The sequence below is a fragment of the Symsagittifera roscoffensis genome, chromosome 2, assembly GCF_963678635.1.
Source record: "Symsagittifera roscoffensis chromosome 2, txSymRosc1.1, whole genome shotgun sequence".
Lineage (NCBI taxonomy): Eukaryota > Metazoa > Xenacoelomorpha > Acoela > Convolutidae > Symsagittifera > Symsagittifera roscoffensis.
Window position 1 is genome coordinate 84,262,777 of NC_087063.1, and position 72,089 is coordinate 84,334,865.

Consider the following 72,089-nt stretch of genomic DNA (forward strand, 5'->3'; position numbering starts at 1 on the left):
CACTGAAGAAAGCCGGAAAAAACTATGAGTTATTTATGTTTTTTTTTCCACTCGATTTTGAGTAATTTAATGAAACTCGTGCGTATTCAAGTGTGGCAGCATATTAATTTAGATTTCAATAAAACAATTCAGCAAAATTGACTCTATTTTAAGAAAAAATGATCTGAATCACAAAAAAACTTACTAAGTTGTTGCAGTTTTTGATTCTTTTCAGTCACTCCTCAATGAAATTTTTTTTCCGATTTTTTTTACTGAGAAAAACCAGATTTTTGAAATTGTTTACTTGAATCGTTATGGCCAGAAAATGTTTTGCTACTTGCAATGACAGCTACCTGATATCCTTATTTCTTATTATTCTGATTTAAAAATGTCTGGAAAAAAAAGAATAAATTGAGGTTTCTAGAAAAATAAATATGAAACTTCAGCTTAAAATCATTTGATTGTGGAATTGACAAGTGATGGAAATTACAATGAATTCTTATCAAGATTGAATCTGGTTCTGAACTATGGAATAAAATACTATTGCATCCAGATAGCACTGAAAAAGAGCCAACAAAAAGCACGGATCTTGTAAGCTATTTAGCCTCTAATTATCAAGGTGTGGTGGTTGGGGGGGGGGGTAGGATTCGCGACAAGGTTAAAAATACGTACAGGTTACTTTACTTTTAATTAGTGCAAAACAGCGGTTCAAAACTGGGTTGAAATTTCGCTTTTAGGATATAATTCGGGGGGGGGGGTAAAAAATTAGATACTAGATACCATTGGCGGACAATTGTTGACAAGATCCGGACTTGTTGACAGTTTTAGCTTGGTTGAAATTAATTTATGTACAAACTATATTAACTGAAGCGGCGCATGACTCATCTATTCGCGCCAGTCCAGCCAAAAGAACTGCGAAAGGCCCTGGAACAAAATTAACATCTACTTTTGGCGGATAATTGAATACTTCAGAAGGAAAAAGTGTCATATTTTTCTCATTAGGAAGCATCGTGAGTTTTCAGAGGTTTTTTGAAATCTCAATCAGCTCAGGTAATGCAACTCAACGGGATGCTTGTTCCAAAGCATTTAGACTAAATTAAATGGTTTATAACAAACCAGTAAATAAACCATTTAATTGATCATCTGACTCATTGAGGAGAGACTGGACTGTTTTGGCACTTTTCTTCTGGCCATGAGTGACTAGCGGCCACGAGTTACATAATGGACCCAACTTAGTTGATTCAAGCTGAAATGTTAAAGCTCTCATTCGGTTAAAAATCTTTTTGCTCCGTCTGCAAGTGTAAACTTCTCCCGTTAATGTGCTATTCTCATTAATGCACCCCTCAAGCCAGAAAACTACTGGTACCCTTAGTTTATTCATGAGCATATCTGGACCCGTCCCGTATTCTTGTACATTACTGGGACGATACAATCTTGTAGTCTTGAATCTAAGTGGGACCTATCGTTCATACTTAAAAATTGGTGGGGACCTAACCACCAATATCATAACTGCACAATACATTGACCATATACAACAAACTACTTTTTTCATATTCTTTGTCTCTGTTGTTTGTTTCTACAAGGCAGTAATGTATTCGGGCAGGTAGTTGTACGCAGGGTTAACATGTTGTTCATTGTGCTCCTTAAGAGCCTTCTGTCTCTTCGCTCTCTGCTGCAGAATCTCTTTGTTCTCCATACACTTGTCTTCATTCAGGGGATACATGAAGATGCAGAAGGCGTAGAGCAGCACTAGCACTGATGGTCCAGGGGCGCACAGTACCCGCAGGGTGAAGTCCACGTCCTCCCCCTGCTCAGCCCCACAACTGTTGTCAAATCCAGCAATGTCCAGAAACAACGTCGACACTCCTATACACAGCCAGCAAACATCAAGTTTTTTTAACAGCCACGCCAAACTAATACTCCACATTTTAATGCAAACCATTTTTCCAACTAAATTTCATATCAAAGTTTAAGTCAAAATATTCTTCAAAATAGAAAAATAGTTTTCCTAACAGCCAATATTTACGTTCGGTTCACAGATGTCCAGGCACACTAAAAGCTTGTTCAAAATCGTTTTGTAAAACTTTACTTGCATTTTATCAGTCATAACAGTAAATTACGACTATTGAGGCTGTTGCACGAAATAGTTTTGAAAACAAATGAGTCACTAAATTATAATAGTGGAAACTCAAGTTTTCAAGTTTACATTATTTACTGCTTCAGACGCTTTATAACTTCATAGTATAAGTTCGTTACACAGAGGCGAAGCTGCGCTTTGCAAGCACAAGCAAAGAAAAGGCAAAAAAGGGCTCCAAAAAGGCAAAGCAAAATGAAATAGGGCGAAAGATTAAAAATGCACATTGAAAAAAAAATTGTTGAGATTAGGACTATGCAGCAAAAACTCGACAAAGAAATAATACTATTTAAATGTTCCGGAATTAAATATCCGACCCTTTGATTCGGAGTCTCATTTCCTCCAATCTTCTCATTTTCTCTACTAAAGCATGGGAATAACCTCTGCTTTCCACACCCAGATTTTCAGGTCGAAGTTTTCCGCACTCTGGTTTTTCAGATCGACTCCTTAATATCAGATTTAGCTAATAGGTTTCGAGAAGAGTGAGGCAATTTCTTATAAAACAGTAGAAATAGGACATTTTTTTAGGCCATAAGTTTTTTTCAAAAAGCAGAGCATAACTGCTGGTGCAGAAACGATTCGCACATTTAAATTTTTTTCGCTTAAACCCGTAATCTCCGATTTGGCAGGGTAGTTTTCAGAAAAATCAGAAGGTTTTAAAAATTAACCAAAATGTCAAAAAATATCTTGTTTGAGGCCATAACTTTTTTTCTACCGAATTTAGGAAATAGCCGCTTGGCAGGGTGGAATTCCCATAATTTGTTCTTTACATCGACACCTTCATTTCAAATTTGTGCATTCAATATTTGAGAAAATGAAAAAAATTTAAAACAAGTAGACCAAAAATCCCCCTAATGATACTTTCGAAGGACGAATATGAGGTAAAAAGAAAAGAGACTAGCAAAATATGTAAGCACACAGAAGAGCAGCCGGTTGTTATGGTGAAACCATTTTTTCCAGTCAGTACAGTAGTTTTTGAGAAAAATTGAAAATTTTGCGAAAAGTGCAAAAATTTCCCAAAGCGTCGCAAAAAAAAAACGAAAAACGACATATTTCATATGTTTTCATAATACATTTTTTTCAACAGGTCCCAATACTAGCCAAAAAACAAGCAGCAACATATGCATTAAGCTGTTTTAGCTTAAATAAGCTTATATATGATTAAATTGAAATATTCCAAAAGTGCCACTAAATGAGAACTTTTATTTGCGACACAGGTTAGAAACAAAAACTCTTCGTAATAATACACTACGTTTCGCTTGTGTAAATAGGGGAAACTCAAGTCTTCAAGATTACGTTTTTAACTGCTTCAGACGCTTCATACTTTCATGCTTTAAAAATCGTTATTATTGTATGTTTGATATTTTGAAAAAAATCAAATATGTTTTGAGGAGAGTATTAAGTAGTACCTAGTCCAATTGATGAAACTAGCAGCTACGTTAGGAGTGTTTTTTAAATTTTTACTGACAGTGTGACTGTAAATAAAACACTCAAGTCAAAATTGCAAAAAAAATTATATGGAGATTAGTGACTTTTTTAAAACATTTTTTGACATGTTAAAACTGCATCCGATACGGATTGGTTGGAGTGGCAAACATAGTTATAATAAATATTTGTTTTTATAGACTCACTGCATTGAGTAATTTTTGTTAGTATGTTGACCTTGTACCGAATAGTCAAGAGACTGAGTTGAAAGCTCAAAAGTGGAATAAACGATTTACGAAACAGTTGTTTTAGTTGCGATTGAGGTTTCTTGTTTTCCAATCTGTTCGGATTAAGTGTTTAGTATTTGACATAACGTTTTTGACGGGAAACAAAATGGGCCTAATAGATTATTTGTCGTGGAATCCGATTGGGTTGGCAATAACTCCAAGTCCGTACGATGAAAAGTTTGTGGTGGCCTCAACTAACTCCTTCATGAACATTCTTGAAATGGTTGACATCATCATTCTAAGTAATTTAGCCAACCAACATTGATAGGGGCAGAGGGGACAACAAAGTGGCAAGGCGAATTGGACCGTGAGGGAAGCCTAACAGACTCGCCTTTGCATCGTAGGAAGACTACAACAACACTTTACGAGAAATGGATAGCAAGCAATGAGACATGCACGGACAATACTCGAACAACAAATACCTCCCAGAGACGGAGGACAAGGACGCAATAGAATTATTAACCGGCTCATCGAAAAGAAGTCTTTTTCCCAAATATTAGCTTCAGCGACGACACTAGTGTAACAAAAAGCAGACTTTAAAGCAACAGGAGGGGGAAAAACATAAAAAAATAATTGCGCCTTTCAAACGGAAAAACCGACAATCACGATATTAACGCAAACATAACCTTCCCGTGTGATACAAACTGAATTGTCAACAGACGCGCACAAAATCTACGGCCACTGCTTAAGCCGCGTGAACCCAACTTGACGCAGACAGGAGGAGCCACCACCAAACAAAGAACCACCAACAATGGCAACGAATATAACTCGCAACAGACAAAAGCAAGCACAAGTGGAAACAAGCCATGAGATGATAACGGAGGGGATAGTCGCGGCTTTTGATCAGGGAAACAACACTGGAATGGAAAAGGACACACCGTTGTATTGAATAAAGCTGCGGAAAGTGGTACGATTACAAGTCATCGCCGCTGCCACGATGAAGGACAGGAACAAGCGCCGAATGCTCAACTTTGTCGAAAAACGAGATCAGAATGCCATAAATTGCTCATATGCCCAATACTGGTACAACGTTGGAAACAGATGACACGTACGAGAGAATTGCCTCCTGATCGTTGAACGAATAGTGATCCCAACACAACTCAAGCAAACAGTACTCGAGAGTATACACCTGACACATCCCGGGTCGGCGGCAAGGTTTGATTTATGCCAACACCTTAGATTTCCGCAAATTACCGTTCAATACTGCATATGGCACAGAACTGCCGTCAATGTACCGAACGAGGTAAAAATCTGAAACCAGTAATAGGAAAACAACATTTATTCCAAATGCAACCAGTAGTCGAACCTAATGAGGAAGTTCAATTAGATTTTGCAGGACCCCTCTCAGCTGAATAAATAAGGACGCGTATTAATTATTTGCAACAGAAAAGTGATCCAATTTCCCGACGGCTAAAGCAGTTTAATACACAACGGCAGACATTGCCATGAGCTTAACGCAAAGCTATTTTTCAAACAACAGAGTGCAAGAAAAACAAAAAGCGATCAAGCACAAAAATTTCGAGCTAAAAAATTTCAACTGTTATGTAACTCAAACAACAAAAAACTGTTTTTCGCACCCGTCGAGGACTATAGATTAATTGAGGTAGTAAAAAAGATGATATTAAAATAAAAACGCAAATAAGTGGTATTGAGAATAGACAAAATTAACACTCCGTACGAATTAGCATCAGATGTAGCCGAAAATATAAAAACACTGTGGATCACTCTGCACGGAGTGAACAAATTTACCACAAAAATGCCGTAAAATGACGCCCGCAAAAGACACCGGAACCAAAATACCTGGACCCCACAACTTCTAAAAACCATCAATTACAGAAACCAGCCGGGAAAACCAGACAAGCAATAGCCATAGATAAAGAAAATTTAAACATGAGATTTAAGAGAGCTCAAGAAAAAGTAGATCAAAATTTCAAAAAAAGAATAGAACAAGTGGCAAAGACAACTCTAAGAGTAGCAACAAAAGTGAAAGACCCACAAACATTGGAACAGAAATATTAAACGGGAAAACCCTTAAATATACACCACATACAGCTTGGGTACACACATTAGGCAAACTACCGAGATTGTTAAGAAACAGCGGATTCGCTTTTGTGCCTAATCCTATGATACGTGGGCCATGCAAGACATCAAGGCTAACTGACTATGTCGTACAAATCCGGTGATCTGTACAAATCCGCGTTTTTCAGACATTGAACAGCCGAATGCTCCACGCCACTCAATGTTCAAAGGAGACACAACAACGGGGCTAGCAAGGAAGCTCACCAGGAAAGAAAAGCAGGAAAAAACATAACAGCAGGAGCAACAGGAGAGCCCAAACAAAAGAAGAGCTATGCCGATTGGAAAGAGAACCGGAGGAAGACTTCAGCAAAGAACACCCGCACGGGGCATGAGTTTCCCAACCGAAGCAAAAACAAACAGAGATGAACAATCCAACAAACATCCAGCAACTACAAAGCAGACAATATAATCAAATGAAGAAGGATCTTCAACATCTGAAAACACCGCAAAATCACCGAAAAGATTAAACCAGAAGAAAAGACCTTCAATTGAGTAAATACTTGAACCAACTCGGAAATCGGCGAGAAACCGACAACCGACTTTAGCTGGGATACCAAGGATACCGACTTAAAATTATTTTAGCATTAACTATTTTTCAGTTCTAGACCAACTATCACTCCAATAAACCTAGACCCAGAACTACAACTGTTAGCGTGCAATTTGGCTAGAACTGGAGATCTTAAAATTGAAGATCCTGAAGAAAAAAAATAGTTTTTGGGAAAAAATTTAGTACCCGATTGCAAAAACCTGGCTCTTCGAAGCTAGCCACTAGAAGCCTTTTTTGTGGTTAACCCATTATAGAGGCTGTTTCTACCGGGATCAAACTACTTTCAGATCAGGCTTTAATAGAACTTTTGAGAAGCTACAAGAAATTTGTTAATTTAATGAAAAATGTTTCAAAATTGTTTTCAGCAATAGTCACAGAGACTACTTTAAAAATAAACTGGCCAAAACCATAAGAGCTAAAAATCAACTTTTTCTTCGAATTCACACAAACTGTTTTTAAATTATTTGTTCATATCAGGATATGTCTTTCTTTTTAGTATATGATACGCTGAACAGTGACTGAGCCTCAAAAATTCACTTTTGAACGGCTTTTATTGTTCACGAACAGTCACTCGAAACGACAGTTTGAAATGGCTCCAGAAATTCTGAGGGACAATATTTCACGATTAGGCACTGGCGCTTTATTTTATTTTTTACTGAACTATCGGCAAAATATCGAACAACTCGCCGATTTTTTCTAGTTTTTGGAAAGTCTAAATTGGAAGCATTGTTCGCTCTATCAAACGTTGTCAACAGCGCTCCATATTTTTATATCAATTTGAGAAAAATAGAAAAAACAAGATAAGTTGGCTTCAAGAAACTTCATTCAGTTTTCATATCACTTTGTAATTGACAATTCATTATTGTTCCGACTTTCGATACGAAAGTAACGGAATATTTGTGCTCGGGGTGGGTTTTTTTTTTCTTCAGACAAATTTCGACTTTTTAACTAGCCATTTTTGACGGAAATGTTTTATATCATTCGAAAGCTATTGTTGTCCTGAGCTTAAATTTGAAAAGATATTTCACCTGTGATCATTTTTCGTAAAGTTATGAGGGTTTAAAGATTGCCATTTTGACCAATTTGGGACAATTAACGCGTAAGCGGAGAATTCATTCGTCTTAGAAATCGTTCCAAATTGGTTGTAAGAAGCTTATTTACCATAATTGATTTTTAAAAGGAGCGAAATCTATTGTTTTGTACTTTATATGGCGTGTGGGGAGATGATTTTCATAGAAAAATTTTCAAATTTTAGAAAAAAAATTTTTTTTTCATTTTATTTTATTTCATTTATTTTTTTTATGTTGTTTATATTATTACTGCTCCATAAACGTTAAAAGCCAGTCGGAACTTTCAGGGCTTCGCCCTGATACGAGCAGTCTTGTTTTATTTTTGAATTTTATCAATTTGAAACCAAAAACTACTTCAAATACAATTAGAGCAGTCCGGTTAATCGCGGTTCGGTTCCGCTTTGATACGAGCAAACCTGTTTGATTTTCTACTTACAAACATCACTCTTATAACATACCATGAGCCAGACTTTTTGAACCTAAGTTTTTTTTTCAATTATAGCATATTTTAAAAGGAGCAACTGAACTTTAAAGTTTTTAGCCCGCATTTGAGGCGATATTTTAAATCGTCTTTTACACCGCGGTTACAAAGTGCTTATGAACCTTTTTTATGTTCATTAAAGCAAACAGTGAATCTGCAAAAAAGTGAGGCTTCCAAAATCCCAGCAGTTTCTTATTACTCTCATTTTCACGGGAAATTCGTTTCATGATTAATGATGAAAAGCAACCATAGGGCATTTTTTTCTTTTGTTTCGTTCCATAATTGCATTACTTGCTAAATAAGGCGCACCCAGTTTGGCATAAAATGCCAATCATACAAATTCATTTATAAAAAATGTTTATTATATAATTCCATACTACAAAAAAAATGTTTATCATACAGTTCCATACTTTTCCATAAAAAAATGTATGAAAATAGCATGACTAGCTTTTTTCCTTTAATGTAACTGTATGACTAGCTTTTTTTTTCCATAAGTGAAATTGTATGAATAGCATTTATTCCATTAATGTAATTGCATGACAAGCATTTTTTCAAAAATGGAAATGTAGGACACAATTTTACCATAAATTTTTGTGTTTCTTTTAATTTATTTGTGTTCTACCCTGAAACAAAAAACCAAAGGTTTCCTCAGATAAGAAAAGCAAAAAATTAAATGGCAGCATAATAGCATAATAACAGATTTAACAACGCACTGCCAAGTAAGTTGATCTGTTAATTTTCACACATGCTAATACGTAGTATTTGGTAATGACGTTCTTACAACACAAATAGCTCACTTTTCAACTGATAGCAAAGCTAGTTATTGTTCTGACCGCGTCACTGAAGAAAGCCGGAAAAAACTATGAGTTATTTATGTTTTTTTTTCCACTCGATTTTGAGTAATTTAATGAAACTCGTGCGTATTCAAGTGTGGCAGCATATTAATTTAGATTTCAATAAAACAATTCAGCAAAATTGACTCTATTTTAAGAAAAAATGATCTGAATCACAAAAAAACTTACTAAGTTGTTGCAGTTTTTGATTCTTTTCAGTCACTCCTCAATGAAATTTTTTTTCCGATTTTTTTTACTGAGAAAAACCAGATTTTTGAAATTGTTTACTTGAATCGTTATGGCCAGAAAATGTTTTGCTACTTGCAATGACAGCTACCTGATATCCTTATTTCTTATTATTCTGATTTAAAAATGTCTGGAAAAAAAAGAATAAATTGAGGTTTCTAGAAAAATAAATATGAAACTTCAGCTTAAAATCATTTGATTGTGGAATTGACAAGTGATGGAAATTACAATGAATTCTTATCAAGATTGAATCTGGTTCTGAACTATGGAATAAAATACTATTGCATCCAGATAGCACTGAAAAAGAGCCAACAAAAAGCACGGATCTTGTAAGCTATTTAGCCTCTAATTATCAAGGTGTGGTGGTTGGGGGGGGGGGGTAGGATTCGCGACAAGGTTAAAAATACGTACAGGTTACTTTACTTTTAATTAGTGCAAAACAGCGGTTCAAAACTGGGTTGAAATTTCGCTTTTAGGATATAATTCGGGGGGGGGGGGGGTAAAAAATTAGATACTAGATACCATTGGCGGACAATTGTTGACAAGATCCGGACTTGTTGACAGTTTTAGCTTGGTTGAAATTAATTTATGTACAAACTATATTAACTGAAGCGGCGCATGACTCATCTATTCGCGCCAGTCCAGCCAAAAGAACTGCGAAAGGCCCTGGAACAAAATTAACATCTACTTTTGGCGGATAATTGAATACTTCAGAAGGAAAAAGTGTCATATTTTTCTCATTAGGAAGCATCGTGAGTTTTCAGAGGTTTTTTGAAATCTCAATCAGCTCAGGTAATGCAACTCAACGGGATGCTTGTTCCAAAGCATTTAGACTAAATTAAATGGTTTATAACAAAGCAGTAAATAAACCATTTAAGTGATCATCTGACTCATTAAGAGACTGGACTGTTTTGGCACTTTTCTTCTGGCCATGACTGACTAGCGGCCACGAGTTACATAATGGACCCAACTTAGTTGATTCAAGCTGAAATGTTAAAGCTCTCATTCGGTTAAAAATCTCTTTGCTCCGTCTGCAAGTGTAAACTTCTCCCGTTAATGTGCTATTCTCATTAATGCACCCCTCAAGCCAGAAAACTACTGGTACCCTTAGTTTATTCATGAGCATATCTGGACCCGTCCCGTATTCTTGTACATTACTGGGACGATACAATCTTGTAGTCTTGAATCTAAGTGGGACCTATCGTTCAAAATTGGTGGGGACCTAACCATCAAAATCATAACTGCACAATACATTGACCATATACAACAAACTACTTTTTTTCACATTCTTTGTCTCTGTTGTTTGTTTCTACAAGGCAGTAATGTATTCGGGCAGGTAGTTATACGCAGGATTCACATGTTGTTCATTGTGCTCCTTAAGAGCCTTCTGTCTCTTCGCTCTCTGCTGCAGGATCTCTTTGTTCTCCATACACTTGTCTTCATTCAGGGGGTACATGAAGATGCAGAAGGCGTAGAGCAGCACTAGCACTGATGGTCCAGGGGCGCACAGTACCCGCAGGGTGAAGTCCACGTCCTCCCCCTGCTCAGCCCCACAACTGTTGTCAAATCCAGCAATGTCCAGAAACAACGTCGACACTCCTATACACAGCCAGCAAACATCAAGTTTTTTTAACAGCCACGCCAAACTAATACTCCACATTTTAATGCAAACCATTTTTCCAACTAAATTTCATATCAAAGTTTAAGTCAAAATATTCTTCAAAATAGAAAAATAGTTTTCCTAACAGCCAATATTTACGTTCGGTTCACAGACGTCCAGGCACAGTAAAAGCTTATTCAAAATCGTTTTGTAAAACTTTACTTGCATTTTATCAGTCATAACAGTAAATTACGACTATTGAGGCTATTGCACGAAATAGTTTTGAAAACAAATGAGTCACTAAATTATAATAGTGGAAACTCAAGTTTTCAAGTTTACATTATTTACTGCTTCAGACGCTTTATAACTTCATAGTATAAGTTCGTTACACAGAGGCGAAGCTGCGCTTTGCAAGCACAAGCAAAGAAAAGGCAAAAAAGGGCTCCAAAAAGGCAAAGCAAAGTGAAATAGGGCGGAAGATTAAAAATGCACATTGAAAAAAAAATTGTTGAGATTAGGACTATGCAGCAAAAACTCGACAAAGAAATAATACTATTTAAATGTTCCGGAATTAAATATCCGACCCTTTGATTCGGAGTCTCATTTCCTCCAATCTTCTCATTTTCTCTACTAAAGCATGGGAATAACCTCTGCTTTCCACACCCAGATTTTCAGGTCGAAGTTTTCCGCACTCTGGTTTTTCAGATCGACTCCTTAATATCAGATTTAGCTAATAGGTTTCGAGAAGAGTGAGGCAATTTCTTATAAAACAGTAGAAATAGGACATTTTTTTAGGCCATAAGTTTTTTTTTCAAAAAGCAGAGCATAACTGCTGGTGCAGAAACGATTCGCACAATTAAATTTTTTTCGCTTAAACCCGTAATCTCGATTTGGCAGGGTAGTTTTCAGAAAAATCAGAAGGTTTTAAAAATTGACCAAAATGTCAAAAAATATCTTGTTTGAGGCCATAACTTTTTTTCTACCGAATTTAGGAAATAGCCGCTTGGCAGGGTGGAATTCCCATAATTTGTTCTTTACATCGACACCTTCATTTCAAATTTGTGCATTCAATATTTGAGAAAATGAAAAAAATTTAAAACAAGTAGACCAAAAATCCCCCTAATGATACTTTCGAAGGACGAATATGAGGTAAAAAGAAAAGAGACTAGCAAAATATGTAAGCACACAGAAGAGCAGCCGGTTGTTATGGTGAAACCATTTTTTCAAGTCAGTACAGTAGTTTTTGAGAAAAATTGAAAATTTTGCGAAAAGTGCAAAAATTTCCCAAAGCGTCGCAAAAAAAAACGAAAAACGACATATTTCATATGTTTTCATAATACATTTTTTTCAACAGGTCCCAATACTAGCCAAAAAACAAGCAGCAACATATGCATTAAGCTGTTTTAGCTTAAATAAGCTTATATATGATTAAATTGAAATATTCCAAAAGTGCCACTAAATGAGAACTTTTATTTGCGACACAGGTTAGAAACAAAAACTCTTCGTAATAATACACTACGTTTCGCTTTTGTAAATAGGGGAAACTCAAGTCTTCAAGATTACGTTTTTAACTGCTTCAGACGCTTCATACTTTCATGCTTTAAAAATCGTTATTATTGTATGTTTGATATTTTGAAAAAAAATCAAATATGTTTTGAGGAGAGTATTAAGTAGTACCTAGTCCAATGCCAGCTGCGAATTTGTTGAAGAATACAAAGAATCCGTAGAAGATGCTATCGCTGCTCTCGCTGTACTTGACGATGTAGTCGTCCACCACATCTGGCAACATGGACCAGGGCATGAAGTAGCCGGAGCCCAGTCCGAATCCAGTGACGAAACAGATGGAGTAGATGATCCACTGGTTGATGCCAGAGGGCACGAAGTAGAGACTGCACAGAGCAGGCACAAACACCAACACACCTAATCAACACAAGTTATTATCCATCTCTTTATCCCCCATCGGGTACCTAGAAGCGAATATCTACCTGGAAACAAATAAATCAACATATCAGAATTTTATACATAGTAAGGAATCTCACCCCCTTTACAAAAGTGGAATATGGTAAAAGAGATCGGTAATTATGAAGTAATTTTGAATTTGAAATGTGCATAAAGCTGGGAAAGATGCAAAGAATTATCCCAACACAGTTCATTGCTAAAAAAAATTGCCAAAAAAGAAAAGTTCAATTTTCTTCAAATAAACAGCTTTTTAAAAATCTTCCAATTTGCTTTTAAAATAGAGTAAAGCACCTTTTAATTTTATGGAAAAATAAGCAGTTGATTGTGTAAATGAAGGCTCGATTCATGAATTCTCAAAGTTGACGGAAAATTACGGTAAGGTTGTTGGTTGGTAAATGCAAAAGTATCGTACAAGTTTCACTAAGAGAACTTTTTTAGGCAATATCTTGCTGGTATCTGAACCTGGAGTGAGAAATTGTGAATATAATAACATATTCACTTCAATACTAGTACCCAAATGAGCCTTCAAAGTAATTATAAAGTTACGCGCACAAAAGCCACCAACAGCTAAAATGCCTTCGAACATGGTCGGAGCAAAAACTCTGCTGTAATCAAAATGTGCAGTCAATCTGTTCCAGGAACAAGATGCACACAAAAATCTCTCATTTAGCAAAACTCATTTTCGCAGGTGATCTGACAGTTCGAAATTGCAGATGCATGAACAAATGTTTGGCCAGCATCAACACATGGATCATTTTTTCAGACTTTTTCACGTTCTGAATTCAATTCAGTCACAGTGATAAATGTGATTTGATTGTTTTTTTTTTACTTTTATTGGCTCAAAACTAAACAATAAAATTAACACAGAGGCGAAGCTGAGATTCGCAAGATTTGCGATGCAAAACAAGAGAGCCGCTAAGTCGAAAAAAAAACGATAATGTCAAAAAAAACTAGATCCATCAAAATGAATTATCAATTCACACTCGCCCTCAAAACACAAACACACATAACTTTCTTTGCTTTTCAAATGCAACAATTCGAGGTCTTCTAAGCCGATGTAATATAGGACGAAACCTAATAAGCCGAAAACATAATTAAAAAAGCCGGAAAAAATTATGACTAATAAAAAGTTATTCAGCCCCCCTCACCCTCAAAGCACATTCCCACACATAAAAAAGTTTTAGCTTGTCGAAAAACGCAGATTGAGTCATTTAAGCCGATTTTGTATAGGCCGAAACCTATCAAGTGGAAAAAAAGGAAAAAACCGAAAAAAAACTATTAATTCTATTGTAATTTTTAGCATTTGATGCTATCCAGAAGGGAGTATCGAAATATGTGTCTTTGAAATTACTCAAAAAAAGCTCACTAAGCCGATAAAAAGTAAGTCAAAATCATTTGGGCGAATTAAACTTTTTTAGCGAAAAAAAATATTAAGAAGTCAATTTTAGTAAAATTACGAGAAGCAGAAAAAAGATCGAAACACACTCAGAAAAAATATCGACTACAATATAACTTGCGTATAGCAAAAAAAAAACATTTCTAGGATGTGAAAACATAAGCGGACAAATAATTGGATGATCATTTTTTGAAACTGACTACTTCCCGTTTGATTAAAAAAAAAACAGGTCCTGTCAGATTTCAACCCAGGACCACTGCCGTCCCACGCATATTCCTTACCTCCAGCCCAAGCGTGCCGTAGACCCATAGAAATATGAAATTATTATGAGCTGAGTCCAAACTTACCTTTTATGGTAAATTCTAATTTTGACCATTCTGTGAACAAAGTTGTTTACAGGAAAAAAATTCTAGTACCCGATTGCAATACCCGGCTCTTTTTCCTTCCCCCTCCCCCCACCTCACACGAGCTTCAATATATTAGTGTAACCAGTGCTTTTACGAGGTTGAGTATGAAGACCAAATATGTTTGACGTTGCTTTATTAGTTCGTATGTAAATTTTCATTACAATCGGACAATGTGGTCAACAAAGTTACATGTAAAAATTTGCAGGTGGGGGGAAAAGGAAAAAGAGCCCAATACCCTTGCCTATCGCAAGGGTAAATAGCAAAGATAATCGATAATTTTTCAGAAAAAAAAACTCAAATTTGTTGGAATATTGCTTAGAAGTTGAAAGAAATTATGCAGTTTTGATGATAATTTGAGTTGTTCTATGATGATAATGTAAGTAGGATTGAGCACAGGGTGTCGTGTGTCTGCGCGCGTGTCGTGTGTGCGCGTGTGTGTGTCGTGTGGAGGTGTGTGTGTGTGTGTGTGTGTGTGTGTATGTGTGTGTGTGTGTGTGTGTGTGTGTGTGTGTGTGTGTGTGTGTCGTATGTGTGTATGTGTGTGTGTGTCGTGCGTGTGTGTTACCTGCGAATACAGCGACCTTCTTGCCGAACTTGGTGAGTACCAGTTGCCAGAGGGGCACCCCCAGTCCCCCCGAGGACATGAGGATGATGACTGCCACCGTGAACTCCGTCCCCTCCCCTTTCTTCAGGCTGAACAAATAACACGAAAAACAATGATGCTTCAGTTTTAGTTATTATGTTTTAGCTTTAATGTTGAGTTGTTGTCATCACTGGTGTTCAAACTATTTTTTGATCTGGAAAAAAACAGTGCTTTGCTCAGTAGCGTGCCGAGAGGGGGGCGACCCCCCTCCTTAATTCTGGTTGTTAATTTTTTCCAAAGGCCCCCCCTTTGGTATAAATTTACGCGATTCGGCTGACCAACATCAAAAATTTTCTATATACCTGAGGTAGAGCGTGCGCCGACAAATATATTGTTAAAAGTTCTCATAACGTCGTTTTTAGCCTGTTTTTTCTTCAAAAAAGCCCCTCATTACAAACCCCTCAATACTGGAACCTGATCTAAACTACATATTATGATTGGATAAATTAAATGTTTTACCAATGTAAAGTATTTAATATTAACCAATCATGATCCATCTAACTAACAACCCACTTATTTGTAAGTGCTGAAGTTACTTGTAATTTAAGCACCAGAGAGATTTGAATTTAACTTAGAAATTAGTTGGACTCTCCCGAGCACTTCAGCAGCCGCAATAAACCAGTATACCCTAGATCTATTGAGCCTAGCAGAGACTAGTTAAACAACCTGAGACTAGATAGTATAAGAGTAAGATTAGGATCGGTATTAGACTAAGAAGTTGCACGAATCTATCCGGCCGAAAATAAGATAGCGTGACGAGCAGACGGTGTACCCTATCCGAAATTACTCTATGAGTTAACCAACTCGGTCATAACTCATCTGGTGCGACCATAAGTCTCGAACAAGACCTTAATAGCTTAGAATTAACCAAAATAGATTAGAAATTAGACAAAAACATTTACAAAATGTTATACGACAATAATTTAATCGAAATGTCTCTACGACTCAATAGATCAGAGCCAATATTCCGAACGATAACAGAACTACCCGGAATTGGAAGAAGACCTCGAACCAGAGACGACATACGACAAAGTAGAAACTTGCCATATAGCTATATGATAGTTAGGCAAAAACCAGAGCAAACTTTTATATTTAGAATACTACTGGCAATGAATTTAGATTTTCATTTGCAAACATAAAACCTTGAAGTTAATCTTCAAAATCATTTCAGGCGCTAAACAAAATTATTAATATACAATAACGATTGATAAAAAGATCTAAGATCGTTTTCCTAAAACTCTGCAGTAATATACAAAACATGTTTGAAAAATATTTATTGAAAAATAAAAAATAAAAATTAGTAGCATGACAATAAATGGTTAGTAATCATAAATCATCCTGTTGTTCCAGCTCCATCACCTAAAACATAACAGCAATCATAAACCCACTAATATCATAAAAAAAAAACTAAATCTTTCCTTTACACACATTTAAAATTTTATTAAAACTTAAATTCACCTAATTTTAAAACCAGATCATCAAGGCTTATCCTTGGATCTTAAATCATTTTCTACTTAATTAAATTTCAAATTTGATCATCAAGGCTTATCCTTGGATCAAACAGAACAACTTTGTTCTCCCCCACCCACTTAATTAGTGTCTAACGACCTCAAACGTCGATTCACTACCCAACCCTTTCTAAAGACCCAAGACTAATAGAAATTTTTAAACAAAACTAATCATTCAAATTAGGATAAACAGTGAAGAACTTCGGTTATTCATCCTTCACTTGACCCCCCCTCTTAACAGACCCAGGATAAATCTTAGACTTAGTAAATTTAAAATAGTATCTAACGAACTACTCGCGTTCTAATTATACCTGAACCTTGTGGATCGATTTACTATTCTCCAACCCTTGAACACAATCACTACCCCTAAGTAAGATTAAGTAAGTTAACACCTTAGCTTATACTAGCCACGAGAAAGTAAAAAATCATTCTTCGGAATCGATATACTTTTCTCTCCAACCCTGAACAAATAGACCCAGGTTAAGCTAACCAAAAAATCGTAAGAACTAACAGTTTAAGAAAATAGAAATCATTTAACAACCTTTTGCATCCGTCATCCTAAACCTTATGTCATTTAAAAACCTAGGAAATAAACAAACAATCGTTTTACACAATTGTGAAATAGATAACAAAAAATACGACCTTGTAATCACACCTCATACACAAACAGTTGGATACATTCGAACAAAACGACAAACACTAAAAAGAAAAATAATAACTAAACAAAGACAAATAACACGAAAAAGATTTTCAAAAAATCGAAACGCATTTTCAGAATCAGAAACCAACAGTTTAGACGAACTTTACAAACTAAAAGAATCAATAGATAAAAATTGCCCACTTCACGATCAATTATATTTTTCTGACTCAGAAACAACTTCAAATTCATCACAAAGAGGAAAAAAAAGAATAAAAAAGCAGTATAAACACAAACCAGTACATTTATACAATTGGAATCAACCAATTCGACACATTAATAATTACATATTAACAGTCATCGAACGGAAAAATGAGTTCAACGCACACCCCAGGTGACGAAACTCCAGATGATGATGAAATCTTTCCTTTTATAGTAGATGCAGATACTGATAGAGGACAACACATATTTTGTCAAAATTTACTCGTAAATTTATTTGAACCCGGAATCAGTCCATGTAAAACAGAGTTCCCCGATGTAAAAATCAAAAGACAAATCATAGATCACTATCTAAAAGATATATGCAACATAACACAACAGTATGGAATCTACTCTATAGAATTCATTTCACCAAACCATAATGATAGAACATATACTATTCAAACAGACGATCTTGACTTAGAATTTTCAAAAGTTTTTTCAGAATATATAAAAAGCATCCAATACCATAACTCACAAAGAGCAAACTCCATTTTCACCAATGAAGTTTTCGCAATAATATATAGTTATATTTCGATATTAGAAAACGAAATCCCAATAACAAATGTCTCACCGACAGAAACATCTAAACATTTGAAAGTACGACATGAAATCACACTACTCTCTAGTTATTTAAACATCATTAAAGAAAATTTCACGAAAGACGACGTTTCACAACATACAAAACACGATCTACAAAAAATTTTGGCATGGTTCATAATAGATTATTTCACACACAATATTGATTTAATTGCACAAGCAAGAAAAAATTTTAGACCCCAAAACTCGAACGATGATACCGCTATCACAGAACAATCAGATTATGTTTGGGACCCCGAATGGTCTCATCCCGCATTTATAAGCTTCCCACAATCAATCTCAAGTCAAGCAATAAGTACGATATCTTACATAAGAGATTATGTAAAAGTAATACCATTAACAATTGATGCAACACCATTAAACTATAATACATTTTTACCCGATACACAAAATAATAGTTTAAACTCTACAGTCATACACAATGAAAACCTCAATGGAACTAGGAATCTTACTCAACAAGATATCCAGACACCATCACACTTCATAAATGAAGAAATTGTACACACACAACTACACAACAAAGTATTTCACCAATACGCCCAAATTTAACAACACCAAGAAATACAAATCCTTCACAAACACAGGTAACCTTACAATCAACCGTTAAACCTTCGGTTGCCCCTAAATATTCACATATGGATTACCAAACATACAGACCCATGACAATACCATCAAAAACACGCAAAACATTCACTAGAAACAACTTTACAGACCATAATTATAATTATACACATCCATCAAAAACATATAATCAACCACAAAGAAATTTTAACCAATATACAAGATCTCGAAATTGGGATAACCCAATGACCCAACCTAATTCAATAAATTTCCAAACAAATCCTCCACAGGATCACAGTGAAAATTACCCATTTTTTCAACAAAATAAAAATAAAAAACAGACATCTTATCAAATGGATTATTTATCCTCAGATGATGATTTCTTACAACCAGATATATTTGCACCAAATACTCAAGAATATCGTAGACAAGGAATACAGAGAACACGTACAAATCATAGAAATTTTTCTCCACAATCAATAGATGCACAACATCAACAACCAATTCAACAACAAAATCTAATTAATACACAATCTTTTCAACCAATTCAACAACAAAATCCAATGACTGCACACTCGTATCAACCATCACAAATGCAAAATGAAATACCACTCCCATATTATCTCCAACAACATGAAATAACAAGAAACCAACTTTCAAATTTTTCTCAAATGCCAAATGCAGCAGAATCATTACAAATGACAATGAATCCATACCTTATGGGTGGATCATCAATAACATCAAACAAACCTTTAATGGTTTTCACAGGAACAGACCCTGAATACTCTGTAGAAGATTATTTAAATGCAGTAACAGCAAACCTGATTTTAAATATTGGACCTGAACCAATAAATACGCCACTACATCAAAACTGGATACATCGACGCACAGCGTTAATACAAACAACCTTAGATGGCGCAGCCCAAAAATGGTTTTCAGTACTACCTCTAGAAATAAAATCAAACTGGAAAAGGTTTACACAGGAATTTTCAAAAATGTTTGACTCCGAAAGAAACAAACAACAACAAAGAGTTTTATGTAATGAAATTCGCAGATTACCAAACGAAACCATCAAGCAAATAGCAGTACGAATCGAAACACTAGTTCGAAAAGCATATTCACTAAATACACACGACTATAAAAACACAAAGATGACAGAAATCTTAATGATGACCTTAACACCACAATTAAGGAAAATAGCAATAAAAAAGAGAGCATCCCATCCTTCTTCAATTCGAGAACCCGATTTAGATTTTCAAAAACTAGTAGACAAATTAGAACAAGCAGAAATCACGATGAAACTAGAAGAAACGGAAAATCTGAAATTACAATACGTTAATAGAATTGAAACGACTCCCACTAATATTAATAATATACAGGAATCAGAGACAGACCTCGTTGAAAAAATCACTGAAATACTCAATATTTATGAAAAGAACCCAAACTTCAAAGGCAAACCATCTTTCAAAAAATGGTGTAATTATTGCCGACGATACGGACATAGTATTTCCGAATGTAGACAAAAACAACAAGACAATCAAAATAAACCTCAAAAATATAAAGAACCAAATAAATCATTCTATCAATACATGAAAAAAGATCAAAATCTACCGAACAAAACAGTCCACAGCAACAACAGTTCAGGAAAACCACTCCCGAACAATACAAATTATACAAGAAATCAATCACCATATAACTCAAGTTATAGAGGAAGATCACCAGAACGAAGAAACACGAATAATTCATCACAAAATCACTACAATAGACCAAATAGTCGAAATAACTACTCCAGATCAAATTCAAATACACAACGATTTGTTTCTAGATCTAATTCCCAATCAAGAAATAACTACTATCCAAACAACCAATCACGAAATTCATCATACAATAGGAATAGAAACTACTCCTATAATCGAAATAGAAGTTATTCAAACAACCGAAACCAGAATTACCCGAACAATCAATCAAGGAATAACTCATATAATAGATCGAACTATAACAGACCAAACAACAATTATCAAAACAGATCGCGAAATAATTCACAAAATCGACACTCAAGTTATAATAATCGTTATAGAAATTATTCCCAATCACCACACCGGAATAATAATAACTATAATAATTCTAATAATCGCCACAGAAGTAGTACACCTAAACATCAAAGACATATTAATCAAGTACAAACTAATCCAGAAACAACATCAGACCCTCCAGGTATTGATGACACAGTAACTGATACGTTACAACTCAATCAAATAAACTGTACATCATCAGATTCAGAAAGTGATACTGAAAACACTCTTTCTATCAATATGATAAAAGTCGAAAATGACTATGAATCTGTCATATATGAACAACCCTTTCCATCACACATATATGAAAATCAATCAGAATTTCTTCAAAATTATTACACTACACCCATAAATTCCACACCAACGACGCAAGAAACAAATGAGATTAACACTACAAATCAAACCAATAAAAATATCAAAACAAAATGCTTGAATACAAACCACATTTATCAAAATATACAAAAAGAACAACCCAAAGAGAAAATTTGGACAATTCCATTTCTCTTAGAAAGCCCAAGAAATAAAGAATTTCAACCACCAGACCTTGAAATAGATTTTTTAATTGATTCAGGAGCAGAATCAAACATAATAAACATCCCCACATGGAATGAAATAAAAACTTTACACCCAAAGCTAACACCTCTTGAAACCTCCAGTAAGTTAGCAACAGCACAAGGATCAACATTGATAAACTACGGAAAAATCCAATTATTTCTCCTCCCCACCAGAACAATGGAACAAAGCAAAATTTTAAATAAGCCATTTAAACAAATATTCCATATCACTGACATTAAATATAATATCATTGGAATACCATTTATTTCGAAGTATATACCAACAATTAACATACTAAATAGTAAAATATTAATCAAAGATAAATATACAAAAACAAAAGAAACATCCTTAACATTTTTTCAAAGATTAAATAAACAACCACCATTCTTTTCAAAATTCTACCCGATATTTAACCAACAAAGAAAACACTTGAAACCACTATCAGGAAATATCTATAATTTTTCAATCAAACAAGTTCACCAATATGATAAAGAACAAAACAAACAAAAATTTTATATGTCAGAATTTGAATTCAAACCTATTCACAAATTTTTCAAAATCACAATCTCATCCATAAAATATTTGAAAAATTCGAATTCCGATATCATTTCCTTACATGTCTATAACAACACACCTTACCAAGTAACATTACCTTTAGGACTTTTAGGATATTGTGAAACCAACGCTACAATATCACCAATACACGAAAAAGCCTATCGCGTAAATAATATACTCCAATTACTAGATATTTGCCAATCTACAATTCTTAATGAAGAATTATCTATAAATAATATAATAAGTAACGAAAACAGAAATACGGATTATTTCACAAAAACTCCATATTTCAAACCTACATTCAACATAAGTAACTACACAGAGGACCAACAGAAATTTTTAACAATGTTTAATTTCCAACATTCACAAATAACACAAGACGAATTCGAAAAGTTAGCCAAACAGCTAATTGAATATTCATCAGTCTATGCAACATCAAAATTCGATGTTGGAAAAATCAGTTCATCACTATATCTCCCGTTAAAACCAAACGCAGTTTTCAAAAAACAGAGAGCAAGTAAAGTACCAATTCACTTACATGATAAAGTGAACAGATTACTCGATATTTTAGAACAATACAACATTATATCACCAGTTAATAAAGAAGAACAACCAAAAGGGAACACATTTATCAACCCCGTTATCATTCTAGCTAAAGGAGAATCATTAAAAATCGTTCTCGATGCTAGATACCTCAATTCACTTATAGATGAATCAAAATGTAATTGGCCCATTGAACCAATACAAGTTATTTTAACAAAAATAAACGGCAAATACTTTACAACCGCCGATATGAATAGTGCATACAATCAAATGCCACTAGATGAACAATCACGACGTTTAACACAATTTGTTATCGGAAACCAACAATATGAATTCAACCGCTTATTCTATGGAATATCCATAGGACCAGCAGCATTTTCAGCTTTTATGAGCAAAATTTTTAGACCACTAATACTCAAGAAAAACGCAATCACCTATTTAGACGATGTTTTTATGCAATCACAAACAAAAGACGAAATGTTCAGTGTTTTAGAAAAATATCACCAAATACTTCAGAACGAAAATCTGAAGGCCGCCCCCGATAAATCACACTTCTTTTTGACAAGAGTTAAATTCTTAGGACATAATATAGAAAGAAAAACAATCACTCCATTGAAATCACGCATTGACGCTATTCAAAAACTTCAACCACCAACAAATAAAAAGAAAATCCAAGAATTTCTTGGAATGTTAAACTTTTTAAGTAAATATGTTTATAAAATGCAATTATATCTACGACCATTTTATAACATCCTTAGACAACAAAATAATTTTGAATGGAACACAGAACATCAAACACGATTTGAAGAAGTAAAGAAACTTTTAACTGAACAAATTTCAAACACAATTCCAGATTCAAATCAACCATTTTATGCAATGTGCGATGCTTCGAACTTTGGCATCGGTGCAGCACTATTACAATCACATAATGGTACAAATAAAATGAACCTCATATCAGCAAATTCTCGATTATTCACTCAAGCAGAGCTACGACTCTCAACTCTAATGAGAGAATGTACAGCCATAATATATACACTGACAGAATATGAATTTCTGATACTTGGATCAAAACATCCAACAGTTCTATTCACAGACCATAAACCAATCATCTTTCTCTTTACACAAAAATCTAACCCAAACCACCGAGTTTACAGATTTCAACTAATTCTAATGAAATTTCCAAACTTACATATAGTTTGGACTGCAGGAAAAAATCTTGCATTACCAGACACCTTAAGTCGAAATACACCACCTGAATTACTTACACGAAAAACAACAGTTGAAATACCCAAAAACATAAAATTCTACCTTGCAGAAAACGAAACATCACCCCGATTGGAATGCAAATATGCAGTAAAAACTGATATTGAACAATCACAAATAAATAATTTACAACATTTCCCACTTTATTTAGATTGTCAAAATAATCATTATGAAGTTGATTTACTTGGAACATCAACTTTCAAACCAATCCCATATTCTCAATGGATAAAAAATAACACTCAACAAAAACGAACAAAACAACACCCGCCTAAGAAAGACCATTTTCCACTAATTGAAAAAGAAGATTTAACTGATAAAATAAATTTATCAGGACCACAAACAAATGATTCAAAATACACAATAAATCAAGTTTTTGACCTTCACGACCCACTTGATACAATACCCTTATCTAAATTAGAAATCGAAAACATTTTTCTCCCCCCAACAGAAATAATTACAATTTCAACACTGAAACAATATCAAAACCTTGACCCAGTAATTCGACAACTGAAATCATGGCACAAATATAAAACTAAACCTATCAAAGCAGGTTCAACCATTCTAGGAAACAAAACACTCCTCCGATACTTTCGCAAATTTAACAACACAACAATTAACGAAAATACAGACCTTTTAGAGTATAACCTGAATGAATCTACAGTTCCATGTCTCCCTTTAAGTATGATTCTTATAGCTTTTAATATTTCACATACACAAAATATTAAAGGACACTCTGGATCAGAAAAAACATATTCAAATTTTATACAAAACTTTTATTTCCCAAATGCACCAATTTGGATAAAAGTACTATGGAATGACTGTATAGTATGTCAACTAAATAAACCTTACCCAAATCAAAAACAAATAGCACAAAAACAAGATTTTAAAGGACAAAGTTTGTACTTTAATCATCGTATCTCATTTGATACTAAAGGACCAATTTCACCCTCATCAGAAGGAAACTCCTACATTATGGTAATTGTTGACGCATTTACACATTATGTAGCACTTAACCCAGTACCACATTGTAACGCTTATTACGCTTACACAACACTCTATGAACACTGGATAGCAAAATTCGGACTACCAGAAATTTTAGTTACAGACAACGGTACAGAATTCATAAATAATGAAATTATCACACTATGTCATTTATATAACATTAAACACAAACCACGTACATCTCATGCACCTTGGACAAACGGCTTAGTCGAAGGTATGAACCGTTCATTACAAGAATATCTTAGATGTTTCATCAACGGAAATGATACAAAATATACCGAATGGTCAGCAGATGTAAAATTATTTCCCTTAGCATATAATTCACAAATTACGACAACTTTAGGAATGTCACCATACGAAATGGTTTTTAACCAAAAGCCACGCAAACCAATAATGTTTACAGCAAATTCTCATAAAAACGCACAAGGTTATTGTCAACCAAAAAAAGACTCAATTTGTTATAACCTACCTTTACATACACACGATGAAGATCATTTTCATCACCCACAAATTCTTAAACTAGCCTCCGGTACACACACCGAATGGATTCTAAATAGAGATAAAAAACACAATGAAATTTATCAAAAAATAACAAAAAATTTATTACAAAGACAAAACATTAATGAACAAATCAATTCACGTTTTACACCAGCCTCCGATTTAAAAATTGGAACATTTGTTTTAATACCTAATTTTAATACTCAAAAAGGAATTTCTAAAAAATTACAACCCCTTCGAAAAGGACCATACCAAATAATTGCAAAACCCACTGATGTCACATATAAAATTACCGACTCAAACAAAAAAGAAATCGTTCAACATCGAAACAACCTATTACCTTATTACCCAAAAGAATACGCACTCCGCGAATTAACTCAATTATATTCTTTCACAGGATTAAAAATCATTCAAAATGAACCACATCTGAAAAACACAGAACAAAATGATAACCCCACCGAAAATCAAAACACAAAACCAACCGCCACCAAAATCAATACACAAAATCATAAAGAATCCCCAAAACAAAGAAAAAATAGAAAAATGACCGAACAAATAATACCCCAAGAACAAATCGACAAATCAGAAAATAGAAAAACAACAAGACTCCGAAATCAACCACGTAAAAACTATAAAATATTCATCCCCCAATCTAAAATTTTAAAGAAAGTGGAATTTCAAAAGTAATTTTAACATTATACTTCACTATCTTGAAACCTTCAAAACATTTTTCATTTACATTTTTCAAAATAACATGCTGACAAGTACGTAATAATTCTAGTTCAAAATAAACAAATAGGATTCATCCAATCCGTCACTTTCTCTAACTCAAACTAAGACCAATTAGACGAATCATATAGAACTCCAGGCACATCTATAACTATAACTTTACGACCTCCAGGTCAAAAATAAGCAAACCACTCCAACTTGACAACTAAAATAAATATCACCATAATACCGTACCCCTCCCTTATCTAATAACCCAAAGATCAACAATATTTCCCCAACTCAGACCACGAATACCCCCAAAGCAAATTTGTTAACTTAGCCTAAAGTAACAAAATGAACATTTTAATTAGCCTAAAGTATAAAAATCTCACCATACCCCGGATCATTTGACAAACAAAAATAAAGAAAAAGACGACCTCCCAGTCACCATGAAAATTGCCCCCAACAATTTTTTACAAAACTCAACCCACTTATCAAAAAACTAATAAATAATCCGACCACACTTGAAAATCGCCTCAAACAGCAAAAAATATTCGACCAAGAGATCATTTCTTAAATGCTCTTCTCTCAATCAGTTACTCAAATACTCATAAATCTTAAACATTTTTTTACAATACTTGAAACCTTTATAATATTTCTTTTTGATATACTTGAATCTTTTCTAATAATCCTAATCATTTTTTGTAACATTTTTTTAATTTTCTACACTATACTCGAACTATTCCTCCAACTTTCCAAAACCCTTGATTACATCCACAGGTACGAGTCATATAACTTGTCTAAATGATACGAACAATTTTCAGTAGAACCGATATTTTTTTATTGTTTGTAATTTTCATAGCATTCTTATCATCCCTCATTTTGACCATCTGTAAATGTATAAAGAAAGCAATCCTCACATTTGCCCTAGCAACAGTCCTTCTAATTCTTTTTTTGGAAGAATATTATAATAAACATAAACCTTCTCACTAAAGTAATAATTCAAAAAACCATCAAAAATTGCTACCCAACAGTCACAGAATCAGTCTTCACCGACATCATCCCAAGATAACCAAACACCACCTTCAACTACTCAAAATCCTCAAACATCTACACGAATTTCTTTTCAAGACAATCCATACACTTTTGAAGAACGACATGCTCGTTTATCAGAACCACTAGAACCAGTTCAACGACAAGCACCTTTAAGCGAACCAACATATAACCTATATCCAACACTACCACAAGAACTAAGTAGAATAAAAAATTCTAGTCAAAACCAAAATACAGTCGAAATAAATAGACAAATTATACATCCTCGACGAAACAGAAATTTTCAAACTCCCCGAGTTCATTTTGATATACCTCAATCCCCATCACAAAACACTCCAGAAAACCCCATTGGTATATTACCAGAAACCCCTACGCTTCTTTCACAACGTAGCACCTCAAGCCTACCATCAGATTACTTAGGTTCAACACCAACATCTGAGCAAATACGTGAAAATCCTTTCAACCCCACAAACCAAACATCACGATTTCCATATTGGACTACACATTCATTTACACAAGGTGAACCAAATTTAGTCAATGACCCCATAGATATTTCTACGGATACAACAACATCCTCATCACTACCAGAAACATTATCACTACCATCAACACCATCAATAAGCCAGATTTCACCACCACCTTTTAACTTAAATTTTCCAAATAATCTCGACGCCAGATATCGAGAACAATCATCAACAAATATTCCTTTAAGACTAGATTGGAATACATTTACAGCACCTCCACCATTATTTGGACAACATCAAGAAAGTAACCGCCTTCATAACTGGGCACTTAATAGATTACAATATCGCCAAGATATTCACAACGATATCCGTGATCACAATATTCAAATACTCCAACAAAACAGTTTACAATTAAAGTTTGAAATCACAGTTAAGTTAAATAATATTACCCAACATCCCTACCCATTAAATCCACCTAACATAACAGCTCAATCACTACCACCACCGTTTATAACTACTGAAGTAATATACAAATACGACAGATATACCAAAAACACAATTGGCTACATTACATTTTATAATCCATACTCAGGATTATCATACACATGCATATTCTAAAATTATTAATTTTTCTCCAACTCCTTTTTCTAGTAATCTCAAATCAAAACATAAACCCTTCTCCTCGTACAGGACCACAAGATTTATTAGTAACACATTACGATTGTGAAGAAAATGAACAAAAAACACTACATAAATATGCAATAAATCAAGTATCACAATGTGAAACAGAACCACAAGCTATAGAAACCACAGATGTAATAGCAACACTCTATTCAAAAGCCCGAGCAACAACAGTTACAGGCTATAAATTCACAGCAACATTTTCCGAAAAGAAAGTACATTGTTCACAAGTCTCGAACGGAAACAAAAACCGACTTGACCATGAATCATTCTATCAAAGTAATATAGAACGCCTTTTACATCTCAATCCCGACGATTGTAAAAATGAATTACTTAGACTAAACATCACACGAAATAAAAACTCCCAAAGAAAGTTAGTTAATTTTCAAGTTTTTCCAGACTCTGTACATCAATCACAACTTGAAAGACACCAAGGACATATAAAACTAGACGAAAAATACCCGTATAACGGCGCACACGGACGATTAACCTATGACCTACACGATAAACATTGGATACCACACATTGGTATAAATGACCCATCAAACTGCAAAGCAGACACAAAAAATAAAGGATACCAAGAAATAATGTTTTTTGATTGGAAAATACAACTCGAAAAAATACAACTAACACGAGATTTATCAGATAATACAATGATCTATCAAGGAATCCGATTACCTTGTAAAAATGATCAAGGTTATTGCGACCCTACAACGAGAACACAAGCAACAATTGTTTGGTTCCCCGAAGATACATGTACAACATTTCAAGTAGCAAAAATACACGCTCGTATGATAAAATTTCACGAAAAATATTTTATACAATCAATTCCATATGAACAAGTCCATCCATCACGAAAACTAAGTTCTAATTTTAGAAACATAGACAATATAGAAAATAAATTGACACGTTTTCAAATATATCAAGAAACAGAACTTGCATGTAAATACAGGAATCCACTTCACAGAACACAATACTCTGAAATATTAGTTGAATACGAAAAAGGATTCGACATGACCACTGGAAAGGTAAAAATCGACCCATATGCCACAGGTCATCCTCTAAACGAAGGAACATCCTATATACCAGTTAATTTTGAAAAAAGCAACGGACAACCTGGTGGACATCTAAAACCCCATGACACCAGAAGCACACGCTTACAAGAATTATCACTAATGAATACTACATATTTCGGTAATATCCACTATGATATTCATTTAGATATGAAACTAGATTATACAATTAGCCGAATTTTTCAAGAAATGTCACTCTCCGAATTAGAAACACTACACCAACTATGCGAATTAGAACGAACACAAATATTACAATCACTTGCACTAGCAGTATTAAAAATACCCTATGCAGGATACTTATTATCTGGAAATAGATCAAATTTTTTAGACTATGAAGGAAACATCTTATGGTTTTATACTTGTACTAAAAAAGTATCACCACTATACGTTTTTGAAGATAAACGATGTTATAAAAGAATCCCTATCTTTTATAAGAATAAAGTACATTTCGTGGATACACTTTCACGAAGAACCTATTTCTGGGATACCGCAGTCCCATGTGGATCAGAAAACAGCCACAATGTAGTACAACTAAACCCTGATGAAAATAAATATTATCTTCTCACTCCATATCCCACATTAATGCAATCACTCAAAAAATTTTCACCAGAAAGCATTCGCGCTATTGCTCGAAACCCAAATATAGACTTACAATCAATAGGAATCTATTCAAAATCAGATATTCAACATCACATTAGAACACAACAATTCCAAGAATTATTAACACAAATGGACACTATACAAAGACAATCAATAGACCAAAACTTACGCAAACTTGCAGAAACCGCAGGATTTGCCGATATCTACACGCAAGACTATAGCGGATATTTTAAAGACATTAAAGATTACATATATCTAAACGGTGAAAAATACCGTCCCCAAGATATATCACCAATTAACATTTTTAGCTTTGTTACACTCAAAAATGAGATCCTCGATTTTCTAGGATGGCCCTACTACATCTTAGAAAAATTGACTATTTTATACGCAATGTTTAACTTTATTGGATTTCTTTTCTCACTTTTAAAAGGAATCTACAACACGTGTGCTATACACACACAAGTAAACAGACAAGCAAGCGTAGCACGCATACTCTTTGCAGGATTTTTTGGAATCTTTTCTACATCTATAAACAAAATTCTTTTAGACGCACAAATAAAAGAATATAACACAAAAATAGCAACACGACAAAATACATACGACGAAGAACATAACAATGTAGACATAACGCCAACGGCACCACAATTACCACCCCTACCAAATAACCATCCACTATCCCTAGTCCCACGAAATTTTCGAAATTTAGCCATCACACATAATCCAAATTTTCGACTCAATACATCACAAAGTCCCATCCAACATATAATGACACACCAGTCACAAGATGATAATACTTATGAACAAATTATTGAACAACCCCATACCACCGCTTTTCAGTCTCAAAATAATCATTTTTTTAGCCCACGATGAGCCGCCAACTTGGATCACTACACCGATCAAATTCCCACCCAACCAATCTTACCTCTCCAATCCCAATAATACCACTTTTTGCTTTTCCGCCACCCGACTTTTCACCTAGTAATGTAACATCAGGCATGAATTCCGACACTAATTCACACATCTCAGTTTTATATTCCATCTCACAACTCAATAACCCGAATATTGAAACCCCCGATGAATTTGCCGACTCAGAACCATCCCCATCCAATAATTTTCATAACTCTTCTAATTTTTCTCAACCCCCTTTTCAACCCATATTATCCAATAACCCTGACCCAATCACTCCCACACCCTCTTATGCTTCCCAAGTTACCCCAACCTACTCCTCATACCATTCTGACCAATCATCTCATTCTCCAGACACCCCCCGAATCTCCCCAGAGCTAGATAATTTTATTACCCTTCAACAACAACCCTACCACCTTAATACCCCAACCATAAACCAAATCTCCTCCACAATAAATTCATCCAACCCCCCTACCCCTACACCGTCTTCAAATTATACTGAATCATTAGCACCATCATCCACATCAACTGAATCTTCACTCAACACTAATAGAGCTTACCGCACTTTTAAAAGAAAGTTCCCCAACCCTCCTTTCCCAGCAAAACCAGGAACAGCCCGTGAATACATCAACCACCCCAAGCATACTAACACAAAAGAATTTTTAGCCATCACCTTACCCTCATTCCCACAATACACCTTAAACACCCCCCACGACACTAACGAAACACGCAACTTTGTAGATGAATACGTTTTAATGCCCACTCTCTCTTGGACCTCATATTATCATTTTACTAACCCTCTTTGCTTACCTTTATCTAACACTCACATCGATATAGAGCGAAATACGGACATGCTATATCGACTCACTACACCACTAACCGCTAGACAATTTACTTACGTTGGATATAAAAAATCACTAAAAACACACACTGCACCTAGAGCTAACGAATATACACTCGAATACTATGATCACAACATCATCAGAGCTAACCAAGATCAATTCTTAGACGACGATCGCTTCGCTAATCCACAAATTACCGAGAAATTTTTCATCAAGACACCATATACATTCACACTAAACATCTTCGACCGAAAGTTTGATCACATTATTTCAGAAGCACTAACAGACACACAAGCATACGAAAGTTTTAAAGAACGCTTCCAAATATTTTCACTAACCTTTCATTTCCTTGCACCACACGAAAGAGATTTACACTGCTCACACGATATTATGTTGCGCACTAAACAAACCCACACATATAGTTATTATCGCTTCATCCAAAATCACTTTGACCTACACACACCCTCTAGACAACCACACCATCGTTTTCAATTCATTAATTCCAAATACACTTCACCATTTTTCCTAAATTTCACATATTGCATTAAAGATACTAACCTTCATGGTATTCTTCGCAATTATGATCCCATAACCCAAATGTACATCTTCTGTCCCATCACCAAGACCTTCAACGCCGAAGAATCCCGACCCTTTCTTATCCCGCACGAGTTTGTACAACCTATAGAAATCCCAATTTTAGAATTCATCCACAACACTAAATTTAATCACAAATTATATAACTTAATCCAAAACACACCTTATGAGTTTGCAGTAGGCACTGAAGAACTAACCACTATTAAGGCACTTCAATTGCTTTGGCCACTGCTTCAGACTAAAAATATCATCCGCATTCTAGCTAAACTACTAACAACTTCAGAACTAATTCACGACATCTTCCCCCACGGTTTTTTCCCCGACGACTAACAGGTAAGTATGAATTAAGTAAATATTACTAACTAATTACAGTATTAAAAACTCACCATACTTTATCCATGTTTTCCTTAGATTTTTAGCCTTCATCCGACGATCACCTACAAAAACCACAAAAAACAAATAAAGATCGCAAATTTCATCAAACAGACTTCAACAATTCTATTAATCTCTTACACTTATAAATTTATAAATTTAATACCAATGCAGTAAATTCATTTCTAAAATTTTCCCCACAAGCAGTAAATCTAATTATGATGAAAATTTGTAACTTAAAATTCCCCCATAACTAGCAGTAAATTTCCAAATTCTATGCAGTAAATTAATAAAATGCAATTGCAGTACTAACCTTTTGATATTTTCATTCATTCGCACAGAAATTCTATCCACACTCGCACAGCTCGCCCACGAAGAATTGTTTAAAATAATGAATTTCAGTTTCAAGTTTTCACACTCAACAACTCTAACATATAATAACATGTTTCAAACCTTCCTTTAACCCGGTTGGAAAGGAATCATATACTAAACAAAACTAACCAACGCAGCTTACTAAATACCACAAATCATAGAATAACAGCATGACTAAGAAAAGGAAACCAACGGTACCCAAACCGGATTAACCCAGTTTAAAACTGGATAATTTATTCTTTTGAAGACTATTATAAAGTCTAAGAAAGAAATAATAAAACACAAAAAAGTCGAAAGACAAACCCATACCACAAACAATTTGATTTTTGGAAAAAGGACATAACCAACAAGACATAAGAAAAACCACAACAAACCCAACATAAAACGTTGTCACATAACAGGACCCCTCACAAAAACCGCATGAAATCATACTCCCACTCCTGGCCTAACCCACCAGGAAGGACGTCCTGAGCATGCTCTATAGCCGGCCTAACCCACCGCGCTACATCCACGCTTTGTGACCACACCTCTATTTTTAATAAGAGCTACTCAAGGGTGAGTAACTCTTCAAAATAACCGAACTAAAACAAAAAGCTTTTGTGAAAACAACTAACTAAAATCATTATTAAAAAATATTAAACTAATAAAAGTTTTATAAAATGTAAAATCACATGATGCAATATATAGATCAGAATACAACACCAAGGACGAACATCAAAAGACAAGACGACCCCACTACACTCGAGAGAGAATGACCAACTACAATCGATATGCCGCTCACAATCACAACTCAAAGGATTTAGAGTACGACTTGACCTCGCAGAAAAGGACTTCATTGAACTAGACCAATGACCACCTCGATGTTCAAGTATACGTACAGATCCGAGTAACCAGGCATCCCCTCCACGCACAATCTCCACGCCATTCCCAAGCTAGATCAGACACAAAAGAAGTTCTCCACGAAGAACAGAAAAACCTGACATAGCCAACCATTCTGAAATCAGATTTGAGTTTGTTGCGAAGACTTAGTCGTTGTCACAAGAAGAACACAACGTCTTATGTCTCAAACTCCAGCTTCCTGGAACTTCCCTAACAAAAGAGGAAACGGAAGAAAATTATGATGTTCGCCAAAAACAAACGTCCATCATCCATCCTTCGAATTGCAGAAGAACTATTCTAAAAAACTCTGTAAAACCCGGATGGGTGGAACCTGATCTAAACTACATATTATGATTGGATAAATTAAATGTTTTACCAATGTAAAGTATTTAATATTAACCAATCATGATCCATCTAACTAACAACCCACTTATTTGTAAGTGCTGAAGTTACTTGTAATTTCAGCACCAGAGAGATTTGAATTTAACTTAGAAATTAGTTGGACTCTCCCGAGCACTTCAGCAGCCGCAATAAACCAGTATACCCTAGATCTATTGAGCCTAGCAGAGACTAGTTAAACAACCTGAGACTAGATAGTATAAGAGTAAGATTAGGATCGGTATTAGACTAAGAAGTTGCACGAATCTATCCGGCCGAAAATAAGATAGCGTGACGAGCAGACGGTGTACCCTATCCGAAATTACTCTATGAGTTAACCAACTCGGTTATAACTCAATACCTGTGTTTGAAGTATATCTGAAGATTGCCCTGAACTATGGCCACTGAGAGGTACATGCAGAAGTAGCTCATCATTAAATACACATATGGCTTGTGAGTCATCACCCGCTTAGTGGCTGTCCACACTGGCGTCTTGGCCGAGGCTGTTCGGATATCAGTTCGCTCTCGGGTGCCGAAGAATGTGACCACGCCCGACGCCATCACGACTCCAACTACCACTAGGGCTGATATGACATACCTACATTCCAAAATCATTGCTTGATAAATTGCAGAATGCTTACAATAGCCCCAATTTAGACATCACGTAGTTCAACACAATACTGATTAGTTTAATTGTGTCTTTGTCAACCAGTTTGACGTGAAAAAATTGATTATTTATATAAAAATTGTGACCAATCTATAACTGTGCTAGTTGCCTCGCAACAACCTTAATAATTACGCAAGCGCTGATCTACTGTTTTCACGAGGGATAAATTATCCAAAAATAATTGCAAAAAAACTCTTGTTTATAAGTAATAGAATCAATTTTATTTCTTCCTAACTTTGTCTCGAGTTCCGCCTTCTCCGCTTCGCAGTTCTCCTCGTCTCCCGCAAGGTCACTTCCGGTGGTGATGCCCCCGAAGATGGCGACGGAGCAGACTGCGAACAGGATCTCGGCCGTCATTCGGAACGCAGTCACCAAGTCCCGCTCCTGTCTGTTGTTAGTCTGGTACATTATCAGGGCCGAGTAGGGCACACTGTACACTGTGAATGCCACCTGGGAGCAAAACAAGACTACTGTTTCTGCGAAAATTGTTCAGCAACCAGCTTTAAATAAAACACAAACATAAACATGACTGCTCGTATCAGGGCGAAGCTCTGAATGTTCCGACTGCTTTTAAGGTCTATGGAGCAGCAATAACATGAAAAAATTAAATATAAAAAAAAATAAATGAATTTTTTTTAATTTGAGATTTTTTGTGAAAGTCATCCACCCACATGCCATATAAAGTAGAAAGTGATAGATTTTACTCCTAGTAACATACCAATTATGGCAAATAAGCTTCTTTCAACCAACTCGGAATTATTTCTATGACAGATTAAATCTCCGCTTACGCGTTAATTGTCCCAAATTGCCCAAAATAGCAATCTTTAAACCCCCATTACTTTTCTTAAATGATCACAGGCGAAATATCTCTTCAAACTTAAGGTCAGGACAACAATTCAATTCGAATGATTTTTTTAAAAAAATCCGTCAAAAATGACTAGTTAAAAACTCGAAATTTGTCTGAAGAAAAAAAAACACCCGAGCACAAATATTCCGTAACATTCGTTACTAAAGTCGGAAAAAACATAAGAAGTCAAAAAACAAAACAAAAAATGTTAAAACAAAAACATATCTCCAAAAAATTCAATTTTCGTGTCTCGATAGAAGCTCATTCTAGGCAAACTGATGAAGAGGAAACGAGGACGGCAATTTTTGATCAGACACAAGTAGAACAGGAAAAAAACCGAGCTTATAAAAAAGTCCTTAATTTTAAGGTCCCACCCGCCACTAGATTGAACAACAATTGCATTTGTGACTACAATAAAAATAGCTGGGAGCACAAGAAGAATTAATGATGTGGCAGCTAAGGCGACTATTTTTGAGCAGACGCCAGTTAAACCGAAAAAAAAAGTTTTTATACAGAAACTAAAATATTCCAGTTCTCCTCCTGAAACCAGAAGAAACAACACTTGCACTTTTAAGCGCCGGCTATTTTGCAGGTGAGAGGGGAATAAAAATAGGACCAATAAACAAACTTCAAAAGTGCATATGAAACTGAGTGCATTCATGAATGCATGTAAATGTATGAATGTACTTCTGTAGTTACTAGCTGGCCCACTGCAACTAAACCTGCTCCTGAAAATGAGAGGGTTAATCATTAATAATAACAAAGTAGGTTGGATGGGTGGAAGGCAGGATGAATGGCTGAATAAATGGCTAGACGACTTAAGGGTTTTGGATGATCGCTGAATAGGTGGATATCTAGATGACTAATTGGACGAAGGATGGATAGCTCTTAAAGATTTCTTGGTCATTAGATAGATGGATGGCTAGATTGATGGATGGATGCATAGAACGGTGGATGAATGGCTGGTTGGATGGCTAGTTGGATAGATGAATCCCTTTATGCATGGATTGATGGCTGGATAAATTAGAAGATGGCGAGATGAATGGATGGATGACCCCCTGGTTAGATGGATGGCTAATCATTGAGGGATAGCTTGTTCTTTGGATGGTTAAATAGAAGTTCAAATGAATGAATTGACGGCAGAACGGATAGCTAGATGTATGATTGGATGGCTATATGGCTGAGTGATGGATGTCTGGCTAATTGAGAGTATTAAATCTTTGGTTAGATGTCAGGATGGATGAATGGTTCGATTGAATGATGGATGGATGTATGAATCAATAGAACGATGGGTGGATGGTTGGAAAGTTGGATGGCTAGATGGATAGATGAAAGGATGGCTAGTTGGATGGATGGCTAAATGGATGGATGGCTAGATGAAAGATGGCTAGATGAATAGATGGCTAGATGGATGGACGGCAGATTTAGTGGAAACAAAGATCGGGGCGTGGCTGGATAGATGAAAAGATGGATGGATTTATGGATGGATGGCTGTATGGATGGATGGCTGTATCGATGGATGGCTGTATGGATGGATGGCTGTGTCGATGGTTGGATGTCAGCTGGATGGATGGTTAGACGCATGGATTACTGATAGGTTACTGGATGGTTCGTCGAGGAATGGCTGGGTAGTTTAATGGATAAATGCCTGGTTGTTTGAATAGCTAGATTGATCACTTCGTTCTTTTACACTCATATACTGCCTTAGTAGCTGTGAACAAGAAAATTCTGTGCTTATTACATCATTTTCAGTTTTTTGAAATTAATTTATTTTCCGGACGCCTGTATTGCTGGCTGGATATTTGAACGGGTGGCTGGATGAATGATTGAGTAGCTAAATGAATGGATAGATGGCTAGATGGAGGGATGGTTCGTTCTTAGGATTGTTGAATGGAAGGCTAGATAGATAGATGGCTAGATGACTGGATTATAGATGATAGACTCACTGAGATGAGTAAATTACTCAAATTTGTTCTATTCGTTAAAAACCAAATCACAAAAATGATAGTAAAGTCTTTCAGAAAATGAACAAAAATTCAAAAAATGGATCAAAAATCCCACCCATAGACATTTCGAAGGCTGTAGAGAGAGGCGTAGAGTAAAAAGAGACAAGAAGAGTATACTGGCAGACAGAAGAGCAGACGATTTCTTAATTGGAATCCCTTTTTCCAAAATTGGCTGATTAGCTTGAGAGGAAAAAGTTTTGAAAAATGTGGAAAATTTTTTCAAAGCTCAAACAAAAATAAAATAAAAAACATAAATGAAAACATTTTCATATTACCTGTTTTATCAAACAAGAACTCCAAGCAAAAGAGCAAACAAGATCATAGAGTTGTAATTTAGCAACGGAACAAAACTCAGGAAGCTGAATAAAGCCGAAAATCTTTGAGCAGACAACAGTTGAGCCAAAAAAAATTGATTAAATGAAAAACTTTGAAAAGTCTCAAGTCCTCATGAAACAGCCCTGAACAAAATCTTGAGCCTACAATGACACTTGCTTACAGCACTAGAAAAATCTGTGATGTGGCAGCTAATGGTGCAAAGGCGACCGCATTACCTCTACAGCAAGTTCGACGAAATCTGTAAAATATTCAGATTCAATAATAAAGCAAGTTGAAAACTAGTAAGAAAAGTTGTTAACGGGAAAAAGTCTAGTTCCCGGTTAAGAGACACTTATTATCTCAAGTGTAACAAAATCGCTTGTGCGCATTTCAAAATATCTGCCCTTTAACTTTTTGGCTCAAAATTGTTATGATTTTAACTTAAAATACATGAAACTATGTACTTTTGTCTTAACCCCCAGCCAAACGAAGCCGTATGGCATCGACGAAGCCGTATTCATCTTAAAGAGGCGGATGGCATAAGGAATCATCCGGCAAGGACCGAAGTGAGAATCGAACCCATGACCCTCGTGTTAAATGCCGCGCGCCTTACACACTTAGTTGCAGCCGCGCGTCTTACACGTCCCTTGGATCAACTTGCCAGCTTCGGGTCAAGCGGAAACGATTTTTGAACAATTCCATGCGCAACTTGCGCAATGCGTTAACAGAAAACTGCTTAACAGCGCAAATTTGGATTATTCCAAATTGACCAATTTCAAACCTCTATAATTTGCAAAAAATTACAGTTTGCATTTTTGTATTTTCAGCCCAAAGCAGTATAATCTTTCACACTGCATTAACAATTACTCTACAAAGCTAGTTTAAAAAGAAATTAGCCTAGAGAAAAATCGCTACCAGCACAAATTTTCCTCGAATGTTGGAACAATAATGAAATGAGCAAAATGGTTAATACTTTATGCTGTCTGGTAGTAATTTATGGGGGCTGAAATTCCGAGGAAAAGAAATACCAGCCGCCATATCCTGTAGTGTCTTCCTACGCCAGAATATATATATTGTTTGCACACTAAAACCAGAGGTGATTTTGGTAAATTAAGAATGCAACGAATTGATTGCAACGAATTGCACGCTTCAGGGGATTTCGAAGAATACTTTATGGATGAATGACTGCAAAGCAGTGCGCAGATTTGGTGAGTTCTGCAGATTATTTTAAGCGCTAATATACCCATATGCTTCTCATTGAATCGACAAGAAAAAACACTGGGAATTTACAGGTCTTATAAAACTTCCTGCCATACTTTTAGATAAAAAAAAACTAAAAGGTCAAGAACACATTGTTTATTTACAAAATTGCATATTTTTAGGCCAAATGTTCTATTTTTTTGGGATTGAGGGGTAATAGTGTTTCAGGGCAGGTTGGGATACCGTTTTTTGAGTTGAAATGTACCGTGAAATCTAAATTCAAACTGTCCTGACAGATAATTTCTAAACCAAAAGTTGCTTTGAATTTTTCAGTCTGTTTTTGTCCCTCTTGTTTTAACCCTATGGTTGTTTCCTATCATGTACTTCTATCTTCATATCTTCTATCTTCACATCGTGTTACCCGCTCATTTTTGAAGGTTATTGTATCTGATTGCTAAAACACGAACGAATCGACCACAAATATACGACCACCTTTGATTTTGGCATAAAACACCATCGTTCTTCGGTCGTGCTTCGGATAAAGCAACATGCAAGGACAGAAACGATGACAAAACTCAGCATTTAGCTTGCAGTTATGCGGGTTAAGAGTCACATTAAAGCATAGTTTCTTCCACTTTTATGAATTAGTCGAAACAAAAAGATGAACTTCCTAATTTTTTCTAGTTATAATTGTTCGATTGTTTGAATGTCTGTTTGCATGTGTGTGTGTGTGTGTCTACCTGAAGTATAATATATATGACTGTGTAGTAGAGCACTTTGGACCATTCAGGGATGTCCATAGTGAACCATAGTGCGAAGTATGAGCCCATGAGGAAGGGCAGAGCAGCTGTCATCCACCGCTTCAGACTGGGTCCTAAACAACACCCATACATGAGCCATACAAAGCCATACATAAATACAAACATACATACATACAGAGTGACTGGAACACCCAAATCTAGTTTGCCATTCCATTCCATTTATCGGCCATTAGCAAAACTACTTTCAAAACAGGATGAAAACAATATAAATACTTTTTATATGGGTCATATATTTTTTTAGTTCCATTCATACTACTTTTTGATCATCCTCATAGCAGTTTCATTCACATTTTCGTGCTTGGAAACTTGATATTTGTCAATTGGCAAACATAGAATTGAGAAAAGTGACAAGTTTAGAAGCATAATTAACTAACTGACCCTTCTGTTGTGTTTTGTTCACGAGTATTCCCACAATGGGGTCTGATATGGCGTCGAAAGCACGGGCGACGAACAGCACCACACTCACGTTGCGGGCAGTGATGCCGGCAGTCTCCAGCAGAAACAGGTTGATGAAGACGGTCGAGGTAACAATGGGGAACACCAAAGGGGCCGCACCCATAGCCAGTGCCAGCTTCCGCAGAATATGCAGTCTGTCTTTAGGGTCAACTGGCGGCTCCGCGTCCGACCCCGTATTGGCAGCAACTCCATTCGTCTGCTCATTTGGTACCACTCCATTTCTGTTACTTCTGTTTGGACCCGGATTGGGGTTCGAATCCGGCTCGGGTCTGTGTGTAGTTTTTGTGCCTTCTCTTGTGCTGTACTTTGGCGGCGAGGGAGGCGGCCGTCTTGGAATGTCGTTCGGTATAATATAGGGGGGAGGATTGGATGACCAGGAACCTTGACTACCAGGGTAGTGCTGTTGGGCCGGTGGCGATCGGGAGGTATATTTATAGTGTTGGGAGTTTCGATTTCTGGGAGGGGGTGGTGGAGGGGGTCTGTCGGGCGCATAATCGTCCGGAGCGCAGTTTGGGTAGTACTTCGAAGCAGCTGAAACAAAAAAAGCAACAAGTACTTCGAAGCAGCTGAAACAAAAAATAGGCCTGCCGGCCTACTTTAAGACATCTAAAAGTTTTCTGCAAGTGTCTTTGGCGCCAATATTTAGTTATTTTAAGTGCGGAGCGCGCCTTGACAAAAAAAACTTATTTTCTGGTCAAACTTTACCAAAGACTGGATAAAAACGCCTTTTTGACCTGTTTTTTATCTAAATTTCTGATCTAAATTTTGATCAGAAAATCATTTTAGTCGACCGAAAAAAAGGTCGATAAATTTTTAGACGTTTTTTTTCGAAAATCCGCCCCCCCCCCCATTTTTCAAGAAAATCCAAAATCCGCCGCTCTCTGTAGCTTTTCTTACACAAGTTATCTCCAGTTTCAACGGTTGTTTCATTTATTGAGCGGAGGTCAAGACGAGCTAAAATTTATTTGCAACCTCGGTTGAATAAATCTGGATTCGTATATAACACAACGCTCGCTAGCTTGCTTGTGTAACAACAAGGAGAATTCGGAATCATCAAAAAAGACAAATTTTAATAAAATGGGAAACAAGCCAGATATTTCAGTGGAAAACAAGCCGATCAAAGTAGACAGACAGACGATATTCTAAAAAAGACCATTTTTTTTATTTGCTGGAATTGAACTCCCGCCTTTCTCGTCTCAAGCATGAGTGTTACCCAAGTAAATCACAAGCAAAGTTTTTATGTGCAAACTCTGTGGCAAAAACTCTTAACGGGAAAAAAGTTCTCGTACCTGATTGCAACTCCCTTGTCTATTGCAAGAGTAGCAATACGTATGTTAATCAAGCTGATTTTTTTGGAACCTTTGAAGCAGTAACATGAATGAAACATTTCTGCTGTAAGCAATCATTCTTTCGAAAAACTACTGATTTGAGTCCTAATGACCGATTTTCGATACGCCCACTCCTCTGTTCATAACTATTGTGTTTTGATGGACAAGTCTCTTTAAGTAATTTTTAAATCTGTCGGTCAAAAAACGGAAGCGATGAAATTGTAAAAAAAAACCTCTAGGCCATTTCAGGGAGTGAATCAGGGATAAAATTGGGCATTACAGAGTAAGACCCGCTGCCTTTAGCATGAAGGTCGTTGGTTCGAATTCCACTTTGGTCAGGGTTGACGGGTCCCAGTGTTATCCGCCTCCGAAAGAGATGACATCCATCTCCCTCACGTAATCAAGACAGCGAGTAAAAAAGAGGGGACCAAAACGAGGACAGAATACAGGGTAAGCAAAACGTCTCTAACCCACTAAAATCGCCTCTACATTTGCCGTAGAAGATTTACACAAGTGCAAATTTGCTTAATGAAGAGAGCTGTAATGAAAAAAAACTTCCAGACTGATTTAAAACTTACCCATTTTAAGAATGATATGTTGGGAGTCCGAAAATGGTCGGAAGAGTCGATTCCACTGTCAGCTGAGAGACGGAGGAGGAATCGCTGCAGTGCCAATAATTCAGTTATGAGGCGGAGTCAACCCAAATGGGGGGAGGAAGCGACTGATGACGCCTTGATTGGATGTGAATGGAATTGGTAACCCAATAATCCGTTGACTAATCATCTTCTTCTTCAGATTTGAGTAAGTTCAGTCTCCGATCAACTGTAAAGGTCACAAAAAGACGCTTCCACGAACGCCGATGGTTTTTTCTGCACAGATTTTGTTCAATCTAAACATAGTTTTTCTGTCAGTTCCACGAAATAATCGGTAACTAGCGTTTTTAACAGCCTAAAATGTTTGCCTTCAGCAATTAGAGTAATTTTCTACTGTTTCTTTATCTATTCAAATGGTGAAAAAAGGGCATTAAATGTCAGCTAATAAAATATCTGCTATATATTGGTATGTTGGTACAGCAATATATTCCATTCTGTACGTAAAAACAACCAATGGTTTCTGCATTTTATAAAAATGAGAAGGAAAAACGTCACGCTCTTTTTCCCGCCAGCTGAAACGTAGAAAGGTATGCAGAGACACGTTTAATTGAGAAGGGAGAGTTGGGATAAATAATTTTGTTTGATTGTCGTTTCAGTTTTCCTCCATGCCATAAATGGTAATGGTAAGCTATACTCACTCGATATACTCGCAAAATAAAAAAAAACAATGAACTTTTCAATTTGTGTATGTTTATTATTATTATTAAGCTGCAGTGTTTTTTTCGTTTTAAAACGGCAGAAAAATGGAAAAATAAACAGACTGAATTTTCAACTAGAGCTTAAAAGAAGATCAAAACCTCCAGTTTTAGCTGATACGCGAGAAAAAAACGGAGGATATAAGTCTACAGTCGGAAAAAGCACAGCGGTCAGCATTGCTTCTCGAAACGGCACTAAAACTACCACCTCAAAAATGAAGAAAGCTAAGAAACGCCAATCTGAAAACAAGGATTTAGTTTGTTCTATTTTTGTGAAAAAACGCCGCCGTCAGATGTGCAAATTTATCATACTGACAAGATTTGGTTGGTAGAAGGTAAAAAGGGGTCAACTTAAGCAATATAACTGCAACACTTCTTTCTGATTTTCAAAACATAATTGCCCGAGGCTCCATTTTTCTTTTGAAGTTAAAGAATACGCAACAGAAACTGAGAAGAAAAAGCATTTATTACGTTGGTAAGAACAGAATGCGTAAAATCAAGTTTTCAGTGTATGGAAATTAAAAGAGAGACAACAACTAATACCCTAATCGAAAAGGGGAAGGAATATTTCCAGACAAACCTTCTTTTTCGTCTTCAAATCAATCTGCACTACCCACTAGCTACAAATGTGGAAATCAAATAACTACCACTGTACTTGAGGCTGCTAAACCGTATCAAATAATAACTGATGCTGTCTTCAAAAACGACCAACAAATTAAATCAATTTGAAGGCCTGTCTGTTATCATATTTATGAATGCGTATGTGTATGTGTAATAAGACATTAGTGAGCGATGGCTAATAGAATGATTAAATAGTAACCCAATTTAAGAAGGACTGAATTTACCCTTAAATAACCTTAGTACATGTACAACGACCCAAAAACCAAAAGTGAAGACAAATCACAACCGGCGGAATTCTAAACGAAGGCTAAAGATAAAATATTCAACATCCCCCTATAAAAATCTCCACCGGTCGAGCCCAGTTAACTTCAGTTGCAAACGTGAACAAAGGTTTGAAGAATGGCTTCGATTTCCTCACAACTGCCAGCACTAACCCACTACCTCTGCCTTGAAAAGACCTTGAGAAAGTTATTCACGCTCAATAGGTGGTTATTAATCTCTTTGTCTTCACAGAGGGGGGCTCAATGTGATTTGGGGTCTCTTAATTGATAGAAGTGTGAATCAAAACAATATATGGCAGTTGGAAAAACAAATTCTAATTCAATGGCAAACTGGAAAAAAATCTAAAATCGAAAATGGGAGCAGATTAAGACCAAAGTGAATAGGAAAACTTTTGCATCAATCGAGCTGGTCTGTAATCTATAATTAGTTGAAGAGGATTCTGATTAAATCAATCTGATATAATGAACTGCTTCTGCTATATGTAGATGCAATTCTGTCCACATGTCTTGAGAAAAAAGTATATGAGAGGTCACAAGGCTGAGACGTCACGTATTGAAATTTCTTTTCCCCCCATCCGCAGACCCGTAACAGACTAATTTGACAGATGAAATGTCACTGTTTGAATTAGCGACCAGTTCTTTGTTGGCATTTCCGTCCAATTCCTCCACTAGGGATCAATAACTCAACGCACTATAGACTGACTACTCCTACAAAATGTTGTTTATAGTTTGAATGATGAGCTGAAGCATATTCAAAGAAATTTTTTGACAGGTAGAAACTTAATTTTTCGTCAAAATATTGATTATTTAGAAAATATTGATTTCAAATCTGAGCATCAAAGTTTCAACAGTCAGCTCTATTATCAATAAGATTAAATCATATAAAACACAATTGAAATGATGACAATTTGGAGCTGTAACTTTGTTCGAGAATAACATGAAACAAAGTTTGTTTGTCCTCGGAATTCGGAGATTCCAGCCCACTTAAGACTTGTAGACTTGGTTTGAATGACAAGGCAGGGCATCTCAAAAATCCCATTGACGAAACAAACACAGACCCGGTTGTTATTTGAAGTGCAATTACTAATTGCCTCAAAAGAGGTCAAATTCTGAGAGTAAATATCAACATAATTTTACTTCGAAACCATTAGAGCCAAATGAGTTCAAGCGCAGATATACTTTTAAACGAAACTAGCTGAGATGGCTTCAAAATCTCAGCTCACAGAACTGTTTTTCAGGACGTTATAAAGAGTATTTACTTCGTCGTAAGAAGAACAAGACTGCTCGTATCAGGGCGAAGCCCTGAATGTTCCGACTGCCTTTTAAGTTTTATGGAGCGGTAATAACAAAAAAAATTCAATGTAATAAAATAAAATGAATTTTTTTTTCTAAAATTTGAAAGTTTTTAAAAAAAAAAAAATAATCAGCCCCCCACACGTCATAATAAGTACTAAGTGATAAATTATGCTCCTATTACAAATCAATTTGGGCATATAAGCTTCCTTGAACCATTTTGGATTGTTTTCTAAGACGGATTAAACCTCGCTTACGCGTTAATAGTGCGAAATATATCGCGCGTTAATTGTCCCAAATTGGCCAAAATGGCAATATTTAAACCACCATAACTTTACGAAAAGGATCACAGGTGAAATATTTTTTCAAATTTAAGCTCAGGACAACAATATCTTTCGACTGATATAAAAAAAACTCCGTCAAAAATGGCTAGTTAAAAAGTTGAAATTTGTCTGAAGAAAAAAAAACCCACACCGAGCACAAATATTCCGTTACTTTCGTATCGAAAAACGGAAAAATAACAAAGTCAACAAACTCAACAAAAACTTGAAGGAACCTAACCAAATAATTCTTCTTGTGTTCCAATAAATTTTGAAAAACAATTGCAATGATACATAACTTTGCAAGACATTCACGATTCAACATTAAACGATATGACAAAGAAATGCTGAGCAAAAGCAGCCAGTCTTTGATAAGACGAAACACCTTTAAAATTAAAGCGCTGAAAATTATCTTAACAAATAAATTTGCAACTAATTTGCCAACAACTCTGAAAAATTTTCTAAGCAAGATTCAGTAAAAGTGAGTAGAGACCATTTCTACGTCGTTGTGTCATCTGAGACCGGTCGTAGTGTAAGAAGCACAGAACGGTCCGACTGTAATTATCATTAAATAGTTCCATAAAAATTGAGATCGATTCTCGAAAAATAAAATTTCAATTTTAAATTTGAGTAAAAATCCTCTAATTAACTCATGGATTACAATATTTTTTTATCTAGAAGCTTTAATGGTTGACATTTTTTTCAAATTGAAAATAAAAACAAGATTTCTCGCATCAGAGCAAAGCCTTGAATGTTTTGACTGCCTTTTAAGGTTGATGGAGCTATAATAACATTAAAAAAATCAATGTAATAAAATAAAATGAAAATTTTTTTCTAAAATTTGAGATTTTTTGAGAAAATCATCTCCCCGCACGCCATATGAAGTACAAAAGGATAAATTTCGCTCCTTGTAGCAAATCAATAATGACAAATAAGCTTCTTTCAACCAATTTGGAACGATTTCTAAGACGGATTAAAATTCCGCTTACGCGTTAAAAGCGCTTAATATATCGCGCGTTGATTGTCCCAAATTGGCCAAAATGGCAATCTTTAAACCCCCATAACTTTACAAAAAAGGATCACAGGTGAAATCTCTTTTCAAATTTAAGCTCAGGACAACAATAGCTTTCGAATGATATAAAAAACTCCGTCAAAAATGGCTAGTTAAAAAGTCGAAATTTGTCTGAAGAAAAAAAAAACCCACCCCGAGCACAAATAGTCCGTTACTTTCCTTACGAAAGTCGGAACAATAACTCTTTCAATAATCGGTCTTTTTCATTGTATTTTTTATGATAGTTGCGGTTGCAGCGCTTTGTGCTACTTGCACAGCAGCGACAGGTCCATCTAAGCGTATTCAGTAAACTTTCATTTTATTGAACAGGACAGGAGTTTAACGTAGAAATGAGGATCTTTTCCTAACATGAGTTTGGAAAATTTAGGTAAACTTTTCTCGATTTACAGTGATACATGTTGTTCTTGATATTTTCGTTTCAATTTTTTACTGTGATTAATCAATCAACGTTAAAAGGTTTATTTTTAACCGAGATAATCTCAAATAAAACCGATTCTTTGTGTCCGTTTGCAACTTTTGGGCCACTTTCAAGACCACGAAAATTAAAGAAAAATACTCGCAGATTGAATATCTTTTTGATTTTCAGCTTAAGAAAATAGTTCCTTTCAGATGGAAATAAAACATTCAGAAAATAGACAAAAAACAAATTTTAAAAGACGTTAAAAGCGAGCTTTCAAACATTGAAATTTGTCTTAGAAAAAAACAGAACGAGCTTTATTTAAATTCGCCTGTATTATTATCCTCAGAATTGATTGTTATTTACGATAGGTTTATTAGCATATATTACAATTCAAAGAACAAAAATTGAGAAAATGGGCTGCTTGGATGGGGAAAAGTGAACTTGCAGAAGAACGCAAGCATATGCATGCTTAAATATGATACAGCACTTGATCTTCTACGATTTTTCTATGCGGTATCTAAAACTGCACAAAAAAGCACAAGTACGCACTAATTTTTTTCCGACTTTTAGAGAGTTCGAACAAAATTCCTCGATTCAAGCTTATTTTCTGAAAAAACATGAACTAAAAATGCCGGACCAAAAACACGTCGAAAATTTAAAACATTTAAAAAGTCTGAAACATGAAAATGAAGCATTTTTTAATTACTATATTTTAAAATTAAAGTAATAAGCAACTCCTTTGCTTCAGGCCAGACAACTGACATTAAAATTTGAAGCCTGCTTTTCGATCATTCGACTGTTAAACTGTCAGCCACAGCACTTTATTTTGAAACTTTCCGGGGAAATGATACTAATTATTAACAAGACTGCTCGTATCAGGGCGAAGCCATGATTGTTCCGACTGCCTTTTAACGTTTATGGAGCAGTAGTAACATAGAAAAAATAAATGCAATAAAATATATTGAAATTTTTTTTTCTAAAATTTGAAGTTTTTTATGAAATTATCCCCCACAAGTCATGTAAAGTACAAAAGAATAGATTTCGCTCCTTCTAACAAATCAATAATGGCAAATAAGCTTCTTTCAACGAATTTGGAACAATTTCTAAGACGGATTAAATTTCCGCTTACGCGTTTATAGCGCGAATTATATCGCGCGTTAATTGTCCCGAATTGGCCAAAATCGCAATGTTTAAACCCCCAAAACTTTACGAAAAATGATCACAGGTGAAATATCTTTTCAAATTTAAGCTCAGGACAACAATAGCTTTCGAATGATATAAAAAACTCCGTCAAAAATGGCTAGTTAAAAAGTCGAAATTTGTCTGAAGAAAAAAAAAACCCACCCCGAGCACAAATAGTCCGTTACTTTCCTTACGAAAGTCGGAACAATAACTCTTTCAATAATCGGTCTTTTTCATTGTATTTTTTATGATAGTTGCGGTTGCAGCGCTTTGTGCTACTTGCACAGCAGCGACAGGTCCATCTAAGCGTATTCAGTAAACTTTCATTTTATTGAACAGGACAGGAGTTTAACGTAGAAATGAGGATCTTTTCCTAACATGAGTTTGGCAAATTTAGGTAAACTTTTCTCGATTTACAGTGATACATGTTGTTGTTGATATTTTCGTTTCAATTTTTTACTGTGATTTATCAATCAACGTTAAAAGGTTTATTTTTAACCGAGATAATCTCAAATAAAACCGATTCTTTGTGTCCGTTTGCAACTTTTGGGCCACTTTCAAGACCACGAAAATTAAAGAAAAATACTCGCAGATTGAATATCTTTTTGATTTTCAGCTTAAGAAAATAGTTCCTTTCAGATGGAAATAAAACATTCAGAAAATAGACAAAAAACAAATTTTAAAAGACGTTAAAAGCGAGCTTTCAAACATTGAAATTTGTCTTAGAAAAAAACAGAACGAGCTTTATTTAAATTCGCCTGTATTATTATCCTCAGAATTGATTGTTATTTACGATAGGTTTATTAGCATATATTACAATTCAAAGAACAAAAATTGAGAAAATGGGCTGCTTGGATGGGGAAAAGTGAACTTGCAGAAGAACGCAAGCATATGCATGCTTAAATATGATACAGCACTTGATCTTCTACGATTTTTCTATGCGGTATCTAAAACTGCACAAAAAAGCACAAGTACGCACTAATTTTTTTCCGACTTTTAGAGAGTTCGAACAAAATTCCTCGATTCAAGCTTATTTTCTGAAAAAACATGAACTAAAAATGCCGGACCAAAAACACGTCGAAAATTTAAAACATTTAAAAAGTCTGAAACATGAAAATGAAGCATTTTTTAATTACTATATTTTAAAATTAAAGTAATAAGCAACTCCTTTGCTTCAGGCCAGACAACTGACATTAAAATTTGAAGCCTGCTTTTCGATCATTCGACTGTTAAACTGTCAGCCACAGCACTTTATTTTGAAACTTTCCGGGGAAATGATACTAATTATTAACAAGACTGCTCGTATCAGGGCGAAGCCATGATTGTTCCGACTGCCTTTTAACGTTTATGGAGCAGTAGTAACATAGAAAAAATAAATGCAATAAAATATATTGAAATTTTTTTTTCTAAAATTTGAAGTTTTTTATGAAATTATCCCCCACAAGTCATGTAAAGTACAAAAGAATAGATTTCGCTCCTTCTAACAAATCAATAATGGCAAATAAGCTTCTTTCAACGAATTTGGAACAATTTCTAAGACGGATTAAATTTCCGCTTACGCGTTTATAGCGCGAATTATATCGCGCGTTAATTGTCCCGAATTGGCCAAAATCGCAATGTTTAAACCCCCAAAACTTTACGAAAAATGATCACAGGTGAAATATCTTTTCAAATTTGAGCTCAGGACAACAATACCTTTCGAATGATTTTTAAAAACTTCTGTCAAAAATGGCTGTTTGAAAAGTCGAAATTTGTCTGGAGAAAAAAAACCTACCTCGAGCACAAATATTCCGTTACTTTCGTTTCGAAAGTCGGAACAATATGTCCGTTTTTGTACACAATTTTGCAGGGCAAATTATTTTGATAGATCCGTTCACAACTGATTTTCACCCAAAGTATTAAAATCGATTTGTTTTAGAGAGTCTTTGCCTAACTTGCCATGCCACACAAACACCGCATTTCATGCTAGCAGACAGAAAAATAACATTTCGCAACACATTTTCTTGAGAAGGAACTGAATCTCCTCATAAAAATAGACAAGACTGCTCGTATCAGTGCGAAGCCCTGAATGTTCCGACTGCCTTTTAAGGTTTATGGAGCAGTAATAACATTAAAAAAATTACATGAAATAAAACAAAATGAAATTTTTTTTTAAAAAGGAAATTTTTTATGAAAACTATCCCCCCACACGCCATATAAAATACAAAAAGATAGATTTCATTCCTTGTAACAAATCAATTATGGTAAATAAGTATCTTTCAATCAATTTGGAACGATTTCTAAGACGGATTAAAATTCCGCTTACGCGTTAAAAGCGCTTAATATATCGCGCGTTGATTGTCCCAAATTGGCCAAAATGGCAATCTTTAAACCCCCATAACTTTACAAAAAAGGATCACAGGTGAAATCTCTTTTCAAATTTAAGCTCAGGACAACAATAGCTTTCGAATGATATAAAAAACTCCGTCAAAAATGGCTAGTTAAAAAGTCGAAATTTGTCTGAAGAAAAAAAAAACCCACCCCGAGCACAAATAGTCCGTTACTTTCCTTACGAAAGTCGGAACAATAACTCTTTCAATAATCGGTCTTTTTCATTGTATTTTTTATGATAGTTGCGGTTGCAGCGCTTTGTGCTACTTGCACAGCAGCGACAGGTCCATCTAAGCGTATTCAGTAAACTTTCATTTTATTGAACAGGACAGGAGTTTAACGTAGAAATGAGGATCTTTTCCTAACATGAGTTTGGCAAATTTAGGTAAACTTTTCTCGATTTACAGTGATACATGTTGTTGTTGATATTTTCGTTTCAATTTTTTACTGTGATTAATCAATCAACGTTAAAAGGTTTATTTTTAACCGAGATAATCTCAAATAAAACCGATTCTTTGTGTCCGTTTGCAACTTTTGGGCCACTTTCAAGACCACGAAAATTAAAGAAAAATACTCGCAGATTGAATATCTTTTTGATTTTCAGCTTAAGAAAATAGTTCCTTTCAGATGGAAATAAAACATTCAGAAAATAGACAAAAAACAAATTTTAAAAGACGTTAAAAGCGAGCTTTCAAACATTGAAATTTGTCTTAGAAAAAAACAGAACGAGCTTTATTTAAATTCGCCTGTATTATTATCCTCAGAATTGATTGTTATTTACGATAGGTTTATTAGCATATATTACAATTCAAAGAACAAAAATTGAGAAAATGGGCTGCTTGGATGGGGAAAAGTGAACTTGCAGAAGAACGCAAGCATATGCATGCTTAAATATGATACAGCACTTGATCTTCTACGATTTTTCTATGCGGTATCTAAAACTGCACAAAAAAGCACAAGTACGCACTAATTTTTTTCCGACTTTTAGAGAGTTCGAACAAAATTCCTCGATTCAAGCTTATTTTCTGAAAAAACATGAACTAAAAATGCCGGACCAAAAACACGTCGAAAATTTAAAACATTTAAAAAGTCTGAAACATGAAAATGAAGCATTTTTTAATTACTATATTTTAAAATTAAAGTAATAAGCAACTCCTTTGCTTCAGGCCAGACAACTGACATTAAAATTTGAAGCCTGCTTTTCGATCATTCGACTGTTAAACTGTCAGCCACAGCACTTTATTTTGAAACTTTCCGGGGAAATGATACTAGTTATTAACAAGACTGCTCGTATCAGGGCGAAGCCATGATTGTTCCGACCGCCTTTTAACGTTTATGGAGCAGTAGTAACATAGAAAAAATAAATGCAATAAAATATATTGAAATTTTTTTTTCTAAAATTTGAAGTTTTTTATGAAATTATCCCCCACAAGTCATGTAAAGTACAAAAGAATAGATTTCGCTCCTTCTAACAAATCAATTATGGCAAATAAGCTTCTTTCAACGAATTTGGAACAATTTCTAAGACGGATTAAATTTCCGCTTACGCGTTTATAGCGCGAATTATATCGCGCGTTAATTGTCCCGAATTGGCCAAAATCGCAATGTTTAAACCCCCATAACTTTACGAAAAATGATCACAGGTGAAATATCTTTTCAAATTTGAGCTCAGGACAACAATACCTTTCGAATGATTTTTAAAAACTTCTGTCAAAAATGGCTGTTTGAAAAGTCGAAATTTGTCTGGAGAAAAAAAACCTACCTCGAGCACAAATATTCCGTTACTTTCGTTTCGAAAGTCGGAACAATATGTCCGTTTTTGTACACAATTTTGCAGGGCAAATTATTTTGATAGATCCGTTCACAACTGATTTTCACCCAAAGTATTAAAATCGATTTGTTTTAGAGAGTCTTTGCCTAACTTGCCATGCCACACAAACACCGCATTTCATGCTAGCAGACAGAAAAATAACATTTCGCAACACATTTTCTTGAGAAGGAACTGAATCTCCTCATAAAAATAGACAAGACTGCTCGTATCAGTGCGAAGCCCTGAATGTTCCGACTGCCTTTTAAGGTTTATGGAGCAGTAATAACATAAAAAAATTACATGAAATAAAACAAAATGAAATTTTTTTTTAAAAAGGAAATTTTTTATGAAAACTATCCCCCCACACGCCATATAAAATACAAAAAGATAGATTTCATTCCTTGTAACAAATCAATTATGGTAAATAAGTATCTTTCAATTAATTTGGAACGATTTCTAAGACGGATTAAATATGTGTTTCGACTTGCGAAAATTGTGATGTAATAGTTGTGCTTACGGTGGTTTTTTTTTCAGACCATGTTCGACGTTTTAAATAGCCTTTTTGACCAGATTGTTGCATCGTCTAAAATATATTGATGACTTGAACTGAGATTAAAATTTTCGATCGGTTGTGCTTAATTGCAAAGTTATGAGGGTTTGCAAGTTGCCATAATGGTCAGTTTAAAATAAGCAACAAACGATAATTTTCGTGCTATCAACGCGTGAGCGGCAAAATAATAGTCAAAACCTAAAATAAATTTAATTAAATTTTAAAATTTGATCAGTTCATAAAATCAACCAAAGGTCAGCCAAAACAACTAGGGCGCCGCTTTGATACAATCAGTCTTTTCTAAGTTTTTAATGCTTATTTTCAGCTGTTTTCAAACTTTGTTCCTGTTTTGCTAAAATTTAAATTAAAAGGTGGCTTGCAAGTTTCTTTGCAAATTTGTTGAAAAAATTTTGTAATTGCTGAAGGGAATTTTTTAAGCCAAGCTCATCATAGACTATCTGTGCAACTTCTGGTAGGTGATCGCAAAATTTCCATTACGCATTTAGGGCAATTTCAAAATAATATTGAAACGTCGCCTATTATTGTTCTTTTTTTAAATGTTGCCTACGGCGCAGTAAGTTCGGCCAAACCAGGTCTTTTTAGTGGTTTGGGAGACGTCAAAAAACCAATTTGGTTAACCTAAAAGTCAAAATTTTCGAAATTACTTTTGAAAACCCTTCCCTCGAAAAAATCCTAGATCCGCCCTTGTTACAGATGATATCAAAAAATCGGGTCAAATTTAAATTGACTCATTAAGAGAAAAAAATCACCCTCAATTATTCCATCATTTTCTTCGAAAGTCGGAGCAACATTTTGAGTTTCGAAGCTGAAATTGTACTAAAATCACTTCGAAACTCTTAAAGAGTACGTATTATTAGCAAGACAAAAGTACAGAGCTGGCATTTGAGCAGCTCAGTTTTTCCCGGCGTTTAAAAGCTTAAAATGCAGTAGAAAATAAAGTTTTTTTTTCAGTTATTCTCAATGTTGTTATCCTAGATAGCAACTAAAACGCTAACACAACTTCACTGGTCTAGATTGCATCCTATTGTGTTGTTATGTTACCATGGTAAGAATTGAGTCCAATTGAACTCCACTTGCTTTAAAAGAAAACAATACTTTTTTCGTTTCCTGCAATTAAATGACACTAATTAGCATCTCAGAATTTAGTTGAATCTTCATTTGAGAGCATCGAACTTGAATTTTTGCACCAATGAATGTTTTGTTTGCAAAAGCAAAAAAATAAGACCTCTTTTGCGAAGAAAATAAACAGCTGAGTTTTGAGCAAAAGCTATTGCAGACAATATGAAAACAACTACTTTGAAATGAAAGCAAGTTCACAAAAGGTTGCGTACCCGACCTTCTGAGCTAAATGAACACACGTTTTTTCATTTTGTTCATCAAAACTAGATCCGATATATTTCAGGCGAGTGCGCCTTTTAAATAAGGAAAGCATCTGGTTTTCTGCAGAAAAGAATCCATACCGCAGTAACAAAGGCAGAACATTTTTTGAATTTTTTAAATGAAAATTCCGGGGACTTCGAGGAAAAATAGTTCATAAAATTGAATGTCATTTTTTTAAACAAATTACGCCGTTCTCAAGGTTTCCATTGTAGCTCAAAGTATTATCAACAATTCAAGCCGATCACTTCAAAAACGCTTCAAACAGTGATCCTACTGATTTGGATGGGGTTCTTTTCAAGTTATTTAACTGCTCATTTCAATTAAAAGAATTATGCGGGAAAAACAAACTTGTGGTTTTCGACTAAAAAATAATTCAATTTTCACATTGATGCTTAAGACAAAAAATCACCAGAATGAATGTTTTTAGGCTAAATTTTTGCAATTTTAGTTACATTGAACGACCCACAAGGAATCGCTCCATTAAAAAAATTAATCCAAGTTTTTTTCGAAGTGATCAGTTAGAGAATCAACTATGTTTCCATGATTCACTTGTGGTGCAACACAAACAAAAAACATAGGCCGACAAAAATTTAAAATGTTGAACCAAACTAGGTGAACCAAAACTTTTTGCATGTCGCAATGAAAAAAACAATTAGAGACCCAGCTAAGGCTGGATAAACGTGTTTGATTTTGTTTGAAATTGTAATACTGATGTGGGATGAAATGATTAATTCCAAAAATTAGACTTCGCCTAAAATCTTAGTTGTTTCTCTAAAGTAAGTAGGAAGAGTGAAAACTTTAAGATAAAGAATTTTTCCCAAAGACATAACACTTTTCTTACCAAAAATTAAACCGTCGCCGCTTCTGCAGGAAAAATTCTCGCAACCGGTTCTTTCAATTGAAATTTTTATCTCAAATTTCAGCCTGTAGTTTTTAAAAACATCCAAAAAATTTCTAAAAAACGGTCAAAAATCAACAACTTGGCCAAAGCCAATTATAAATGTAGGCTTTCAACAACCTGTTTTTTTTATTAAACCTATAATATCAGATTTTGCAAAAGAAAAGTCCAAAAAATGGTCAACCAATAATAGGTCAAATAGTTATACCTTTTGGACAAAAATAGGGCGTAGCCGCTTAAGCAGAAGAGATTCACGCAGCCTCTATTTTTGATTGAAACCAAAACCTCAGATTTAGAGAGGCAGTTCTCGAGAAAAAAAATGTGAAGTTTGCAAAGGCCATAAGTTATTGTTTGAAAAACGTTTGGGCGTATTTGCAGATGCAATAGCGTTCACCACAACCTGTTTATTGAATTGAAACCAAATCTCAGAAATGAGAGGGTCATTTTCAACGAACGTCAACAAGATTCCAAAATTTGTTAAGATAAAGCAAGTTGAAATTTTGTAAGAAAAAATGTTTACGGGAACAAAGTCTAGTTCCCGATTACAAGACATAAAATTCAGGTAACCAGATTTATTTGAAACAACTTCAAAAGCCTCTGCAAAACTTTAACATATCTTCCCACAGTTAAACATATCTTCACACATACGCAAGCAAAAATATGACCAATAACGCTACGACGCATTAGCCGCAACAGTCATTTTGAAAAGAAAAAATTATCAATTGCACATGCCTTAATTTATAGAGCCGACGCATTTAGCTAGTATACGAAAAAGTTCATAAAAAACATTGGACGCTGCCAGGGTTCGACCCTCCTATTTTGTTGCGGGTCTCCTCCCTACCTCTACGCTACAGACCCATGATATTTTGAAGCTAAAGTTCTAATTGTTATACAAACTACCCGTATCAGGGCGAAACCTTGAAAGTTCTGACTGTCTTTTAAGGTCTATGGAGCAGTCATAATATGAAAAAAAATAGATGTTAATTAAATTGAACTGAACTTTTTTTATTTGAGAGTTTTGTGAAAATCATCCCCCCAAACGCCATATAAAGTACAAACTGATAGATTGGGAACGATTTTTGAGACGGATAAAAATCCTAGATCCGCCCTTGTTACAGATGATATCAAAAAATCGGGTCAAATTTAAATTGACTCATTAAGAGAAAAAAATCACCCTCAATTATTCCATCATTTTCTTCGAAAGTCGGAGCAACATTTTGAGTTTCGAAGCTGAAATTGTACTAAAATCACTTCGAAACTCTTAAAGAGTACGTATTATTAGCAAGACAAAAGTACAGAGCTGGCATTTGAGCAGCTCAGTTTTTCCCGGCGTTTAAAAGCTTAAAATGCAGTAGAAAATGTAGTTTTTTTTTCAGTTATTCTCAATGTTGTTATCCTAGATAGCAACTAAAACGCTAACACAACTTCACTGGTCTAGATTGCATCCTATTGTGTTGTTATGTTACCATGGTAAGAATTGAGTCCAATTGAACTCCACTTGCTTTAAAAGAAAACAATACTTTTTTCGTTTCCTGCAATTAAATGACACTAATTAGCATCTCAGAATTTAGTTGAATCTTCATTTGAGAGCATCGAACTTGAATTTTTGCACCAATGAATGTTTTGTTTGCAAAAGCAAAAAAATAAGACCTCTTTTGCGAAGAAAATAAACAGCTGAGTTTTGAGCAAATAAGCTATTGCAGACAATATGAAAACAACTACTTTGAAATGAAAGCAAGTTCACAAAAGGTTGCGTACCCGACCTTCTGAGCTAAATGAACACACGTTTTTTCATTTTGTTCATCAAAACTAGATCCGATATATTTCAGGCGAGTGCGCCTTTTAAATAAGGAAAGCATCTGGTTTTCTGCAGAAAAGAATCCATACCGCAGTAACAAAGGCAGAACATTTTTTGAATTTTTTAAATGAAAATTCCGGGGACTTCGAGGAAAAATAGTTCATAAAATTGAATGTCATTTTTTTAAACAAATTACGCCGTTCTCAAGGTTTCCATTGTAGCTCAAAGTATTATCAACAATTCAAGCCGATCACTTCAAAAACGCTTCAAACAGTGATCCTACTGATTTGGATGGGGTTCTTTTCAAGTTATTTAACTGCTCATTTCAATTAAAAGAATTATGCGGGAAAAACAAACTTGTGGTTATCGACTAAAAAATAATTCAATTTTCACATTGATGCTTAAGACAAAAAATCACCAGAATGAATGTTTTTAGGCTAAATTTTTGCAATTTTAGTTACATTGAACGACCCACAAGGAATCGCTCCATTAAAAAAATTAATCCAAGTTTTTTTCGAAGTGATCAGTTACAGAATCAACTATGTTTCCATGATTCACTTGTGGTGCAACACAAACAAAAAACATAGGCCGACAAAATTTAAAATGTTGAACCAAACTAGGTGAACCAAAACTTTTTGCATGTCGCAATGAAAAAAACAATTAGAGACCCAGCTAAGGCTGGATAAACGTGTTTGATTTTGTTTGAAATTGTAATACTGATGTGGGATGAAATGATCAATTCCAAAAATTAGACTTCGCCTAAAATCTTAGTTGTTTCTCTAAAGTAAGTAGGAAGAGTGAAAACTAAGATAAAGAATTTTTCCCAAAGACATAACACTTTTCTTACCAAAAATTAAACCGTCGCCGCTTCTGCAGGAAAAATTCTCGCAACCGGTTCTTTCAATTGAAATTTTTATCTCAAATTTCAGCCTGTAGTTTTTAAAAACATCCAAAAAATTTCTAAAAAACGGTCAAAAATCAACAACTTGGCCAAAGCCAATTATAAATGTAGGCTTTCAACAACCTGTTTTTTTTATTAAACCTATAATATCAGATTTTGCAAAAGAAAAGTCCAAAAAATGGTCAACCAATAATAGGTCAAATACTTATACCTTTTGGACAAAAATAGGGCGTAGCCGCTTAAGCAGAAGAGATTCACGCAGCCTCTATTTTTGATTGAAACCAAAACCTCAGATTTAGAGAGGCAGTTCTCGAGAAAAATGTGAAGTTTGCAAAGGCCATAAGTTATTGTTTGAAAAACGTTTGGGCGTATTTGCAGATGCAATAGCGTTCACCACAACCTGTTTATTGAATTGAAACCAAATCTCAGAAATGAGAGGGTCATTTTCAACGAACGTCAACAAGATTCCAAAATTTGTTAAGATAAAGCAAGATGAAATTTTGTAAGAAAAAATGTTTACGGGAACAAAATCTAGTTCCCGATTACAAGACATAAAATTCAGGTAACCAGATTTATTTGAAACAACTTCAAAAGCCTCTGCAAAACTTTAACATATCTTCCCACAGTTTTACACAGAGGCGAAGTTTCACTTCGCATACGCAAGCAAAAATATGACCAATAACGCTACGACGCATTAGCCGCAACAGTCATTTTGAAAAGAAAAAATTATCAATTGCACATGCCTTAATTTATAGAGCCGACGCATTTAGCTAGTATACGAAAAAGTTCATAAAAAACATTGGACGCTGCCAGGGTTCGACCCTCCTATTTTGTTGCGGGTCTCCTCCCTACCTCTACGCTACAGACCCATGATATTTTGAAGCTAAAGTTCTAATTGTTATACAAACTACCCGTATCAGGGCGAAACCCTGAAAGTTCTGACTGTCTTTTAAGGTCTATGGAGCAGTCATAATATGAAAAAAAATAGATGTTAATTAAATTGAACTGAACTTTTTTTATTTGAGAGTTTTGTGAAAATCATCCCCCCAAACGCCATATAAAGTACAAACTGATAGATTGGGAACGATTTTTGAGACGGATAAAAATCCTAGATCCGCCCTTGTTACAGATGATATCAAAAAATGGGGTCAAATTTAAATTGACTCGTTAAGAGAAAAAAATCACCCTCAATTATTCCATCATTTTCTTCGAAAGTCGGAGCAACATTTTGAGTTTCGAAGCTGAAATTGTACTAAAATCACTTCGAAACTCTTAAAGAGTACGTATTATTAGCAAGACAAAAGTACAGAGCTGGCATTTGAGCAGCTCAATTTTTCCCGGCGTTTAAAAGCTTAAAATGCAGTAGAAAAAGTAGTTTTTTTTTCAGTTATTCTCAATGTTGTTATCCTAGATAGCAACTAAAACGTTAACACAACTTCACTGGTCTAGATTGCATCCTATTGTGTTGTTATGTTACCATGGTAAGAATTGAGTCCAATTGAACTCCACTTGCTTTAAAAGAAAACAATACTTTTTTCGTTTCCTGCAATTAAATGACACTAATTAGCATCTCAGAATTTAGTTGAATCTTCATTTGAGAGCATCGAACTTGAATTTTTGCACCAATGAATGTTTTGTTTGCAAAAGCAAAAAAATAAGACCTCTTTTGCGAAGAAAATAAACAGCTGAGTTTTGAGCAAATAAGCTATTGCAGACAATATGAAAACAACTACTTTGAATTGAAAGCAAGTTCACAAAAAGTTGCGTACCTGACCTTCTGAGCTAAATGAACACACGTTTTTTCATTTTGTTCATCAAAACTAGATCCGATATATTTCAGGCGAGTGCGCCTTTTAAATAAGGAAAGCATCTGGTTTTCTGCAGAAAAGAATCCATACCGCAGTAACAAAGGCAGAACATTTTTTGAATTTTTTAAATGAAAACTCCGGGGACTTCGAGGAAAAAATAGTTCTTAAAATTGAATGTCATTTTTTTAAACAAATTACGCCGTTCTTAACGTTTCCATTGTAGCTCAAAGTATTATCAACAATTCAAGCCGATCACTTCAAAAACGCTTCAAACAGTGATCCTACTGATTTGGATGGGGTTCTTTTCAAGTTATTTAACTGCTCATTTCAATTAAAAGAATTATGCGGGAAAAACAAACTTGTGGTTATCGACTAAAAAATAATTCAATTTTCACATTGATGCTTAATACAAAAAATCACCAGAATGAATGTTTTTAGGCTAAATTTTTGCAATTTTAGTTACATTGAACCACCCACAAGGAATCGCTCCATTAAAAAAATTAATCCAAGTTTTTTTCGAAGTGATCAGTTACAGAATCAACTATGTTTCCATGATTCACTTTTGGTGCAACACAAACAAAAAACATAGGCCGACAAAAATTTAAAATGTTGAACCAAACTAGGTGAACCAAAACTTTTTGCATGTCGCGATGAAAAAAACAATTAGAGACCCAGCTAAGGCTGGATAAACGTGTTTGATTTTGTTTGAAATTGTAATACTGATGTGGGATGAAATGATTAATTCCAAAAATTAGACTTCGCCTAAAATCTTAGTTGTTTCTCTAAAGTAAGTAGGAAGAGTGAAAACTTTAAGATAAAGAATTTTTCCCAAAGACATAACACTTTTCTTACCAAAAATTAAACCGTCGCCGCTTCTGCAGGAAAAATTCTCGCAACCGGTTCTTTCAATTGAAATTTTTATCTCAAATTTTAGCCTGTAGTTTTTAAAAACATCCAAAAAATTTCTAAAAAAACTGTCAAAAATCAACAACTTGGCCAAAGCTAATTATAAATGTAGGCTTTCAACAACCTGTTTTTTTGATTAAACCTATAATATCAGATTTTGCAAAAGAAAAGTCCAAAAAATGGTCAACAAATAATAGGTCAAATAGTTATACCTTTTGGTGTAACAAAAATAAGGCGTAGCCGCTTAAGCAGAAGAGATTCACGCAGCCTCTATTTTTGATTGAACCCAAAACCTCAGATTTAGAGAGGCAGTTCTCGAGAAAAAAATGTGACGTTTGCGAAGGCCATAAGTTATTGTTTGAAAAACGTTTGGGCGTATTTGCAGATGCAATAGCGTTCACCACAACCTGTTTATTGAATTGAACCCAAATCTCAGAAATGAGAGGGTCATTTTCAACGAACGTCAACAAGATTCCAAAATTTGTTAAGATAAAGCAAGATGAAAATTTGTAAGAAAAAATGTTTACGGGAACAAAGTCTAGTTCCCGATTACAAGACATAAAATTCAGGTAACCAGATTTATTTGAAACAACTTCAAAAGCCTCTGCAAAACTTTAACATATCTTCCCACAGTTTTACACAGAGGCGAAGTTTCACTTCGCATACGCAAGCAAAAATATGACCAATAACGCTACGACGCATTAGCCGCAACAGTCATTTTGAAAAGAAAAAATTATCAATTGCACATGCCTTAATTTATAGAGCCGACGCATTTAGCTAGTATACGAAAAAGTTCATAAAAAACATTGGACGCTGCCAGGGTTCGACCCTCTTATTTTGTTGCGGGTCTCCTCCCTACCTCTACGCTACAGACCCATGATATTTTGAAGCTAAAGTTCTAATTGTTATACAAACTACCCGTATCAGGGCGAAGCCCTGAAAGTTCTGACTGCCTTTTAAGGTCTATGGAGCAGTCATAATATGAAAAAAATAGATGTTAATTAAATTGAACTGAACTTTTTTTATTTGAGAGTTTTGTGAAAATCATCCCCCCAAACGCCATATAAAGTACAAACTGATAGATTGGGAACGATTTTTAAGACGGATTGAATCTACTCTTAGGCGTTTAATTGTTCCAAATTGGACAAAATAGCAATTTTTAAAACCCCATAACTTTACGAAAAATGATCACAGGTGAAATATCTTCTCAAATTTATGCCCAGGACGACAATATCTTTTTAAAATAATATTTGAAAAATCCGTCAGAAATGGCTAGTTAAAAAGTCGAGGTTTGTCTGAAGAAAAAAAACACCCCGAGCGTAATTATTCCGTTACTTTCATTACGAAAGTCGAAGAACAACACTGTTCGCATCAGGACGACGCCTGAACATTCCGAATGCCATTTAAGACTTATGGAGCAGTAAGAACATGAAAAGAATTAAATGTTAATTAAAAATAAAAAGAAATTTTTTTAGTTTGAGATTTTTGTCAAAATCATCCCCCCAAACGTCATATAAAGTGTAAAGTGATAAATTTAACTCCTAGTAAAAATCAATTATGGCAAATAAGCTTCCTTCAACCAATTTGGAACAATTTCTAAAATGGATTTAATGTCCGCTTACGCGTTAATAGCGCGAAAGATATCGCGCAATGATTTTCCCAAATTGACCAACGTAGCAATTTTTAAACCCCCATCACTTTACGAAAAATAATCACAGGTGAAATATCTTTTCAAACTTATGCTCAGGACGACAATACCTTTTGAATGAGATATAAAAATTCCGTCAAAAAAGGCAAGTTAAAAAGTCGAAACTTCTCTGAAGAAAAAAACCACACCGAGCACAATTATTCCGTTACTTTCGTTACGAAATTCGGAACAATATTAGTCGGTGTTAATATTCTAAGCATTGGCTGTACTTAATAGCTGGTTATTGATAAAAACGAAAATTTTCAAAATGAACACATTTTATCGCAACAATATAAGCGTCGCAACAATATTTGCGACTTAGGTTGGGAAAAAAATAGTTCATACTATAACACAAGCTATGCTTGTGTTATCATTCTTTTAAAGGAGAATAAGTAGTATTTAAAGCTTAACTTCATTTTCTTACTTATTAGCTAAGATAATTACTTAATGGTGCTCGAGTTATAGCTGGTAAAAATATTAACTCAATACAAAAGAAATGCCATAACTTTCCCTTCTATAAATTGATGTCGCTGAATCTATATATTTAAGTTCAAGCCGATAATGGAATTGAAACAAAATGTTTCATTTACCAGCATACATCTTTTTAGGAGAACTGAGCAGATTTGAAGTAACCCCATCCCATTCAGGACCGTCAATTTTGCGAATGAAAAAAAAAATTATGCATGGTTTGAGCAAACTCATCAATTTTTATAATTTTTAAACACTCATTTTATATTTAATTCAAAAACTTCTTTTGCAATATTGACGAATCGAACGCTTATTTTATCAATTAGCCCGTATTATTTAATATTTATCTTTTTTCGGCTCTTGGACTCTTTGTGTTCTCAGACCACTTTGTGCTCTGAGGAAAATAAAAACTTGGGTTGAAATTCTGGGAGGAAACTAGAGATTGATGCTGATAATTTTCTATTTCGAAGCATATGCGCTAGCACTCTCCGATTTTTACTTTGAGTTTACGTAATGTACTCGTCTATATCAATGATACTTAAAGCGTAAATTATAGTTCAATCAAAATTTTCTTGGTCCAAATTATTGGAGAACAATTAAAGGGCATTTGGAGCTGTTACGGCTTTACCCTGATATAGCAGTCAATGATTGCTGCGTTTTCATACTGCAAAACATTTTCTTTTAAATTAAACTTCAACTCTTCTAGAAATGTTAACAAGGAAAAGAATTGCTCTAAAAAAAACTTTTAACCTTTTTCTCAAATATACTTTTTCCTATTACTTTGTTTTCTTTTATATGTTGATTTATTAGCAGTTCTTAAAACAACAACGATAAGTCTCTTTTCCAATAACTTTATTTAGGTTTGTGGCTTGCAAACCACTTTGAAATTACATCGCAATGGCTTCTCAATTGCATAAAAGCATATTTAATATGAAGATGATCATAGAACAAGATTCAAAATGAATATCCTCAAGTTACATCGGTTGCTGAGCAGGTCCGTTCAGCTAGGAATAAGCGGCTGGGCTTAGCTGCAAGGAAACTAATCCTGTACAAATTCTTCATTTCGTTCTTGACTTTTGGACGTTGAAAAATTCATTTTCGGAAAAGTAAATTCTCTAATTCAATTCAAAAAACAAAATAATAGAAAACAAATTCTGTCAATTTTTCAAATTTATCTGATAATTTAAGAGCGCCAACTGAGGAGGTCAAACGTTTAATTATTTCATATTTTTTGAAGTATCAGTTGTTTTTAATGATGACGCAGTATTTTGTGTCTTGGTGCGCTGGTTGAATTGAGTCTGCAGTTTTTGTGCCACGTGGAAGTCCCTGTGTTCGATCAGAGTGAACATGGACACTCTCTCCCCACACAAACTGCACTGCATCACATCACACTCCCCCTCCACCCCCTCGAAGATCTCATCCGGAACAGACAACTGCTCCGAACACATCCTAGAAAACATGGGGACTACAGTAGAATCTTTCTAATTACAGAGAGAGAAAGAGCTTATTTATCCAAATAGTAATCATTAATACAACTCGAATTACCGAATAAGTTTCATTTCTAACTATTATCAAAAGTAATTTATGATTGGGAGGATGGAAAAAAAGCAATTCATTAGAGATAAGAAATAGTGATCAAACTATTTTTGCTTGGACCACTTTCTTCAATTCTACCCAATTAACAAAAAATTCGGAGTAAAAAAAATTAACACAGAGGCAAAACTGAGCTTCGCACCGCTTGCAATACAAAAACGAATGACTATGATTAAAATCAAATGAAAAAAAAACTTTGAAAAAACTTAAAAACAAGCAGACAGACAACTATCTTAGCTAGCGGAAATCAGTTTGCAAAAAAAAAACAGGTCTCGACTAGAATCGGGTGTGGATGTTACAGCAACTTGGAAGAAAACTGAATCTTGAAAAAAAGGCTAAAAAAAATCGAGTTGGTGAAATTGCAACTAACCTAAAAGGCAAACTTCGATTAGGCCAGGTATTTAAAATGCTACTATGCTCAAAAATTGTCTGTTGCAATACTAAGGCCCATATGAATGAGTCTGTGAGATGAGTCCAATGATCAAAATTTTTATGGGAAAGTCTTGTACCCGATTGCAATACCCTTGCCTATCGCCAGGGTAAAAAAAAAGAAAAAATATGTTTTGCAAGTAGTTAAATATGCTCGGAACACTAAGCTAATTGCACAGCATCAGGCTACTCTTTTTTTAAAGATAAAAATATTGTTTTGTATTAATTTTAAAGAAATGATATCGCCAATGTTTCTTGAAATTCTTGGCCGTCAGGTGTAACAATTTACCTGGAAAACATGGACGAGATTGAGCGTGACGAATCAGCAACTCTGTCACTGGGCAAAACAGTTTCATTAATCGACGACTTTAAGTGATTCTGGGAACAACTCTTTTCTCCCCGTTTAATTTTCGATGCAGACTTCGTAAGTCGCCTTTGGGTCGAACTCACTTCACCAGAAGCCTTTCTCGTCTTTTTCGATGCCGAGTTAGTTTGGGTGGAAGAAAAAACAAGAGCTGCCTGCTTCAACCCTTTCGGTCTTTTCTGGTCACTCAGCGACAACTGGTTTCCTTTTCTTTTCGCCGATTTTCTTTTCGCTGTGGGCGTTTTCAATTTGCCTGAAAGTAGTCCATTTGCATGCGTTTCCGATATATCATTCGAACCGCCAGGATACTTATTTAAATGTAGTTGGTCTTCCGTGTTTGATTTGGAAGTCGCGGGCTCTGATAGACACATTTTTTCACAACTAACCCGGTTTGAACTTATTTGAGGTGATTGAAAATTCATAGTCGAGTCACGAGAAGATTCTGAGTCTTCGAACAGAAGTTTGAACAGATTTTCTAAATCATTTTGCCCTTGCTGTTCCAGAACACTACCCGCCAGACAACTGCCACCAGATTCATTTGAAACCAGTTCATTTTGGGCCTGATAAGTTGTCTGTGATATGTTGAAATCTTTCAAAAGGCTGCAATTTGATCTATTAATTGGCGTACATGACATAATGTTGCTATCTAATAAATAATCAGTGTCAAAATTACGCAAGTGTTTCAACTTTTTGAAAGATGATTTCGAATTCAGTTTCTCTTCCGAAAACGATCGAATCATTTCGGGTGGTGACTCGGGAACTAAAATTTCCGATTCAGTTTCCTCTTCGAATCCCTTGGAAGTTAAATCAGCTCCACCGAACAGAAAGCTTTCAGAATCACATGGCTCATCAGTTTCGAAGTGAGGACTTTTGTGAGGAATTTCTTCACTGCTTAAATTAACGCTTCCAAGCGTTGAAAGCGCCGCCATTTTTGTCTGATTATAATCATTTTCCTCCGATTTATTTTGATTATTAGCACGACTTAGTTTGCTCTTACAAGTCGAATGTTTTAGTTTCTGTACTCGTTTACTATCTAGAAAAATATCGAGCGCAGACTTTTTCGGTTTCTTAATTTTGGTTTCTTTAACTTCATCTTTGCCTGTCTTTGTGAACTTGATTTGACTTCGGTCGTTTGAAATGTTGAAGAAGTTTGTTATGCTAGAATTAGCAGATGTCGCACATTCGGCCTTGGAAGCGTATGTTCCTAAATGAATGATGGGATCCGGGTATCTGTCTTCTTTAGAGGCCAGTTTAAATGGCAATGAGCCCAAAATGATTTTCATTACTTCTGTTTGCATCGAGTTAGTGTCATAACTTGTGATTGGACACCGTTTACTAACCTGACCCCGGCCTTTGATAGAATAATTAACAGTTAATAACTTGAAGACTCTTTGATTTAAGTCCATATCTTCATTCAAACGTTCTTCCAATTCTGAACAAAGTTGAAGAGTCCAGTGGTTAACTTCTTTCGAGGTCCAAATTGACTCTTTTCCCAGAAAATTCTTTGAACATCCAATTGACTGAACAGTTGTTCGTGGTTTAACCGGTTCATAGTTGATACCTCTGCATATATTATGCAGAAAGAGACCATTCCTCTCTCCAAATTTGGAAGTCAAAACTGATTCGGAATACCTGAGTAAGTCCCCGACATTTGTGCATCCTAATTCTTCTTCCACTATATCTCCCAGTTTGCCTCCTAGATATCTCAACTTGTGCACTGGAAGTGTTGCGAAGAAAGACTCCACTGATACCTGAGGCAAGATAGTCTGTTTATTCGGTTTGTTGATTCCGCAGGCCAATTTGGCAAGGATTTTGTTATGTGCAATACCAGCCGAGCATCGAAACTCAGTACGTTCATAGACCGCGAGTCGTATTTCTTCAACAATTTGAGCTCCGATTAGTAAACGAAGTTCGCAGTTCGACGAAATGTTGCGGGAGTTCACGAGTTCTAAAAACGGAATTAAATTCTTCTGTCGGTCATTTGAAATTTCACTTGGATTTAAACCTTCTTCGTTTAGTGGATAAACTACACAAGTGTTTGGCAAAGTTTCAATGGGAACTTCGATCGGAGATTGCATTTCGGATATTCGCTTGTCTACGAGAGAAGTCAAGTCTAGGAAGGCCTCATCAACTGATGCTCTTTCTACATGCTGACATTTGGCGGTCAGCACTTGGAACACTTCACTACTCGCCTGCAACAAACAAAATGACTTTTTTTTCCATTTCTCGAATAACTCAACTTCAATCAAACTTCATGCATCCTTTTCCATTACTGTTTCACAAAATTTTTTTTTCAAAATTGATAAACTTCTAAATTATTTTAAGCTTTCAACGAAAAAAAAAGAGAAGACAAAGCAAGACCAGATGTTTACTTATTTATGTCCTTACTTATGTCAAAACGAGGTTCATTCAAACGTTTTATTCTGATGAAAAAACTATTCTTGTGAAAAAATAAACGAATTTTTGTACTGATTTAACAAATTTTGAAGTATCGCAAGGTCAGCAACAGCTGTCGTAACGCCAAGTTAAGTGAAAGGAAAGTGCACGAAGAACTAATCTGCAATCATGTCTTGTCTTCTCACCTGTCTGTATTTGGTGAGGTCTGCCTTGCCTCTGCTCTCTTTCACAAACACAGTCTGCAATTCACTACACACTCCCTTTGCATCATCCCCCATCATACCACGCTTCACTCCTAACACACACTCACGATTATCATCAGCAACAGCCTTCTAAACGAGTACTGGTCATCACCAAATTAAAGTAACCAATCTTTAGAAAACGGAGAGCAGTGGGTCAGCCTATTCTATACAATTCTTTACCGAGACAAACAAAGCGCTACCCCAGAAGAGAATGACGATCATAAGCTGAGTGGTAAAAATTTTGCATGCCCCAAGAACGAAATTTTTTTTTAACAACTGCAGATAAATATGGACGAAAACATTCACATAATAGATGAGGTCGGAATAATGTGAGCTTATTTTACAGCAAACTCCTCATCTTCTCTTTAAACTTGCTATGGCAAAATAGGATCATAAGCTTGTTTGCAATTTTGTCATGGTTTAGTCAATCTAATTTTATCGATTTTGTCAATCCATTTCTATTCTTAAGATGGTTACTTTTCAAGCGCTAAAAACTAGATCACGACGTATCATCACGTGAAAATCAACTCAATTGTATTAATTTTGCATAACAAAAGCATGAGGAAGCTCATCAATTGAAATAACGCTGAGCTGTATGGAAGCTAATTGAGCCTTTGAAGCTTATCTACCTCTTGCGCGTGCCTCATAGTTGATGGCAATCAGTCCCCCACCCCTGTAAGGTTTGTACTGGACGACGGCACAAGGCGTGCCCCGGAGGGAGGGGTTGTCTCTCTCCTCCACCTGCACGTAGAAACAGTCCATGTCCACCAGCGCCACCACCCGGTTCCAACACCCACTCCCTCCTCCCCCGCTGACTCGGGAAGACGATGACGACATGAGCTGGGCGTCCATCGTCATATCAATGCATTCAAATCACATCACTATAAACTGAAGAAAAAAAGACACAGTGGTTCGGCTTTCAGACCCAACCTAATGTGGTTATTTTGGAGAAAATTTGAGAAGGACTACGAACAAATGAACAAGTGCACATGGAGAATTGCTTGCGATTGCACAATGAATGACTGTAGAAGTAAAACTTCACTATAGAACGAAAAACTGACAGGGGGAAACCCCTTGTGCAACGAGCACAAAAGCCCTACTACTACTACTACTACGCAAATTTCTTGATGTTTTATTCAAACTTCAGAAAGAACACCGAAACGTTTAAACTGTTCAGCAAGACCTTAATTGAACCGAAAGTAGAAAAAATTCATCTACAGTCCCATCAATAAAAACGAAGTTTTTTTTTTTACCAGACCAGTTTTTTCAACAAGATTATTTGCACACTCTGGGAACAACGAAAACTCCAAACTTATTGCTGCCAAACTTGAAGGAGATATCAAGGGAGCTGTCAGGTTGGCAGCCAGCGACAATACTTTCTTGCCACCGACTCTTGAGAACAAAACATTGCTCGACGCGCCCTCCTGCACCCGCAGACAAAGCTACACCCCCATCTAACGACCAGGCATTTCAGTAACGACTGTGTTCAACTTCAAGTTAGTCAGTCAGAAGTCAGGAGAGCGGTCATGTTTTTTAACGCAGGTAGTGCTGGTGGACCGACGGGCCTCAGACCACAACACGTGAAAGACGCACTTTCACCATCTGCTAACGAAGCTGGCAACAACCTGCTCTTGTTGTTGTTGTTGTTGTTGGGGATTCACAGCACTGCTGTTGGGAGTCTTGGTCCCGGCGTCTTCTCTAAAACAATGTCCACTTGTTTCTGCACGTGATACAATCACAGAATAATTGCCACGTGCACGTTGTCATTTCTGAAAATCTCTCGTTTACAAATTTCCACATCGTGTTTAAAATTCTCGTCTTGAGGCCGATTCGTTTATCAAAATGAATATATGGTTCTAATCGATTTACAATCCTACTGGTTCTGAAAACAAATTCGTTTCTCGCTTTTTCCGTTCTCACTTTTCGCATCTCAAAAATTTCTATATTTCTAGCCCGTGTGGTTCGCCTGTTTAACACTATTTCATTTCGTTCATTAGAATCAAGACTGGCAAGAAGTAAGATGTTATTTAGCTGGATGAACATGGGCAGGGGTAAAATGTTTAGCAAGCGTAGTTCGTTGATGTACACTCCCGTTTTATTTCCAGTGATCCACCGGATTGCTTTCTTTTGAAATCGCTCCAACTGCAATTGATCCCCCCTCGATATATGTGTACATGAGAGTCCGTATAATAACACTGGGAGTATTAGTGACTTATACAGGCCTAACTTTACAAACGTATTTATCTTTGCTGATAGGTTTCTTCTCAGGAGGTACAGTACTTGGTTTGCCTTCTTTAATCTTGTTTCAATGTGTACCTTCCAACTTAAATCGCCCGACACAAAAATTCCCAGATCTTTCACAACCTTCGATGTTCCAAGCACTACACCAAAAAGCATAGAGTTGGCGTCTCCGCCCCTAAAACTTACTTTTGCACATTTATCTAGTGCTAATTCCATTTTGTTTTCAGTTACCCACTGCTGAATTTTGTCCAGATCTTCTTGAATTTCAATTGATGTTTTTTTGATGGAAAGTAGTTTAAGATCATCCGCAAAAATATATGGTTCAGAGAATTTGAGTACTTCAGGTAGGTCGTTAATAAAAATGCAAAAGAGCAGTGGTCCTAAAAGTGATCCTTGGGGAACACCACTAGTGACTTCTAAAACTTTTGAGCTGATATTGTCTACTCGTACAAACTGTTTCCTGTTTTTCAAATAGTCATAGAGTACCTCTAACATGCAGCCTCCTATTCCTATAAGTGCAACTTTCTTGAGTAGATCAAAATGCGGAACTTTATCAAAGGCTTTTGCAAAGTCAGTGTAGACTGCTACAATTTCTGCGTTTGAGTCATTGTCAAGCGCTTCATATATTTCTTTCAGGAAGGAGAGCATGTTTGTCAAAACTGATCTACCTTTAGTAAAACCGTGTTGATGTTTCGTCAAATACCAGGCAAAGTAAGGGTACAGGTCTTTGTATATACATTTTTCAAGGACTTTGCTGTCAATATTTAATAGCGATACTGGTCGATAGTTGTTCACCAATTTTCGGTCACCTTTTTTGTGAACAGGAGTAACTGCAGCTGTTTTCCATGAGTCAGGTATTTTTCGTAGGCGTTTTACGTTTCTCAAAATTTTGTTCATCGGTTTGCATATATTGCGGTTCGTTTTCTGAAAAAAGCTAGGTGGCAACCCATTTGGGCCGCGTGACTTTGTTACGTCCAGAGTTGATAAAATCTCACTTACTGTCTTTTTCGATATATCAAAATTCGTTAACAAGGGATTTCCAAATTGAATATCTCTAATACTAAAACTTTCTTTAGGATTAAAAACTGAATGAAAGAAGTCGTTTAGCATGTTGACTTGTTCGTTTGGATTTGTGCTTTCAACTTCATCTTTTATGAGTAACTTAGGAAGACTTGTATGTTTATTCAAGTTCTTTAGGTGTTTAAAAATTACATTAGTGTTCCGTGTTCTAAACAATTCCTCTTGGTAGTTTTTCCTGTCCACTTCCGATGATTCAGTTACTAAATTTTCAAACAGTTTAACTTGTTGTCTTCTGTAGTTGGTCGGTTTGAGTATACATGATTGCCGTTTTGTTTGTAACTTTTTGATCAAATTTGAAGTGCTACTTGTTATCCAAGGTGGAAGTGATTGCCTATGTCTTGTTCTGAGAGGCACAAAACTCTTAATGATTTCATCCAAATATTGGGTGTACTCCTCATGCATTTTGTTAATGTTTGTGTGGCATACTGGTTCAAATGGGTTCTCGTTTATAAAATTGTTTATTCCTTCAAAATCGGCATTTCCAAAACTTCTAAAATTTTCCAAGTATGGTTTCGGCTCTGATACCGTGCATTCAATAGACAACATTATGGCATTGTGATCTGAGCAGTCATAAATCTTGGAAACGTTAAAATCTTGTTCGGCACTTGTATAGCAATTCCGATAGAAGGCTACGTCTAGTATGTTCTTCACACATGTTGGGAAATCTATCGCCTGCCTAAAGAGTCCATTTTCAAAAATTTGCAGTATTTGGTTTTCTTCCTCGTCAGTACTGGTGAGGGTGTTCCAGTTTGTTTCTGGGAAATTTAAATCCCCACATAAGAGAAACGGTTTGTTTTTAGGAATGGCTTTGATCAGTTGTTCAAATTCATGCACTTTGTATCTGTAATTACTGTTTTTTGGCGGATTGTAGAATGAGCCAATTATCATTTCAGTTTGATGAAGTTTTATACTACATAGCACACATGAAT

General features: G+C 35.3%; 2 protein-coding genes across 3 annotated transcripts; both read right to left on the reverse strand.

Annotated features, from left to right (window-relative positions):
• Positions 1-10,333: 10,333 nt before the first annotated feature.
• On the reverse strand, positions 10,334-43,583 carry LOC134840687 (sodium-dependent lysophosphatidylcholine symporter 1-B-like). Its single transcript, XM_063856659.1, has 8 exons — positions 42,279-43,583; positions 40,295-40,903; positions 39,836-39,969; positions 34,963-35,177; positions 34,422-34,658; positions 15,009-15,136; positions 12,359-12,601; positions 10,334-10,680 (listed from the first exon to the last, which is right to left on the reverse strand). Exons 1-8 carry the CDS (start codon positions 42,280-42,282, stop codon positions 10,391-10,393), a joined length of 1,860 nt encoding a protein of 619 aa, XP_063712729.1. The 5' UTR covers positions 42,283-43,583; the 3' UTR covers positions 10,334-10,390.
• Positions 43,584-63,905: 20,322 nt separating this feature from the next.
• On the reverse strand, positions 63,906-68,956 carry LOC134840688 (DNA polymerase eta-like). 2 transcript variants are annotated; one of them, XM_063856660.1, is made up of 4 exons: positions 68,469-68,956; positions 67,783-67,892; positions 65,126-67,392; positions 63,906-64,263 (listed from the first exon to the last, which is right to left on the reverse strand). In XM_063856660.1, exons 1-4 carry the CDS (start codon positions 68,695-68,697, stop codon positions 64,032-64,034), a joined length of 2,838 nt encoding a protein of 945 aa, XP_063712730.1. In that variant the 5' UTR covers positions 68,698-68,956; the 3' UTR covers positions 63,906-64,031. The 2 variants fall into 2 exon arrangements, with proteins under 2 accessions (XP_063712730.1, XP_063712731.1); XM_063856661.1 differs by having other exon boundaries at positions 67,783-67,929; positions 68,469-68,606.
• Between the last annotated feature and the right edge of the window lie 3,133 nt (positions 68,957-72,089).

Coding starts and splice junctions, on each gene's coding strand:
- LOC134840687 (XM_063856659.1), bottom strand. Junction 35,178..39,835: donor TCATATATATTATACTTCAG/GTAGACACACAC, acceptor TTTTGCTCCCAG/GTGGCATTCACAGTGTACAG. Junction 12,602..15,008: donor GAAGGTCGCTGTATTCGCAG/GTAACACACACG, acceptor TGTGTTGATTAG/GTGTGTTGGTGTTTGTGCCT.
- LOC134840688 (XM_063856660.1), bottom strand. CDS start 68,697: ATGACGATGGACGCCCAGCTCATGTCGTCATCGTCTTCCCGAGTCAGC. Junction 67,893..68,468: donor CTATGAGGCACGCGCAAGAG/GTAGATAAGCTT, acceptor AGTGTGTGTTAG/GAGTGAAGCGTGGTATGATG. Junction 64,264..65,125: donor ATCTCGTCCATGTTTTCCAG/GTAAATTGTTAC, acceptor CATGTTTTCTAG/GATGTGTTCGGAGCAGTTGT.